We start from the raw sequence: 72,089 nt of genomic DNA, 5'->3' as shown, positions 1-72,089 counted from the left end.
TGTCGCGTTAAAATTAGTTACACGATGAGGTCGGTGAACGCAAGGCATGGTTGACTGCAGATCGGTGAGGTAGGCGTTTTATCTTGCAGCATAAGTTAGATAGCTAGGCAGATGCAACGTTGAATTGTCAACGCTTCTCTATTGTCAGCGCGGCTGTTGCCCACATTCAGCATAGATTCTGCCGAGTGGTTTGATAACCGGGCGCAACGCGTGATGGCTGAGTACTTGATAGATACATCGTCTGTTTGGGACGCCTGTACCCAACGTGGCATAGCGCGAAAGGTGCTTCCATTATACCTTCTCCTTTCGCAGCGACCTCTTGTTGCTTCTAGATGCCGAGGAAAATGTTCATTCTGGAACGTTCACTCCTAGCGTCGCTACAAATTCGAACAAGTGTTGAGTAAATAGCTAAAGCTAGGGGTCAACTAAATTTAAAATGGATATGCTGGGCACGTTGAGTGTGTTGCGCGGGCTGCATGCAGCGCTGTATTGCAGTATCGCATAATAAGGAATTAGCTAACCGCATTCTTCTGTTCGTTTTCAGAGAGAAGATGAAGTTGTCAGAAGTAACCGCGTCCCTTCGTTTTTCTTTCTTCTTTTTTTTTCTTTTTGCGTAACGGCAGGCAAGCCGGCGAACGTGACGTGGATGTGCGTGAACAGCCGACAGACGGGCTGCTTCTTGGAGCACGTAGCCATGCACTTCACGAAGGAGGTGTGCCTGTGCGCCGACAGGCACCACTGCAACGTAGCCACTGCGGCAAAGCCCGTGTCACTGCTGGTCGGGCTTCTCTGCGCGACATGGGCCGTGGCGTCTTGCACAGTGCTCTCTTGACATCGCAGACGAACGACACCGATGTACACGTCTCCTTGACTACGGGAAATAAGAAAAAAAAAGCACGAAACAACGGACGGAGACCCTTAAAGCGAACCATTATTTGCCTCATACGAGGCACTTCGTGGTGGGTGTGTAGGTTCCCATTCATAAACTCGTTTCAGGACTCTCTGATAAAAGACATTGGGCAGACCCCACGCGCTGTGGGGTCTGCATAATTGCGGGCATGCGAATTTTTTTTTTCAGGTAGCTGGCTATCCAGCATCGTTTCTGGTTCTGCAACACGTTGCCAGATGGACCAACATGTTGGTGCGAGACGAGCAATTGTTTGCGGGAATATCGCTATCCAGTAAAGTGAAAATAAAAAATAAAAATTGATTATTGCAGCTGAGCCAAGAGGTACACGACCATGATACAGGCACTCTGCAACTATTCCACAACCGCAGCGCATAAAAAAAAAGAGGAGTCATGACACCCTGTGAATGTGGCTTGCCAGTGAAGCTGCTATGGTGGTATAAATTATGCTGGCATAGCATTTTGTTGGTATGTAACTATACATAAAATTATGTATATGTTATTTATGTGAAATACAACGAAATACAAAACCATTTGTTGTCTCGTCTCATTTCTCTTTATCTTTATATTGTCACGCAATTGATGATGGCCTTGTGGTCGTTGTGATACATCGCCAATGGCTCTCTTACGACGATGCTCTAAAGACGCAGGTGCTGTCGCCTCAGCTGCGACGGAGCGCCGTTTAGACGCAGGTGGCCGTTAAACCGAGCCTCCAAACGAGCGACGATATGCGTTGACCGGGGCGCAGTCCGAAGGAGTGCACGAAACAAAACACGTTTTCTCTTTCTTTTTTTGTAATTTGCGATTGAGCATATTCCTAGTTAATTAGCTGAACGAAACTTAGAAAGACTAGAGTTTAATTCAAACATGAGGTTGTCCGTTTCCCTCCTGTAAAAGCCCATGTACTGACAGCAGACGGGAATTCCATAATATTGTCAACTACATAATTACGAAAAGTCAGTGAAACTCAGCCTAATGTTATAGTCGTCTTAGCGGCTGATTGTCATTTAATTTGTTTCGCGATAGTTTCGATAAAACAGGGGTGACAGCCGTTTTCTGTGACCATAATCCCTCCGCATACGCCCATCCATTGACAGCAGACGGGAATTCTGTAACGTTTACACCTTCACTGTGAACTAACTAATTATGACATGTAAGTGAAACTCCTCGTAATGATGAAGTCGTCTTAGCGGTCAATCTCAGTACATTTTTTTCCAAGATACCTACACTAGCCTGAGCGCCACAGAGCATTAGCGAGAAAGTTGGCTTTGCCGCAAGGCTTTTTTCTGTTCGCCGCCACGATTTTTTTTGGAGGGTAACTACAGAGAGCTTCGCTGTAAAAAACACACACAGAGAAAAAGAAAGAAAGGAAGAAAGAAGGAAGGAAGAAAGAAAAGAAAAGTTGACATGATTTTACTAAGATTGACAATGCACTTTTAACAGTTTTATAGTAAAATATTTTTGCGCGCACAATTGACAAGGACACAGTGAAGGGGGACACACGAGCGCTTACTCACAACTATTTTATTTTCGGAAAGATATAGAACGTACATACCCCAGCTATCAGCGCTGAGCATGTGCTGAGCATGTCAGTAAAACAGAAACAGATTAAAAAACAGATTAAGAAGGTTCAACCAGTATTTAAAAAAGCGAATTCATTTTCAGTGATTACAACCGATGATTGGCTTATGCATCTTTCAGCGCACTTTTTGATATGAAATGCTTCTGTGATTTCACGTGTTAGTTTATTTTTATCTGAAAACAAAATGTCAGTGTTAAAAAATACCGGATCACAGTGGCATAGATTGCAGTGGTTTGACAAGTGCGAATGATTTTCTTTACCAAGAGAGCGTTCATGTTCTTTTAGACGGGTGTTTATGCACCGACCGGTTTGCCCTATGTACATGTTGCCACAGGTCAATGGAAGCGGGTACACAACACCTATTCTGCATTTTGTGAATTTTTGATCGTCTTTTCGACCGCAGCTACATTTTTTTACCCTATTGTCTAATTTATTGGAAATAGCTTGGCACAGTTTTTGCACCTTGTTAGGAGCGCTGAAAACCACTTCAACGCCATACCGGCTGGCAACATTCTTTAGCCCATGGGAAAAATAATGTACGTAAGGCACAACTGCAAGGCGTTTTTTTGTTCGTGCTAAGCCTGTTCCTTGAATGTGTGGGTTGTTCACCCTTTACTATTTTTATTAAGAGAGAGAGAGAGAGAGTCAAGCTCTTGGGACAAAGGAACGATAACACAGTAGTGCAAACAACCACAAGGGCATTTATTGCACCTCTCAAACACTAATGCCTGCTAGCCGAATCCCAACACAGAACATGCCGATGGGCGCGCTACAATTCTAGGAAGTTCGACTCACCGCTATTGGATGCCGAGCGAGTATGTTCGCCCCATGCTGGACACGAACGCCTGGTCGTTCGCGTGTACGGTCATGCGAACGATCATGCCTCGCGAGACGGTCTCGCAGAAGCACGCGCAGAACGTCCACGCTGCTTGCCTACCCGAGCCAAAGAGGAACAGCCTTCTCCCTTTTGCGCCCAAGTAACCCCACCGTTGGTGCCGTTAGCAGCGCAACGCTCGCGCCACCTCTCGTACTACTCTGCAACCACGCCAACAGCCACCGTAAAGCCATGCGGCGAAGCTGCATTGCCGCAGACGGGAGCCATGCCGGGATGAGAACATCAGGGGACGCGTGATAGTCGCGCATCCGCACAATATATATATATATATATATATATATATATATATATATATATATATATATATATATATATATATATATATATATATATTATGATATCCCCCGCAGGGGCGTCTGTGTCAGCAGGCGTTTGGTGCGTTGCGACACCACGTACCCGAGCACACGAGGGTTGGACCCTCCTGCGTCTAACCGTGCGCGGCTTAGCCGTGTCCAGGGAAAGGGGGATCCTATGTGTTGAGCCGATGCCGGGAGTTTGAACCTTGAAGGCCTCTGCTTCACGTAGACGGCCCCCCGGACTGACCCACCCGGGGGAAATCGGCAGTCGCCTCTTCCTGTCTCTTTCTCCTCGAATCTTCGTCTTTCTCGCTCACTTTTCGATCTTTCCTGTCTTCTTCTCTCTTCCATTTACTTCCTTCTCCACGGCGGCAAGGGTTAACCTTGTGTGGCTATCCTACCTTGGGTACACCATATTGGGTTAAAGTGACGGCGTACGGCTGGCGTCGTGCAGGCTTGAACACAAGCCTTGCCGCGTCCCCTCGTTGGGCTCCACGGTGGGCGGTCGGCGCTGTTGCGGAACATATACATTTTCTATGGCAGCGCAAACCTCTATCGTCTATGATCGGCGTCTGAAAAGATGCCGCACCAAGTAACCAAGTACTATTTCATTTCTCCTTTCGGAGCAACGCTCCATCCTTCCCCAAGAACTATGTAGTACACAGCGAAAGCAATATGCCAGTAAGAAAACTCTCTCCATTCCTAGTAGCCAAATGCCTGAAAGAAAAAATCGGACCGACATACAAAGCCTCCAAAATGTCTAGCGGGGATCTCCTCCTAGAACTAAATGATAAAGATCAAGCAGAGAAGCTCTCTGACCTTACAAGTGTTGGCGACGCGACAGTGACAGTTTCAGCTCACAGAACACTTAATACAAGCAGGGGAGTGATTTCTGAAGGAGACTTTATTGGTTTGAGCGATGAGGAACGCCTTGAGGGTTTCCAAGAACAAAATGTGACAAAGGTACAACGAATAGTAATCCGCAGAAACGACCAAGAAATCCCCACCAAACATGTTATACTCACCTTCGGAACAAGCGTAATGCCTACTTCACTCGATGCAGGTTATGTTAAAGTCAATGTAAGACCATATATCCCGAACCCCAGACGATGTTTCAAGTGTCAAAGGTTCGGACATGCTTCGCATGCATGCCGAGGCCAAGCAACCTGTGCTAAATGCAGCTCAAATGGTCACCAATCTGACAACTGCACCTCTTCGTCACATTGTGTTAACTGTAAAGGAGATCATCCAGCTTACTCGCTGTCTTGCCCATGCTGGTAAAAGGAAAAGGAAATCATTGCACTAACTTTAAAAGAAAAAAATATCATTCTTTGAAGCCAGAAAGCGGCTGTCATATCTTCCGCGAAGAAGTTATGCCGATGTGACGCAGGCGGGGGCAGCGTCACAGAGCCCTCCGGAGTCCCCTGAGCCCAGGCGCAGTGGTGCCGCAGTGACTCCCCCCGCCCCCGTGGTGGAAGCAGTCAGTACTGCTCCACCCTCTTCGACGGCCCTGCAGACACCAGTCCCGCAGGGCCCTAAAATCAAACGAACCCCTAGGCCCGAGGCACGTGTCTCGGCGCCTAACTCTCGGTCCTCCAGCGCCTCAGAGAGAGCGATTGAGGTCGACACAAAAACCCCGGTGTCATTGACACCGAAGGACAAGCGCTCTCTCGAGCGTGGTAAGAAGGACAAAATCCCAATAACAATTCAAAATAAGAAAGCGCTAACCTAAAGGTTATCGCTCATTTGTATTAGCCTTTTTAAATCCATGTCACCTATACCTCACCTCTTAATTTTTCCGTAGTGCCATTTCTTATCTTTCCATGTTAAGATGGCTTTTATTATCCACTGGAATTGTAGAGGACTTTTACACAACTTAGGTGACATTAAATACATGTTAAGTAACTTCTCTCATGTGGCCCTGTGTTTACAGGAAACAAACCTAGGCGAAAAACACAAAAACATTTTAAAAGGTTTCACTGTTGTACGGCGCGACCGCACTCAGGCGAACCGGCTGTCAGGTGGTGTAGCCATTGTTCTGCCAAGCGGTATAGCAGCCAGAGAAGTTCCCATTACCACTCACATAGAAGCCGTTGCTGTCACCGTTTTATCTCATAAAACCATCACCATTTGTTCAATGTACATTCCACCACATTCACATTTTACCGTAAGAGATCCAGAGATAATTTTAGACCAGCTACCTGAACCATTTTTAATAGGCGGCGATTTTAACTCACATAACACGTTGTGGGGTAGTAAAACTACTGACAACAGGGGCCAAACACTTGAAGATTTTATTCTAACAAACAACATATGCCTTTTAAACACTGGTGCGGCAACTTACTATTGCCCAAGCACAAGAGCTATAAGTTGCCTAGATCTGTCATTGTGCTCTCCATCTCTTTTTGGCAATTTTCAGTGGAGTACTATTGAGAACCCCTATGGTAGTGACCATATGCCTCTTACCATAAAAAGAACATCTCCTTTTCCTACCATCCCACTGAAACCACCCCGTTGGAAACTCCATCTAGCAGACTGGCCTCTCTTTACTGAAAAGGCCACTCTGGATAACATATCAGATGAGCTAACAATAGAAGAAATGAATGAGAAGATTACCGCCTGCATACTCGCTGCAGCAGAACAGACAATCCCACAATCCTCTGGCTTCTTAAGAAAAAACCTGAAACCCTGGTGGACGAAGGAATGTACACAAACAAACTACAAAACAAAGCGTGGGGTATCTTTCGCCGATACCCCCCTCCCCAACACAAGATAATCTACTCTTTCAAAAAAGCAAAAGCGAAAGCCAGGTACACACGCAGACAAGCCGAAGGACAGTCCTGGAAAAATTATGTCTCGTCTATAAATAGCTCAATAACATCCAAACGAATGTGGGATCAGGTTCGTAAGTTTAGAGGCGACTACGCTTCTTACACTATCCCCATACTATCGCCTCCAGGCACGCAAACAAATATAGAAGAACAAGCAGACATATTAGGGCAACATTTCCACGATATATCAAGCTCGGTAAACTATTCAGCTGCATTTCTAAAACATAAGCAATTAACAGAAAAACTAAAGCTTCCGACTACAGGAAGTTCAGAAAGACTGTATAATGCGCCTTTAACACTACCGGAAATCAATAGAGTACTGACAACTGACAAAAAAACAGCACCTGGTCCAGACAGAGTACATTACGCGATGCTCGCTCATCTATCTCCTTATGCAGTTGAAACCTTCCTTCGTTTTTTAAATATAATCTGGGAAACGGGAAAAATGCCGAAAGAGTGGAAGAAAGCCATCATTATCCCTTTCTTGGAAGCTATAAAATCTCCCACGACAGCAACCAGCTATAGACCCATAGCACTCACAAGTTGTCTTGCAAGGTCCTATGAAGCCATCATCAACATAAGATTGACATACGTCCTTGAAACAGAGAACATGCTAGATAACCATCAGTGTGGATACAAGAAAGGTTGCTCCACAACAGATCACCTAGTCCGACTAGAAGACGAGATACGTGCGACCTTTCTACACAAACAATATTGTCTCACTGTTTTCTTTGATTTAGAAAAGGCGTATGACACAACATGGAGGTTTGGTATCTTAAGGGACTTAGCAGATTTAGGAATCCGAGGTAGAATGCTCAAATGTCTAGCCGATTTCATGTCGGACCGAACATTCCAGGTGCGTTTAGGTACGACGCTGTCACGTGTATTCATCCAGGAAAATGGTGTGCCACAAGGATTCGTATTGAGCACAACATTGTTTGTGATGAAAATGAACTCGGTCAATAATGTAATTCCATCCTCTGTGATGCATTCATTATATGTGGATGATCTACAAATTGCGTGTCGTGCATCCAACCTGACATCCTGCGAGCGGCAAATTCAAATTACATTAAACAAACTAACACAGTGGGCGTCCGAAAACGGTTTGCGTTTCTCAAGTGAAAAAACTATTAGTGTTGTCTTTACACAAAAAAGAGGCCTACAACCAGATTCCACCCTTAAGCTACAAGAGGCCACACTACCAGTAAAACAAGAACACGTTTCTGGGTGTAATGTTTGATAAAAAGTTAAACTTCCTGGCACACATAGAGAGCCTTAAAATAAATGCGAACAATGCACTTAACGTCCTCAAAGTCCTGTCCCGGAAGCGCTGGGGCTCTGACCGTGAATGCCTGCTACACATCTACCGTACTTTGGTGCGCAGCATATTAGACTATGGTAGCATCATATACGGTTCAGCCAGACAATCTTACGTTCGACGACTTGATCCAGTTCATAACTTTGGACTACGACTGGCAAGCGGTGCTTACAGGACATCGCCTGTCCAGAGTTTGTATGTTGACTGTAATGAACCTCCTCTACAGCAACGCAGAGTGCTACTAACTTTTTCTTACGTACTAAGAATTCAGTCCTCACCACAACACATATGCTTCAATATTGTCACACAGTGTAACTCACGCTTACACTATACTGACACGTGTACTTATATTTAACGGGCGACCACGTTTCGCCGACTAACAAATATTATCGCACAGCGCGGGACGCGTCTGCATGCATCCGAAGTTCCTGGAAAGTTATCGATGCTTCTATCCGCTGTCGGTTGTCGCCGAACCTTGTGTTATCTCATTTCATCGCGTGACTCGAATGTTGTAGAACTTTGTGGAAGGCATGCGGGTCCCAACGATTAGTCTGGAACATTCGATGACTGCTGTATAAAAGCCGACGCACTTGACCCGCTGATCAGATTTTCGACGGTCGCCGACTGTGTTCGCCGCTGTCGCCGCTCTTCTAGTGTAGCCTGTTTTGTGGGCACAGGTTCGCCCAGTAAAAGCTAGTTTTGCCTTTAACAGTATTGTGTGTTCTTTGACGTCACGACCACGTGACAATACAAACAAACCAAACATGATTAAGCCGCTTATCCTACGATATGAGGAATATATTCGGGATTATAACATTCCTCGCGAAGTCCTTCAGGTTGCGAGAAAACCACAGCGTTCGCCCCCGTTGCACGATTTCGCACCGTTATGTGATTGGACATCGACACATTTAAAGAAAAAAGACACCCCACATGAACACATTAAACAAGAATTCCGCTTTCTACAGGACAAATATCAAAATTACAAGGAATTTTACACTGATGGCTCTAAAACAAAAGAACACGTGGGTGCGGGGGCCGTAACAGAATATTGGGAACGAAGTATTCGTTTGCCACAGCACGCCTCTGTCTACACAGCTGAAGTCTATGCATTGTGGAAGGTGGTTAAAAATATAATCGCTGAAAAACACGAAAACACAATCATATACACAGATTCATTAAGCACGCTGAAGGCTCTTCACATGAAATCCGAATGTGAACCCCTGATAGGGGATTTCTTAAACATGATAACAATAAACAAATACGGCAGGTCAATTAGGTTTTGCTGGGTACCAAGCCATGTTGGTATACCGGGTAACGAAGCAGCGGATAGATGCGCATCAATGGCAGCGCACAAAGACATAATAAACACAACACTTCCATATAAAGATAGTATCCGTGCCATTAGGAAGGCCTTAACATCAAAGTGGCAACACGAATGAGACCATTGTACAGAAAACAAGCTACATCTTATTAAACCTGTAATCGGCGAGTGGAAATCATGCAGTCACCAACAACGGTTCTACGAGATTGATCTTGTGTCGACTTCGAATTGGACACACACATTTGACGCACAATTTTCTCCCCCGAAAAGAAAACCCGCCAACCTGCGAAAAATGCCTTGAACCTCTCACAGTCATGCACATCCTAATAACATGTCCACACATCGACACACTGAGACGGAGGTTTTTACACAGCCTATATAATTCTCACACTCCATTACACCCTGCCCTATTACTAGCAGATGACCCCCTAGTGCCATTTGCTAACCTGTTCGACTTTTTAGAAAAAACTGGTAATTTACACCAACTATAATATAATACAGATTTACCTACTTTAACGTTGCATTTCATTTTGTCTTGTGTCTGGCGTAGCATGGCCTTAGTTGCCTTTGTGCCATTAAACCCAAACTAACCAACCAACTATTACGATATCATTGAGCGATGCTCAAGAGACGAGCCGCCGCGTGAACGACGAAGAAGTTGGTCGTGCCCTTGGCACGAGCGAGTGTCAGCCTGGCTGCTTGGCTACAGTGTAAATAGAGTGTAAATAGCATCTTTTGTCTGTGTCTTTCCACACGTAACATTTCTGATGGAGGTCAGCGATCCCCGACCTCACCACGGAACTCCGAAATTGTCGGCACACCGAGATGTCACCATGCCTACCGGTGACGAGCCCGCCTCTGCAACGGCTTCGGCTTGCCCGACTGCTCCAATCGTCATGGTTGCCCCACATCGTGGCCCAGGTGTGTTCTCTGGCCTGGAGGGACAGGATGTCGACGACTGGATCAAGCTCTATGAACATGCCAGCGCTAATAACAGGTGGGACCCAACGATTATGCTCGCCAATGTCATCTTTTATCTCGGCGGCACCCCACGCGTGTGGCACCAAACGCATGATGACGAAATAACCAATTGGGACAGTTTCAAAGAAAAACTACGAGAACTGTTCGGCGACCCCATTGGGCGCAAGGCTGCCGCGAGAAAGGCTCTTGCGTCTCGTGTTCAGTTATCTACAGAGCCATACGTTTCCTACATCCTCGACGTCTTGGCTCTATACCGTAAAGCTGACGATCACATGTCCGAAGCAGATAAAGTGGCACATGTGCTAAAAGGCATCGCCGACGACGCTTTCAATTTGCTCGTTTTCGGCAACGTCTCGACTATCGACGCCATTATAAAGGAATGCCGTCGCTTTGAACAGGCTAAGAGCCGCCGTATCTCACACCACATTGCGCGGCTACCCATCACTGCTGCCACGTCGACATGTGAGGGTCGACCGCGTCAGACCACCACCTGTGACGACGTCACCCGTATTGTTCGCCGCGAACTCGAGGCCGCCTGTTCGCCAGCCTTCTCCACGACGCCTCCCGATCCGCCAGCAACCACTATTGCGATGATTCAGGCCGTCGTCAGACAGGAATTTGAAAACATGGGTCTGAACACCGTGTGTTCCACGTCTCGACCTAGCGTTCCCCAGCTTTCTAGCGGCCCTCCTCGTCCCCGGCAGTCCTTTTATGCTACATCACGTCACAACCCGTCCGAATGGCGTACCCCTGATGACAGGCCGATCTGCTTCCACTGCTGTCGCATCGGCCACGTCGCTCGTCACTGCCGCAACCAATGACCACCACCTCCTCGGACTTACGCCGCCACTTATTCCCACACCTTTGGACCTTCTGTACCCTATGCCACCCGCCATGAACCCACTACCGCTGATGCCTCTGCTCCGTACCTTCGCTACAGCCGCTCGCCCTCACCTCGACGCCACCAGTCTCGTTCGCCCCAACCCCGCTGCTTTTCTTCGCCGCCAATCGCCTCCCGGACCCAGCCGGAAAACTAGGCACTGTAGCTTCTGGAGGTGAAGCTGCGTTGTCGACCCTGCCCTCAAATCCTCTGCTCACGTTACCTACTAACCGAAACCTTCTTGACGTTGACGTTGACGGCTATCCTGTCATGGCACTCATCGATACAGGAGCACATCTTTCTATTATGAGTGCTGCCTTCCGACGACGACTGAACAAGCTCCTCACCCCAGCATCGGCACGCGTCGTCCGCGTTGCGGATGGCGGTACTGTGCCTATCATCGGCATGTGTACGGCACGTGTCAGCATCGCCGGCCGCCACACTCCTGTCCTCTTCACCGTAATTGCTCACTAACCCCACGACCTTATTCTCGGCCTCGATTTTCTCTCCGCCCATTCTTCTCTCATTGACTGCTCTTCCAGTACCCTTCGCCTTGAGTTGCCGATGCTCGCAGAACCTTCTGACGCACCCCACTGTCGCTTACGCTCCACCGGCTTTCTTCGCATGCCGCCAAAGTCGATAGCCTACATTGAACTGTTGTCTTTCCCACCAGTTCCTGATGGCGAGTACCTCGTCACTCCTCTGCCCGACATCCCAATACAGTATGACGTCACCGTGCCTCACAGTATACTTACTATTACTGCGAACCACACTCGCATGCCTGTCTGTAACTTTGGATTGGCAAAGCAAATTCTACCGCAAGGTATTTGCCTGGCCACTATTGATTGTCTCGGCGACCAATATGTGGCAGCGTTATTGACCGATGGTTCTCGCGAGCTTAGCATGCCCTTCGCGCCAGGCGTGGGCGTCGATCCCAACATAAAGAAAATGGTTGCGACGGACCTGTCCTCTACGCAGGCTGCAGACCTTGGCGAAGTATTATCGTCCTACCGCGATATTTTCGACTTCGATGATCGCCCTTTAGGCCAGACGCTCGCGGTAAAGCATCGCATTCTTACTGGCGATGCTGCGCCTATTCACCGACGACCGTATCGAGTTTCTGTGTCGGAACGCCCAGTAATTCAAGATGAAGTGAACAAAATGCTCGATAAAAACATCATTGAGCCTTCATTGAGTCCCTGTGGCGTCACCTGTGGTGTTGGTTAAGAAGAAGGACGGCACGTGGCGCTTCTGTGTAGCTACCATCATCTGAACAGCATTACAAAGAAGGACGTCTACCCGCTCCCACGTATAGACGACGCCCTTGACTGCCTGCACGGTTCCAGCTATTTCTCGTCTATTGATCTTCGTTCGGCATATTGGCAGATTGCTGTTGACGATATGGACAGAGAAAAAACCGCGTTCATCACACCTCATGGCCTGTACCAATTTAAGGTAATGCAGTTTCGATTATGCAACACCCCTGCCACCTTTGAGCGTATGATAGACTCCTTGCTCCAAGGTTTCAAATGGTCCAGATGCCTCTGCTACCTCGACGACGTCATCGTCTTCTCGCCAACGTTCGACACTCACCTTGAGCATCTCACAACTATACTTGATGTATTTCGAAAGGCGAAGCTGCAGCTTAACTCGTCCAAATCTCGTTTTGACCACCGTAAAATTACTCTTCTGGGCCATCTCGTGGACGCTTCCGGAGTACAGCCTGATCCTGACAAAACTCGCGCTGCTCGAGAGTTTCCGGTTCCGAAGACAGCCGCAGACGAAGTTTTGTAGGGCTGTGCTCGTACTTTCGTCGTTTTGTTCCAGATTTCCCGACAATTGCTAGGCCCCTAACTAATCTTTTGAAGAAAGGCGTACAGTTCTCGTGGGGTACTGCAGAAGCCGCCGCCCTCTCTCGTCTCGTCACTCTTCTAACTTCACCACCCATTCTCGCCCACTTCGACCCTGATGCCCCTACAGAATTACGTACAGATGCCAGTGGTCATGGCGTAGGTGCCGTCTTAGCCCAGCGTCAGCGTGGCAAGGATTGCGTTATTGCTTATGCGAGCCGCCTCCTAGCACCATCGGAGCGCAACTATTCCATTACGGAAGGCGAATTCCTTGCTGTTGTCATGGCGGTTGCGAAGTTCCGTCCTTACCTTTACGGTCGCCCTTTTTCCGTAGTCACTGACCATCATGCTCTCTGCTGGCTCTCATCGCTAAAAGATCCTACAGGCCGGCTTGGTCGATGGGCTTTGAGGCTACAGGAACTTTCATATTCCGTGGTGTACAAGTCTGGCCGCCTGCACCAAGACGCTGACAGTTTGTCGCGTTACCCTGTTGACGACCCTGACTCCTTCAATATTGCCAGTGCTTCTTGGGTGTTCTCTGTATCACAGCTGCTTCATTTCGCCGACGAGCAGCGCCATGACGCCTATATCAGAGCACTCATCGGCCGTTTTGAACACTCTCCGGCCGATGCTGCTCTACGCCTCTTCGTGCTCCGCGACGGTACTCTGTACCGTCGTAACCTTCATCCGGACGGCTCTGAGTTCCTGCTTATAGTACCTGAACACCTCAGCTCCACCGTTCAAGAAGAGCTTCACGACGCACCAACGGCAGGACACCTCGGCGTATCTCGAACCTATGACCGTGTACGTCGCCGTTTTCTCTGGCTGGGCCTTAATTGCCCGTTCCGTACGACGTTACGTCGCCGCTTGTGAACTTTGCCAACGACGCAAGAAGCCTTCCCAGCTACCCGCTGGTTACCTGCAGCCGCTTGACATCCCTGCCGAGCCCTTCCATCGTGTCGGCTTGGACCTTCTCGGCCCATTTCCGGAATCTACATAAGGAAACAAGTGGGTTGCAGTCGCGGCGGACTACGCGACCCGCTACGCCGTAACCCGTGCTCTTCCGACCAGTTGTGCAACTGATGTTGCGGACTTCCTCCTACATGATATCATTTTGATGCATGCTGCTCCGCGTCAATTGCTTACAGACCGCGGCCGCACCTTTTTGGCCAAAGTCATTGACGACATCATGCGTGCCTGCTCAATACAGCATAAATTCACCACCTCCTACCACCCCCGAACGAACGGCCTCACTGAGCGTTGGAACCGCACCCTTACAGACATGCTATCCAAATACGTTTCAGACGACCACCGTTACTGGGACCTGGCTCTACCTTACATTACCTTTGCATACAACTCTTCCCGTCTTGAAACTGCTGGCTTTTCCCCGTTTTACCTCTTGTATGGCCGCGAACCGACGCTACCACTGGGCACTGTGCTTCCGTCCGCCATAGCTTCAACTAGCGATTATGCCCGTGATGCAATCGCCCATGCTGACCATGCTCGCCAACTTGCGCGCGCTCGTCTACAAGTGTCTCAAGACAAGCAGAAACAACGCTACGACCTCCGTCACCGTGATGTCCATTTTGTGCCCGGCGCCCTCGTGTTCCTTTGGTCACCATCGCGTAAAGTCGGTCTCTGTGAAAAACTGCTTTCCTGTTACACAGGCCCATATCGCGTGATACGCAAAGTGACCGATGTCACCTATGAAATCGTTCTAGCCACACTGTGACAACCAGTGACATTGTCCACGTTTACCGACTGAAGCCCCACAACTCTCCATGCACCTTGGATATTTAACAGCACCGTGACGGTGCTTTTGCCGCCGGGGGGTAATATTACGATATAATTGAGCGATGCTCAAGAGACGAGCCGCCGCGTGAACGACGAAGTTGGTCTCGGTGCCCTTGGCACGAGCGAGTGTCAGCCTGGCTCCAGTGTAAATAGCGTGTATATATATATATATATATTGTGACGATGAAGATCGGCAGGCTAAAAAGCCCCGTTGCCATCGCGTGACTCGTACCCAGTTCGTTCGCTGGCTGCGCGCCCTACCTGCTGTTGCCGTGTTGGTCGCTCCTTCTCTACGACCCGAATAAACCCCCTTTACAATTGGTGGAGGTGCTGGGTACAACCGGAATTCTGGAACTTCGCAACAGGACACTGCAGCCAGTCTTCGATCATTATGCCGGAAGAAGGACCACCGCAACCACAACCCGCTGCCCCAATGACTACCGTGGTCTGCCCCGGCCCCTTGCGTCAACGCGACCCAACCATCTTCAGCGGTACCGAAGACCATGACGTAGAAGACTGGCTCGCTGACTACGACCGGGTGAGCATCCACAACCACTGGGACGACACCAAAAAGCTGAATTACGTATCCTTTTATTTGAGCGGTGTCGCCAGCGTGTGGCACCGCAACCATGAAGGTGATCTCACGACGTGGCCAACCTTCAAGACTAACGTGACGGAGGTATTCGGGCGCCCCGCCGTTCGCAAGCTTCGCGCCGAGCAACGTTTGCGCAGTCGTACGCAACAGTGCGGGGAGACACTTACAAGTTATATAGAAGATGTTGTCGACCTCTGCAACCGCGTTGACGTCACAATGGCTGATGCCAAGAAGATCCGCCATATCTTAAAAGGCATTGAAGACGACGCCTTCCAGATGCTGTTGGTGAAAAATCCGGCGACAGTCTCTGAACTTGTCAGTCTCTGCCAAAGCTTCGACGAACTCCGCAAACAACGCCTAGCCACCCGCCAATCTCCTCCTCAGGCGACTTCAATGTCGAGCTTGGCCGTTTCCCCGGATAACACGTCGCTACTGCTACAGATCAAGGAGTTCGTCCGTGAAGAGGTGGCTCGTCAGCTTTCTCTGATTCCCCTTACACACGGCCAGTCGAATTCTCCGTTGGCGCTAGCTCTCCAATCTGTCATCAAGGGGCAGGTAGCCGACCACATTCCACCTTCTCTTCAGCAGGCTCCGGTTGCCGCTCCCCTGACGTACGCCGAAGTCGCTTCGAGGCCTGCACCACAGACCTACGGTCCCCTCCGCCCGCCTTTGCGCCCGCCCGTATCCCCTCCAGTCCGGCCACTGGTGCTGTATGCACGACCTCAAGATCATTGGCGCACGGAAGACAATCGCCCGATTTGTTTTTATTGTGGCCGTGCTGCACACGTAGCACGTCACTGTCGCCTCCTTACACCGAACGTCCCCAACAATGTGCGTCCATATGCGCCACGTTTCCACGAACGCCGCAACTATTCTGACACCTTTGAATCTCCTCCTGTTGTCGACACCGCATTCTCCGCCGCTCGCCGTTCACCTTCTCCTCGCCGCCGCTCGCTTTCCCCCATGCACCGGCGTCGGAGCCGTTTGCGCCAGGAAAACTAAATATCGCACTTCGTGAGGCGAGAACTGCGGTGCCAGCGAAATGTATAAGGACTCACACTTCCCCGAAGAACGTTATTGAAGTCGCAATAGAAGGAACACTTGTCGACACCGGCGCTGCACTTTCAGCGATAGGTGCCCGTATTTGCCGCAAGGTAGGAGAAGTGACGACGCCGCTTTCTGGACTGTCTCTTCGAACTGCCAACGCGCAGCACGTCGAGCCATCCGGCGCCTGCACCGCTCGTGTCGTCATGCAGGAGGTCCTCTATATCATAGGATTCATCGTGTTGCCATCTTGTTCACACGACGTCATATTAGGTTGGGACTTTCTCTCCACACATCATGCGATCATTGACTGCGCCCGCGCCGACATCGAGCTGTTTGTTTTCGACTGATATTATCACTGACCATAAGGACCATTGCCGCGAAATCTCTGTTTCAGAAGACACCGTTATACCTGCCTGATCTTCCACCCTTGTCAGTATCTCTTGTGACTATGTAGATGACGGCACAGTACTCTTCGCTCCGTCTGAACTCTTAGTTCGCCGCCGTTCACTACCACTGCCGTTCGCTGTCCTCGAGTTCCAAGCTGGCGCCTCTGTCATGTTCGTCTCAAACCCATCGGCTGAACCAATTACTTTACGCCGCCATGAAAGCCTTGGCAGAGCAGAGCCACTGACCTCATCTTCAATATTTGACACGATGGACGACTCCACTTATATTGCTGCTCTCGAGGCATCGCGTCGACAGTCACTACCGCGTTCTTTTACGCCAGCTATTGCCAGTGACCTTACGACGACGCAGCGCGACGAACTTCTTCGCTTGCTCCAAGGCTTCTCTTCCTCCTTTGATTGCCAAGCAACATCACTCGGCCGCACAACGACTGTTTCGCACACTGTCGACACTGGGAGCCATGCACCAATTCGACAGCGTCCCTACCGAGTATCGGCGACTGAAAGACGCGTTATCAATGACCAGGTGAACGATATGCTCAATCGCGGTGTCATCCAGCCTTCTAGTAGTCCTTGGGCATCGCCAGTCGTCCTAGTTAAATAGAAAGACGGCACCATACGATTTTGCGTCGATTATCGAAGGCTTAACAAGATTACCCGAAAGGATGTATACCCGTTGCCACGTATTGACGACGCACTTGACTGTTTGCAAGGAGCGGAGTTTTTTTCCTCCTTATATCTCCGCTCTGGCTACTGGCAGGTGCCCATGGCTGACGCTGACTGTTCTAAAACCGGGTTTGTAACACCAGATGGCTTGTATGAATTCACTGTGATGCCGTTCGGTCTGTCCAATGCGCCCGCCACCTTCGAACGCATGATGGACGGCATCCTACGTGGCCTGAAGTGGCATACTTGCCTCTGCTATCTCGACGACGTTGTCGTCTTTTCGCCTGCTTTTCCGACCCATCTTCGGCGTTTACATCAAGTTTTGACCTGTCTCCGAAATGCTGGTCTCCAGCTTAACTTAAGAAAGTGCCGATTTGCAGCTCGAAAACTGATTATATTAGGCCACGTTGTCTCCAAAGAAGGCATTCTTCCTGATCCTGATAAACTTCGCGCCGTATCCGAATTTCCGAAGCCCACTAACTTGAAAGCACTCATGATCATAACTTTATCGCACATCATGTTTCACATGATGTGCGATCACGTGACTGCGACACGTGTGGGCAATGGTTATAAGAAGCCGTGTTTCTTTCGGAATAAACGTTGCTGAAAGTCAGCGCTCGTGGTGTCTTCTTGTCTCGTCTCTTGTCTACATTTTGCGCTGTTATAGCAGGATGGAAAACCAACAAGCCCAAGCTGCTATTCTAGCGAAATACATTTGTCTCCTCGATTTGGCTGTGCTTTCTTCACAAGTGAAGTCGCTTTCTGCACTGCCAAATTGAAGAGACCTTTGCTTTGCATGATAAAGGTGCTTGTGTTACTTTGAGCTTGTTTTTCTTTTTTGAAGGATGCCCCTAGATTCCCAGAAAGGCTGTCGTGTTTTGTGCAATATCGTACTGCATCATAAAAAATTCTATCCCCATTTGTGCAGTTCATTTCTTCAATGTAATTATCAACAGGTGTGACTGTGGCTATAACGAAGTGGCCGTGTCTGATACAGTTAAGAGGCTGCTATGCGCTGCCTCTGGTGAAATATTTTGCTTGCAATCTGTGTAGCAGTTTTTTTCTTAAATGTTTACAGCTGATCTCTGACATGGAGAGCGGTCTCACTTCAGACATGACCGACAGTGAAGGCACATCGGTGCCAGGAACGCCGGCAGAAGAGCCGCCACTACCTTCACCCACCGTGCGGTCTGCTCTGAGCCCCGAAGCGAGCACAGCAGCGCGCATAACGAGGAAGCGACGGCGGACCATGACGACAGCGGCTGAAATTCAAGGTGCCGTACTTGCTGAGCAGAGAATGCTGTGAGAGCAACTTGAATGGGCGCAAGAAACTGAATTCGAGCTGCGAAGCAAACACCTGCAGCTGTAAGAAAAGCTCGTGAATGCAGTTGTTGGTTTTTTTAATAAAACTTGAGGCTGAAAAAATGGTCACTTTGTTTTATTCACGAGTGTGAGCACAAAGAACTTGCATGTTGGGGCCCAATTTCTAGAAGTGAGCTACCAAGGTCTACGCCCTCTGTCTAAAGTAGTCCACGAGTGCAGAACGCACACTGGCTGCATTTCCAATTTCAGAATCGCTACTACGCACTGGTTGGGGCAGTTGGTTGTTAGACTGTTGTACTTCCTGGAGCCACTGAAATGCTCACAAATGTTGTTGAGCACGCAGCATGCGCGAATCACCAGGCGGGCATTGTCAATATCACATTCCATTCTCTTCGACGTGAAGCGAAATCTTGCTTTAAGTCTCCCAAAAGCGTTTTCTACTATACGTCTCGCTCGGCTGATGTGGTAAGTGAATGTTCTCTGGACTTCATTCAGTGAACCGTTGTGTCCAAATGGCTTAATGAGATTTGGTGTTAGTGGGAATGCTTGGTCGCACAATATCAGAGGTGGGACGGCAACTCCTCCAGTTGCTGCAACCGGAGCCTTAAAAAGGGAACTTGCAACCATCTGGGAGAGGCTCGACATTCGGTAAACATGAGAGTCGTGGCTTCTTCCAGGGGCACCCACGTTTATGTACCTGAAACGGTACTTGTGGTCCACGTGAGCCAGAAGAATAATGCTGTGCCTGCAAAAACGAACATACACACAATAGTCGAGTCAATGAGAACATCTTATTTAAAAGCGGTTGCAATTTTGATGTTAATAGATTAAGAACAATTCATGAACGCGTTGACAAGACGTTGGGATGGAAAACTGGACATGTTGGTTTGGCATATCGTGAGGTGAAAGGCACTAGACAATGCACATAATATATCTCTTATTCGTGTCTATGCTCCTTTCACCTCAGAACATTGACATCGCCCTCATATTCAAGTAATTTCCTAACATTAACCCTATATGTACAATCTCCTAAAGCTGTCCTGATCATATCTTCACTGTGTATCACGCCACGTAAATAAATTTGAGGCTATGTTAGTCTTGGTTGCCACGATGCTTCGAAGCATTTGACCGCTCCTGCAAGCTACCACTGCCAATTTTTTCAATGGAAATTTTCTGTCGTGATAATGCCTTTAGCTGCTTCAAGGCCTCAAAAGTGAATTGCAACATACTTCTCCTTCTCGTATACTATAGTTACGTGAACACTTATCAAACTTATTTTCTCGGTAGGCTTTGTTTTTGGTAAGCTTGTAGCGAGAATTTCCTTTTGCATCGCTGTAATTGCAAAAAATACGCGCGGTTGTACATCCTAGGAAAACAAGTTGCCGGACTCCATTTGTGAGGACAATTACGGTGGTTATTCAAGCTAAATGCGGTGCTGTTAAAATGCGCTTCTAATTTGTAACTCGCACACGCAAAAAGGCACATTAGACGTATTTCTAAGGTTCATCGAGTACAATGTCTTAGGCACGAAGGTTAATTACTCAAACAGGCGAACCATGACGACAGCGGCTGAAATTCAAGGTGCCATACTTGCTGAGCAAAGAATGCTGCGAGAGCAACTTGAACGGGCGCAAGAAACTGAATTCGAGCTGCGAAGCAAACACCTGCAGCTGCAAGAAAAACTCGTGAATGCAGTTGTTGGTTTATTTAATAAAACTTGAGGCATGTTCTTCCGGCGGTGACACGGGAAAGTGGCAGCCGTCGAGGGCTCCTACGGCTTGGGGAAAGTCACAGACGGCCATGAATTCGCGAATGTGTTCATCCATGTCCGCTGGACGCAGCACCTTGAGCCAGTCCTTTTCCAAGACGGAAATGACGGCTTCGCAAAGCTCTCGATAAATGCCATTCACCGTTGATCGTCCAACGCCAAAGACAGTGGCCACGACTCGGTCCTCTGCCACGGAGCACAGTTTGAATAAGCCGATGGCCACCACTTTTTCCACCGCAATGCACTCGCGCATATTCGTTGTAACCCTCTCCAGCGAAGGACGCAGACAGTCCACAAGATAACGGAAGGTGGCTGGGCTCACTCGAAAACTTTGCTTAATGTGGCCGTCACCAAGGCAGGGCACTGTGTCTTCAAACCATCGTTCGTTGCGCACGTAGGTCCGCCTTTCGCGGTTGGCGGCTCGAAGGGATAGTGCCGAAGCTGTCAACATGAAGCTGTTCATGATGAGTCGACGTTTGATGGTTTCCACTTTCGCCTTTGCGGCGTTTATCTCATCTTCAAGGGATCCGAGAGCGACAAGCATCAGAGCGACTTCAACTCTTGCTTCGTCACTAGCGCTTCGCTGAGCCATGTTGCAACTGCGCAGTTCTGTCACGCGATCAGTAGCGTAGCAACAGGGGGGGCCGGGGGGCCGTGGGCCCCGGGTGCAAGGGGCCAGAGAGGGGGGGGTGTCATATGCGTCTGAAGACACCCCTCTTTCCGCCAGCTACACCCGGGGAGGGGGGTGACAGAAGACCTATGGGCCCCGGGTGCCAGACGACCTAGCTACGCCACTGCACGCGATCACAGTTGTTGGAATAAGATATTGAATAAAACGCGTTACACCTGCGCGCATGAAGTAAGGGACGACAAAGACGTGAAAAAGGACGACAGGAACGTGGGTATCACCAGAATGAACAGCGCGCACAGCAAAACACCGGCTGCACATAGTTGCTGGACCAAGTTAAATGGCTGCTAACAACGCAAAAACACGAAAAAAATAAACGACTATAAGCATTATTAGCCATCAACAATTAAAAAAAATATATTTTTAGGTTCTACAGTAGCTAAGTGTAATTAAATACGCAGCGTTTTAAGAATGTTTTCTTTCTTGTGGCTTTAACAGCCAGCGCTATTTTTCTTGCGGCGTTCATCTGAGGAACTACCTAAAGAATTTTAGTGCGGTGCCGTGTGTCATCGGCGCAACTCCTTTCTGCAAAGGGTCCTTCAGAGTAGCAAAATGGGTTTACTGGAAAGGACTTTAGTTTTGCCCGTGTGTCAGGGGTATTAAACAGGCAACGAGGTTATTGAACAGAACTATTATTTTATCGCGATAGCAACTATATGGACGCTCCAGGCGCATTTCTGTCGTCGGCGTCGCCGTCGCCATGATGTTCTGTATAAAGTCCAAGGACGGTAAAATCGTCGTCACGCGCAGCGTGCTGTATGTGCGAGTGAAAGAGTGCGAGTGAAAGCTTGCGAGGGTGAGCCGGCGATCATGGCTCAATTGCCGCTTACCACGCAAGCGAAGTAAGCGGGGAGGAAGCTCGCCGTCTTCCTTCGCGAGCAAGGATCCGCGGGGAGGGTGGGGAGGGGGGGAGAGGGGGGCGCTCCTCTCTGTGCGACCCGGGCGGCCGCGCCCTGCATTTTCATGGCTTATTTCGCGTTGATGTGATACGCAGCACGAAGGTCAATCCCCTCACTGCTGCTGCCACGCTTTCTTACTTCAGCGTTTTGACAGCGAGTTTCCGTGATCATCGAGTGAGATGTGCTCATGTTTGCTTGTGCGCGCGTGGCACCATGCTTGTTAATTCAGTTAGTATGCCTATGCTTACGAGTTTATAAGGCCGATAAAACTATTATCCTTACTTCGCATAGCTATCTATTAACTTGCTGTCGCAATCAATGCTTCGCCTTTCGGGCAACACTTCTTTTGGTTACCTAAACATACTGCTCTAGCCTTTGTAGAAGCTGTGCCAGGAATGGGGGCATTGCATGAGACGTACCGCATACAATGTGTCTGTTAACAAGATTGATAAATATGAACTCAAAATAAGGGCTACTACCACGCGAAAAGCTTTGCGCTGCTGAACCCGAGTACTTAGATTTGATACCGGTTGCGACAGCCGCATTTCGATCGGGGCGCAATACAAAAACGCTCGTGTATTTAGATTTACGTGAACGTTAAAGAGCTACTGGTGGTGAAAAGTAATCCGGGGTCCGCCATGACAGCGTGCCCTTTCCGAATCGTGCTTTCAGCATGTACACCTCCAGAATTTAATACGGAAGTAAAGTACGGCCCTCACCCATCGTGCCTCCGTGCCTCTATGCGTGAGAAATAACAAGGTGAAAGAAGCGCCCCAGACTACAGGCAGCTGGCTGTTCGCAACAGAAAATCATGACCTGTAGCTATTGAAAGATGCGCGTATATTTTGACGTTATAAACTAGCTTCCTTTTTTATTCACGTACACTCAGGGTCAACACGGAGAGCCTGCGTGGTTGGGCATGCGTGGTTCAGAATGATTTATTGATAGCAAGACAGCAGACGCTGGAGGCGGGACGCCAGATATTTTGCGACGCGGGGCCCTTAACGCTACCCCGGAAATACCTGGTTCACTTTTGTGAGCATAATTCTTTGGTGCCAAAGCCAAGTGACTCTTTCAGACTATAAGTGCGTGCGTTACGTCACGTTGCACGTGACCGAGAGCACGTGTGCGCGAGTACGGGTGCCAGTGTCTATTAGGCCACAGTTGTAGCAATGAAACTATCGAATAATTCTCGACCATACCACTGTACTTCGCGTCGTCCATCTGCCCGAAAATCCCTCTTTTCACAGTTTTATCCTCGACAAACATCAAGCATCGCCTTCGCTTTGTGACACCACTGCGCTGACGTCTCAGTATGAATTCGCATGAACTGGGGTTTGCATTTCGGCGTAGCTTATGAACGGTGTATTGCATAAGCATGATCAGGGTATGACGTTAATAAAGGTTTTGACATTGGCTATGTATAAGCTTTGATGAGATTACACATTGTATGAGATGAGAATGAAGGTAACTCACATCGCATTTAGTATTATAGCTTTAATTAGCCCCTTCGCGAAAGGTTCGCTTTGCAACATAGGCGTTGGATTTGTGCAATAATTATTATCAATGCTTAACCAAGTGTTCCACTTCCTTAAACGCCCTGCCAAAATCCGTCCTTTCACTCCGATTATAGAATCTAACTATACTCTTAAAAGTGTGTTACAGCTTAAGGGTAAGCTTTAGCTCGGGGGCTCCGATCTGAATATATGGGAAAGGAGAAATCGTCTTTCTCGGCAACCACTGCAACATATTTGATTATGTTTGTTGCATTTGAAAGAAAAAAAATTAAATCTAGTGACTGTTAAAAGCGGATTTTCTATTTAGACCGTTGAATTTATAGAAATTGTCAACATTTGCAAACTTTCCGAAAGCGGATCTATCAAGGTTGCAGCTCTGTAACTCATCAATGATAAACGATATCGCAATTTTGTAAATCCCCCTCATATAGCACATCTAAAGCCGACAAATTTCGCGTATTCTAAACGGTTCTCAAGTCCACCACTAATGTGTGAGCAGCAATGTTGCAAAACCTTCGTGAACGTTTAAGAAATGCGTGCAAGTTATTGTAGTGTTTTCGGTTATCTCTGTTCTGGCCAAGCACTGGAGTGCACGGGCCTGTGACATCACCAAGAAACAGGGATAAAACAGGCCTGTCTAGTCAACACGGGGCTTTTTAGTAGCACAGGCATCGAGTGACACTCTTATTTCTTGCGCAGCACTTCTGGTTCACCTCCCGAGACGACCGCCGAGGAAATTCAAAATAAATCAGAAAATAAAGTAGAAATTGCACAGTACAAAATTCATGGGTTTCATTATAGATATGATATCAGTGCACACGTTGAGTTATTGAAGTGTCTGGAATAATGCAAATTAAATATAAATCACTGAAACGACAGGGGACGAAATTCAGAATAAATTAGAAAATGGTAGAAAAAATTGAACAGCGCACATTTCATGGATATTATTATATACACAATATCAGAGCGTAAGTTTAGTTACAAGATGAGTTACTGAAGAGTCTATTATATTTAGAATGAATTAAAATCGCTGAGATGACCGGGAACGAAATTCAAGGTACATCAGAAAAAATATTAAAAAGTAATACAATACAAAATTCATTGGTTTCATTATAGATACGATATCAGAGCGTAAATTTAGTTACCAGCTGAGTTACTGAAGTATTCGGAATAAGTAGAATTAGAAACCACTGATTACCGCACACTAAAGCACAGAATCGTAGATTTTAGAGCACTGCCACGTGAGCACGACTTTGGCGAAATTCCTGGAAACACGCAAGTAGAAAGCGGAAGTAATGACACACAAAAAGGTGGCGTGACATTTAACCGGCTAAATAATGAAAAACAGTTGCCTCCGAGTTGGGCTCGTGCTTTGCGTTCGCCTACAGTTGACCTAAAAACACCACCGCCGAGGTGAGAGTGCCACTAAAGGACACCTAAGTCAAAGATTAGGCTCGCCTACCAACTTCTGGATATGCGACTAGATCGGATTGGCGTCAGTCTTCGCTCGCATCACCGTTCTACAGGACCGGGCGTGACAGACATAAATTAAAATATTAAATTTGCCCGTTTTGAATGTTACGATGGATGCGATTTACCGAACGGGGATATGAACGTTTCTGATGCAGAGGGACAAATTTCTAAACTTCAGGCTTCCATGTTTTTAAACACACAAATATATAAAAATCTTTGTAAAACGTTCAGGCCATAAATCGAAATTCTGCTTCCAAGAGAAAGTAGAATTTAACTTGTTTTCTCTTAAGTGCCCCAAATTTCAATAACATTGGCCCGGGGGTTATTTCAGAAAAGCATTTCTCCGTTTTACATGTATTCAAATAGGCGGTGTCCGAGTTGGGTCGTGCTAAAGCTTCCTCATAAGAGGAAGCTTTAGTGCTATAGCGCACACGGTAGCTATATGGCACACGACGCTATGAGCCCTCGGTCGCCTTGGCGCCTACACTTTCCGCATCGTTGATCGCGTGCAAGATAGGGCTCGCACGACCGCGCCATACGCAGCCGCCGCCGGAGTACAACGTTATAAACATTCGTTTACTACCAAATTACCTAGCATGGTGTCAGCGCGCACAGGCACACACGAACATTCATACTCGATGGCCGCGGGCACTTTCTATCAAAACGCTGACGTGAGGAATCGCGGCAGTAGCAGCGAGCGACGTGACCTTCGTGATGTCTATCGCTTCAACGCAAACTGAGCGGTAAAAACACCAGCGCACGCCAAGCAGGGAGTCGGCGGCCCACATAGGCTGTGCCACCGAAGCAAATCGCTTTCTAGATAAAGCCCATGTGATCATGCGCGGCCGAAGGATACCGCTTCCCCTCCCCTCGCCCCGTTCCATGGTGCCATGCGCACGATGGAATACAGCGCTTCCTCCCGTTGCGAACGCGAGATTCAGCCGCCATCGTAAGCTCACCGTCGCACGCTTTCAGTCGCACACACAACGTACGGTGCGCGAGTACGATGTTATCATGAGACGACCCCGGTGCGTACGCATCGCGAAGAAAATCTCTAGCAGTTGCCGGATGAAGTCAACCCAGCGCGCCTCCACCTACTCTCCTCCTCAGCGATGCTTCACCTCGTTTCTCCGTCCCCAAATTTGCTTAACGTTACGAACACATTCCTCTAGGTGGCGGTACTTTGCCGTGCACTCGGCGCGCTCCTTCGTACTTTCTCCGGCATGCGATTCGCTTCACCTCCAGGCGCCTTCCTCGTTCGCTTGCTTCGCAGCCTCAAACAGACACCACCGATTTGATGAGCTGGCCAGTTACGCTTGCGCGTAGAAGTATATATTGCGTTAAAATGTAGCCGAATAAAGGCATATAACCCGTAGTAAATGAAGCCTCAAGAACGTCTGAAGTCACAACACGAAGATCAGACAAACCCATGTAATAACCATCATTCCCATTGTGGCGCAACAATCGGAGCGCCAGAGTTATCTGTGATAATTATTCTAGGAGACACAGTGGCTTCCAGTTCGCGTAGACACTAGCGCCAGGGTTCCCTCTAGTAATTTTGTCTGGAAACTCTATGGCGCCAACATGGCCTCCGAGACCAGGCGGAGCGCTGCTCCATCTTGGTAGCTATGGTAGCACCTGCGCGCGTTCCCTGCTGCCACCTTCCCACGTCTCAACGTTGCAGCTGTCATTGTCCATTCCACCACACCTTGCGATGCCAAATGGCTACTCTTCTGAACTCAGAATTGCGGGACTAGGCAGCCCAACCCATACCTTAGAAGCGAAATAATTTCTTGGAATAAATGTCTGCCTTCCAATAGCCTAGAAAAGGAAAGCGGGCACATCGTTAAAGGTAAACCTTAACCTTTAGCCAAGACGATACATATCATTACACGTATCCGAAGGCCAAAGCAAATTTGTTAGCAGATCCGTTGGGCTCTGCAGGAACACCCGGTGTCCTTATCCCGGCAGTGTTGTGTGGCGGCGGGCCTAAATGAGCGTATTCGCGGCGGGCCTAAATCTTTTGATCGTTAGCGACGAGGGAATTTCAGCTAAGCTACCGCATATCAAGGGCGCCTATCACAGTCGTGGTTGTCTAAAGTGCAAAGTAATGGATAGCACAAACCGCGCTCACCTGGGGTTTTTGCGTCTTCTTTCTGGTGACGATCTTGCGCAGACGTGGCAGGTACTGCATGGCTGGCAGTAGAAAGAATTCTAGCAGTGCGGAGCTCAGTAAATGCGTGACCAGGCGCGAGCATGGACCTTCTTCCTATGCGCGTCCTCGCGGCTCGAGCAGCTGAACACCACGAGTAGCATTTCTTTTCATCTTCAAGCCGTAAGCACGATGGAACGTGCAGAGGCACTGCTGCACTGGAAGAAAACTAATTACATATCGGTGCCCGTACTTCTGGAACAAATTCAACAATAAATTCAACATTGAATGATGTGCATCTCTATCTTTGAAACTGAAAAAAGAGAAAGATTGTGCGCTTATTGCAGCTTTGGTTTTGCCGTCGAGGATAGGATAGGATAGGAATAAACATTATTTTTCCAACGGGTATTGCTGTTGGTGCCCGGGGCTAGGCTGCCAGGGGTCCATCGCCCGAAAGCCTGTGGGCATCTCCTGTGGTCTTGGTGAAGGAAAAAGACGGAACCCTATATCTCTGCGTCGATCATCGCCTACTATTCAAAGAAGGACGTGTACCCCCTCCCGCGGATAGACGACACATTGGATAGACTCTGCAACCCAAAATACTTCTCGTCGATGGATCTCAAGACTGGCTACTGGCAAATAAAAGTCGACGAGAGGGATCGAGAAAAAGCCGTCTTCATCACATCAGACGGCCTCTACGAGTTCAAGGTCATGACATTCGGACTGTGCTCGGCGCCTACAACGTTCCAGCGCGCGATGGACACGGTGTTATCAGGATTGAAATGGCAGACCTGTCCCGTCTATTTCGATGGCATCGTCGTTTTCGCTGGGAATTTCGACGATCACCTTAGGTGGCTTGCGACAGTACTAGCGGTCATCAATTCATCAGGACTCCCTGTTAAGCCAGAAAAGTGCCGCTTCGCTTACGATGAGCTTCTGTTCCTGGGCCTCGTCATCAGCAAGGCTGGAGTCCACACCGACTTGCAGAAGACAGCTGGAATCGCAAACTTCCAGCAGCCCATCGACAAGAAGGCAGTGCGTAGATTCCATAGCATTCGTGCCTACTACAGGCGCTTTATCAAGGACATTTCACGCATCGCTGAGCCACTGACACATCTAAATAAATCTGATGTCGAGTTGAAATGGGAAACGCCACAGGCCGACGCATTTCAGGTGGTGGTGGTAACAACTTTATTGAGACTCTGCTCAATGATGACCTGGCAGGCCCGAGTCCTAGAATGGCCCCTCACGAGGAGCGACCCTTTCGGCCCAGGCAACGAGGGCTCCAAACGAGGAACTCCAAACTACGCGTGCAGTGGCTACCGGTTCTTGCGCACTTCGACGAGGACGCCGATGCAGGAACCCACACTGACGCCAGTAGCTTAGGCCTAGGTGCCGTTCTAGTCCAGAGGAAAGACGGACTTAAAGGGTGATAACTTATGCTATCCGGTGGCTGTGAAGAGCGGAAGCCAATCATCCTACTACCGAAGAGGAATGCCTCGCCATCATTTGGGCTACAGCAAACGTTTGCCCTTACCTATATGGTAGGCCATTCAAAGTCGTCAGCGACCATCACGCGTTGTGTCGGCTAGCGAATTTAAGGGACCCTTCAGTACACCTGACGCGGTGGAGTCTCAGACCGCAAGAATATGAGATCACTCCAATCTACAAGTCTGGACAAAAACACTCTGATGACGACTGCCTATCACGCGCCCCCACTAACCCGCCGCCGCAAGACAACGAGGATGACGACGCCTTCCTTGGAATAATAAGCGCGGAATAATTCACTGAACAGCAACGAGCAGACCCGGGGCTAAAAGAACTCGTCAAGTATTTGGAAGGGAACACCAACGTTGTCCCTAGGGCATTTAAACGAGGATTACCTTCGTTTTCACTTCAAAACAACGTACTTGTAAAGAAGACCTTCTCACCAGTCCACGCCAACTACCTTGTTGTTGTTCCCTCAACACTCTGTCCAGAAGTACTGCACGCCCTACATGACGATCCGACCACTGGGCACCTCGGATTCGACCGGACGCTATCGAGGATACAGGGAAGGTATTACTGGCCGCGCCTGACCGCCGACGTCGCCCGTTACGTCAAGACATGCCGAAACTGTTAGTGACGCACGACAGCACCGACAAGGCCAGCGGGATTACTACAGCCGATGAAGCCTCCTTGCCGATAATTTCAGCAAATCGAGATAGATTTGTTGGGACCCTTTCCGGCGTCAACATCCGGAAATAAGTGGATCGTCTTGGCGACGGACTACCTCACCCGCTTCGCTGAAACTAAAGCTCTGCCGAAAGGTAGCGCAGCAGAAGTGGCGAAATTTTCCGTCGAGAACATCCTGCTGCGACATGGTGCCTCAGAAATGCTCATCACCGACAGAGGAACGGCTTTAACAGCGGAGCTCCCTCAAGCCATTCTGCAATACAGCCAGACAAGCAACAGGAGGACAACTGCCTACCACCCGCAGACGAATGGTCTCACGGAGCGCCTGAACAAGACCCTCACCGACATGCTAGCAATTTACGCCAACGTCGAGAGCAAGACGTGGGATGCGGTCCTGCCGTACATAACCTTCGCTTACAACACAGTGGTGCAAGAAACAACACAGATCACGCCATTCAAGCTGGTTTACTGCAGGAACCCTACGATGACTCTCGACGTCATGTTGCCGCAAGTCACCTATGAAGAAAATGTCGACGTCGCCGCCTATTAGCAGCGCGCTGAAGCCCGACAGCTCGCCCGCCTGCGCATCAAGGACCAGCAGAGGACCAATACCCGGCACTGCAATCTTCGATGACGCTACGCAGATTACCTACCTGGCGACCATGTTTGGGTTTGGACCCTGATACGGCGACGAAGACTTAGCCGCTATTTTACGCCGCTATTTCGGACCCTAAAAGATCATCCGACGCATTGGTGCACTCGACTATGAGGTAATGCCAGACGGAATTTCGCCATCACAGCGCCGCCGCTCATGACCTGAAATGGTCCACGTTGTGCAACTTAAGCTATTCTACCAGCGCTAACGAACTTTTAGACTTTGCATAGCTAAGCTGTGGACTTCCTTTCGACTTTGTTACTTTGGACTTTTCTTGTTGTTCTGTTAATTTTTATTATTAAGTGTGCTTGTCTTTTTCGCTATCCTTTTATGTTTACAGCGTCGGGACGATGCTTTTTAAGAGGGGTGTAGTGACACATGTACTTGTTTATTGAATGACCGCGTTTCATCGTCTAACAAATGCTATCGCTCAACGCAGGACGTGCCTGCATGTATCGGAAGTCTGTGTAATGTTATTGATGGTTGTATCCCCTGTTGGTTGTCTCCGAACCTTGTGTTGTATGATTGCATGTATACACGACGCAACTGGTTTACAACTTTCTGGTAGACACGCGGGCACAAGCGATTACTCTGGAACGTTCTATGGAACGATCGCCGACTGCGTTCGCCACTATCGTTGTGCTTCGCGTGTAGTCTGTTTTTGAGGGCACAGGTTCGCCCAGTAAAGCATTCGTCCCACCATTCACAGCTTTGCTGCTTTCTTCGCCGTCACTACCACGTGACAATATCCGGTGTCTGTGTCGGCCTCAACAGGCCCCGATAACGCCGACGCAAAGAACGTCAACAAGAGGGGACACTCGGCAAAAATTGGCAACAGGAAACACGTCACGGCTATAGTGTCAACTCCATCCGTTAGTTGACGCGAGCATCAGAAAAAAAGAATTTGAAATTAGCTTGCAGACAACGTTTCATATTTTTATTCTACCCACTAAAACTAAAGAAAGTTTTGGGTGTAAATGAACTTATACTTTGAGGCTAATTTTTCTAGCGTTGCCTAGCAACAAGCTATCGGCACGCCAGACTTGCGTGCATACGTCATGCGCCAGACATGCAACAGGCGCAAACGAGTCGGGCTCGCTCCTGTGGCATGCTCGCGTGCTCGGCGACACGTCTGTTTTGGATGTAGCCCGTTTTCTTGGGCTCCCGGCGGGCGTTCTCTTGTGTTCCGTCTGCATTTCGACACGGCGCCACTGCACTACTGGACTACAGCAAGGTGAGGAATTTTGTTTGGCAGTCTGCGACGCTATTCAAGCACATTTAGGCTTACTGCACGAACTGAACACACACACACACACACACACACACACACACACACACACACACACACACACACACACACACACACACACACACACACACACACATATATATATATATATATATATATATATATATATATATATATATATATATCTACTGACGCAGTTATTGAAAAACAGCTCCGCCGTCCAGGCCTACTTAATTTGAGTTAACTACTCATACTGGGAGATGTTTGCGACACTTTCTACGAGCCCAAGCATTATTATAACTTATTTCGTTAGTTTTTGGGCACGCACGCCGCACCTGGCTTTGTGATGAAAAGCACCTCGGCCGTGTGACGCAGTTTCGCGTGTACCGAATCTTACCGGGACAAGTTTTGCCGTTTTCTCTGACCCCAGACATTATTGTAACGAATTTCGCTACTTTTGGGGATACTTTACAAGCACAGTGGCGGCGCTCGCGTAGTGGCACAGTTAGCGAAAAGCAGCTCGGCTGTGTGCCGCAGGAAGTTTCGCGTGTACTGATTCTTACTGGGAGTAGTTCGTGATGCATTCTCCGGCCCCACAAATATTGTAACTCATTTCGTAACTTTTTGGGATACGTTTGAGGCATGCTCGCCGCGCCTGGGGTTGTCAAGCTGTTAGCAAAAAAGCAAGCCGGCCGTGAGGAGTTAGTTTTGCATGTACTGAATTTTAGCAGGACAAGTTTTTGACGCTTTTTATGGCCCTGCAACAACATATACCTTATTTTGGTACTCACGCTTGTCGATAACGCGACGAGTAATTGCCCAGAAACACGTGAGTGTGTTGCTTGCGCCGGCAGAACGCGTAAAAGATAACGCCGAGGAGCTCAAGAAGACATTTCTGTCTTCTGAGCGACTGAAAACAGACTATGCACCCCCGAATTTGTCTTGAGTGTGACTATAAGGCATTCTGCGAGCGTGTAACATAGTCTGACTGAGAGCCTGTATTGTATACCCACCTCTGTGCACTTGGCGTACCATCACGTCGACTGAGGCCATGTTTTGGGTACCCTCCGTCACCTGTGTATTTGTGTACTTAAAGTGCAGGAAATAATGCCCGGAAAGGGAGGGGTGCTCGAAAATCGGATGTTTTCTTCATATTTTATGGCACGGTTTGGGAGGAGTCTATTTGCTACGAAATGTATGTAAAGGTGAATTTATCTGTAATGCCGCTTATTCACCACTTACGCGCGTTTCGCCTCTACACGCAATATTCCTGTTAGGTAAATATACCAAAATGATACATGCTCGTAATTTAATTTTTTTTCAGTTGATGACATCCGGTGGAGCTTCGTACGGCAACGACTTCTGCTTACCTGGTGCCACAACTATGGATGAATGCACAAGAAGCCCGGAACGAGCATTTAAATAGAGCAAAATGAACATTTCATCATTTCAGAAGACGCCTTGCGTTTTCTTTATGAAATTGCACGCGACACAGATTCGGTGGAGGCTTGTAAAGATCATTCGCAATCATTTTAACTAAGTAATAAAATAATTACGCGCGAAGGCCGTGCGTGGTTCAGCAGTAGAAACGAAAAAAAAAATGCTGCGCCGATCAGCGGAGCCGGTGTGGCGTGTACCAACTGGTGTTCAAAGCGCGCGCGCCCACAACCGAAACCGGAAGGTATTAATACCATCCGCTTGGTGCGCTACAGTCAACTCGGCCACTGGGATTTATGGGAGTGTCCTCTCTTGTTGAAATTTATTGCTCTATGCCAACGAGTTCAACTCCTAAAGGCGAACTTTAAGCGTCCTCCAACATTTCCTGCATGGATTCATACTAGTGTTATACGACGGATTCAGATGCTGCTCAACACGTTCTTTGTATGTCATTACTTTGTCTAACAAATGTGAATTCAAATTGAAGCGCGAACAAAGTTTCGTAAAACATGAATAAACGACGAACCTACACTATGGTGGAATGGCTGGTACACTGAAAAATAAATTTAACTACTGGCTTAAGAGGATCCCGGAATAAGGAACAGCGGAATCGTGTCACGTGTTTCGTAAGAGTAGAACGTAGTGTATTCACAATAGCATCGGTATTGAACAGAAATATGCAAATAAAATCCAGAAACACGACAGCAAGTTACGCAGTTTGTTGTTCCTATGCACTGTTAACACAAATTTACAGAACAATGGCTCCCGATGAAAATAACGCCGGCTTGGGAAACTGTCAACAAAGAACTAATAGTACCAATATAAAATCACACTTACTACTTCAAAATTGGGGCAACCATTTACATGGTCTGCATGACACTTTCATTCCATCTAGACGTCATCTAGCATGCTTCCATGATGCGCGGCAATTGTAAAGATCACACCACAAAAGAGTTTACGCAGTCAAGAGAGCGGCGAGTTAAACCTACATTATGCGCACATGTGTGCACTTTTCCAAAACAAAAGTCTGAAAAGCTGCAGAACGTGAATAAAGTCCATGTGGACTGCATTCGTTACAACACACAGTAGTGTTGGGTGTACAGTGAGGGCGAGTACTGGCAGCCAAAGACCTTTGAAAACTCTTTCATGTTTAGCTGCGGTAGGAAGCAGAAGATCGAAGAGGCTGGTTGCTGCTCGTTTCTAACACGGCACGACAGGAGGCAGAAGCGTCTGAAGAATGTCTCCAGCGCCGATTGCCACTGGTTTTTCCAATTACTGATCGTTACGCTTCGGTGGTATGTTTCCCTGAGAGCTTCGTAAGCGCTCCGAGTACTATGGGACCAGACGTAGAACTCTGGATGATTATCGTCGCGTGCGTAACGAAGGGTTAAATTTAAAGCTGAAGCCGCCCATGTGTCTACGCAGTGCTCGAAGCGGTGCAATGAAGTTTTTTCAAAATACGCCCATGTTCCCCCGGTAATTTGAGGCAGTGCCGTCTGCAGGAGAGCTCTAGTGAGCAACACGCCTAGGGTTCCCATGGTGAATTCGGGTGGAACATCGTCCACATACACGATGGGTTCCCGTCGCATGAATGCTGGAATGATGACTGTGTTCGACACCTTGTCGTAAAACACTTCGGTGCCGCGAAGGAAAACGTCGTCGATGTTTGCTTGGTGCACAGCAGAAGGGTCTTCGAGCAGGCTCTGTTGCTGCAGCTTCTTCAGTCCAATGAACAGGCTCGGAAACTTGCTGCCTACAGACGCTTCTGTAAGATTGTATGCGTGTGGTTCCTCGTTAAGAGACCAAATGCGAAACTGATGTACACCGACGTCTTGAAGCCTCCTTCGAGCCTCTTCTCTCCTGAACTCGCTCATCCACGTGAACGCGCTGCCATCTGCGACGACCTCGCGCACATGCTGGAAAATGCGACTGATAACAACGTCGGTGCTTTGTTCAGAGAAAAGCTCGCTGAAAATGGCGGTTGTGGCCTTCCGCATCGCGAGCCGAGTCGCCTGGAGACAAGACAACACGACACGCTCTGTGTCACTTGTGTTCAGCCGGCGCAGATAATCAAAACGCAGCGCGTCGAACAACACCTGGACGTACAGGTAGACAACGCCGTAGTCGACGAGTTCCCTGAAGAAGTACATCAACTTTCGAATCACGCCGATGTTGCCTATGGATATTACGGACTGGCTGCTAAGTTGGTGCGTGTCCGCCAAGTGGGAGTTTAGAGCATCCAGCCATTCCCAACTACGAATGACAGTGCTCAAGTGCTGCAGGACAGCTGCACCCTGACGCTGCTCGTGAATCTCCCCCACCATGTAGTTCTGCAAGCGATGCTCAATTTCAAGCACATAGGTCAGGTTGAACTCACGGCCGTGGATGATAGATGACTCGCTCAGTACTTCCTCCAGATATTCCTGCAGAGGCAACGCTTGCTCGACGCCCAACTTCTGCGAAAGCGTCTGGCCACGCAAGATGCGTAGGAACACTCCATCCGGGAATCTGCTGAGCCGTACGTCGAGAACCGTGGTGATCCCGCGGGCCAGCGAAAGTTCTATGATGTAGCGTCCAACACTCGTGAACGAGGAACGCCTTAGAACTTCTTCGCCGTATTCTCGAGAGGATAACAGCACTTCGCTCAAGGACACGTTCGGCGAGCTCAAGAAGCGTTCACACGAGCTGTAGAACTTTGCCGCGTATAAGAAGTCAGTCGAGGCTGGCTTTTCTCTCCCCACGCTTTTGAGGCTGGTATTCGCGTATCGCAGAAAACGTTCGACGCCGCTGCGGAGGAAGCTGGCTGAATCCCGATCAACGCCTATCCCGCGACTCCCCTCCCAACGGTGGCAGACGTGGCGGTAAAAGTCCTTGCACGGTTCTACGCTGTAGTCGATCAGCGTTTCAATGTCGTGGACGGCTTGCTTACAAGAGGCGGTGCTGCACTCTGGAAGACGTGCGCCGTACGCCATGCTCCGAGCGAGGACAAATAGGATTCCCGCAGCGATGATTGCAGCCGTCAGCAGCAGTGCGATCGACGAAAAGATGAGCCTGGTCTGGCTGATGAGTGATTCGGATGTTGACGAAAGTTTCCGGATCGTGGTGGCGCCAACTGCAAGCCAGGAGAATATAGCCGAAGTCAGTGTTTTGGACTAAACACAAACGGGATATTGGTCAATTTAAATATTTGCGCAACGTCGTTAGCCCTAGTGTCCATTATCAGTGAGAACAAACGCGTCCTAGAACTGATTTTCGCAGAAGCACTGAATTGAAAGAGTTTATTTCACAATTATTCTTCTCATGAAAAGTGGAGTTCATTCTGACGACGAAAGCGACTCGATGAATAGAGGAAGCTTCCCAGCTGTGAGGAAAGTTCTCATACTGCCAAAAATGTTGTTGCAGAACCTCGCCCATTTTTTAAATTAGTTACGCGTAACAATGACGGATCATTAAGGAATATCATGCTATTTTGAACCATGGCACGCATGTCAACTTATTCAGTGGCAAGCTCGATGTGGCGATCATCATGGAGAAAGAGATAGTGCGCACCCTGTTGCCCAACAGTGTTCGTCGCGGTTGTGTTGTCTGTGTTCAAGATTTCAGAGGTTGATTGGTCAGAATTCAGCTATAGCTGCCGTCTGTCATTCTTTCGCAAACAAGCATGAATAAAATAATTACATTACAAAAGGCGCTCCTATGGCACATAGCCAGTACCAATCCCCTATCTACGACAAAAGCTTTGTCAGAGAAATACCAAGTTATATGGGTAGACGGCTATTACGAATATCGCGTTTTACATATGTTTTATTTTGCAAAAGAACAATTAAGGAATTGGCTCACATCCATAGCGGCCTTGCAGCGCCATAAAATACCAGTACATCTCAGAAACCCTGATCCTTGGTATGTACCACGTTTTCGCACTAAATACAAATGACAACGTATTAAACAAAATTTACCAGAAATCCTTAATAATTACGCTGGCACTGCTATTCTTTCTGGTAGGGAATTGAATATGTGTTTTGTTCACATGAAAACGTATATATTTCATGTATAATGATTCTAATTGTGTGGTGCTCTTTGATGATTTTTTTCTCCCAATCTTATCAAATATCTTTGAATGTTGTTTGTTTCTGTATCGCAAGACAATTATCGTGTCATAGGCTTATACTTGAAAATGCTACAATTGTTCTTGTGCGGGTTGAAGTGCTTTTGAACTGTTTGATGTTACAAAGTACCCTCTGTTATCGCCCTGCCAGGTACAACAACGTCTCTGGGGTCCAGTCAAGCTGCTTATGGCAGCTTTTAGCCCAGGAGGACGTCTCTAGCGTATACTAGAAGAATGAATAAAGTTGAAGTTGAACCTGCCCCTTCCATTGAATGCCTTCTGCAGCGTGTTTTAAGTTTTTCTACTTGCTATTCGCCTCCAGTGCCGCGATTTCCGTCGTGCCACTAACCAGTCTAGTTGTTCGACGTCAGTACGTCTGCTACGGCAGGAGCAAAGCAGAACGTGCGTTCACAATAACCTATTCAGCGAGAATAGTTCGTAAGAGAAATTTTCAGCAAATCATAATACTGGGAATAAAATAGGATTTACGAACGAAAAGCTTTCTGAATGCGGCTCCAGATGCCTATAAGCTAAAATAGTAAGTTTTGAAAAAAGGTTTTCCGCAGATATTGGAAAATTTGTCAAGGTCTTTCACTAGTGATCTGCAATCCCCGTGAGATTACTCCATCGAAGCAGTCGTGAACTCATCGGTCACAGTGGTGAGCTAACAGTGCCATTTTAATTTTTTTTTCAAATTTGCAATGAAATAATTGCTACAAAGAAATTGGAAGAGAAAGCGAGCTGGGGCTGATAGTGAGCCCCAGGCTCAGGCAGAGCACATAAGTGTTGTCTTCATTCTTTAGTCATATTTTTATATGTATCATATTTATCACTGTGCATATTAGCCAACGAAAAGCGTTGATTCCTGCATAATTTCGTTGACTGTATTTCCTTTCTAAATAAGCGGCCAACGTGTCCAATATAGTGCTTGCTTTTGTTCTGGCTGGAAACTAATCCCGCAAATCATAAAAGCTACAATAAGATACCCCGCGTCTTATATAGCAGCACCTTTAAACTGGGTCTTTAGCACGCAGCCTATAAAAGGCTACGGAGCATTCTTGACGGCAGTGGCGTAGCCAGAAATTTCGCTAAGGGGGGGGGGGGGGGGGGGCTCACATTGCAGCTCGACCTCCTCCTTAAGGGGAAGCTTTAGCTCGGGTACTCCTATCGAATTACATGTAGAAGGAGAATTCGTTTTTCTCGGCAACCACTGCACCAAATTTAACGAAGTTTGCTGCATTAAAAAAAAAAAACTTAAGTTCTAGTGGCTATACTGAATTTTTCATTTAGGTTGTCAATTCTTTGTTAAAAATGGGCTAAAATCGCTTATTTTCAGCAAACAAAACTAGCAAGTTTAAAACTCTGTAACTCAACAATAAAAAATGATAGCACAATTCTGTGAATTGCCTCTAATAGAACATTTATAGCGGAACAAATTAATATGTTACACATGAATCTCAAAAAATTTAGTAATATGGTAATAAGGCTTTTGCAGAACCCTTGCACACAACGTAACCAATTCACGTAAGATGCAAATTCACACACCAAATTTGTCCGCTTTGACTGTTCTAGTAGATGGCATTTACAGAAGCGCGATATGTGTTTTTGATGTAGAGTTATTAGCTTGTAAACGTCGTGATTCCATTATTTTCGAACTTTCAAAATTTTCAAGATATCTTAAACAAAATTCAGGCCCTAAATCGAATTTCCGCTTTCAACAGACACTAGAATTCAACTTTCTCTCTCAAATGCAATAAATTTTATTAAAAGCGATCCAGAGGTTATCTCAGAAAAGCGTTTCTGCGTTTTACATGTATTTGAATAGGCCGCGTCAGAGTTGGGCCCGAGCTAAAGCTTCCTCTTAAACAATTTGTCGACGGATCAATTACATAAATAATAATTGCATTGCCATTGCCAAAGATGCTGCAAACGAATTGTTGAACGCTACGCACTGTCAAAACAAGTAAAATGTGTATTTTTTCATAAAAGAATATACCCGTATGTCCCAAAAATTGTGCCCGAAATAACTGATATCAATGCTTCCATGTTTTTGTCTATTTAATAAGTACAGAAAATATCACACGAGCTTAAGAACTATATCAGTTCAAAACCAGCTAAGCAGTGCATGCCGCTGATGCGAAAAATGTAAAGGCCATAAAATGAACAAGTTGAGGATAAATATGTTAATGAGATTTTGTCATTGAAGAACCTTGTTTACATTCTTGTACATTTGCAACGGCCAGTGAAAAATCTCAATGACGCTGTCAATTGTTCCAATGTATTACGTAGGAGCAGCTGTCGCCAGTCGTGTATCGTGAGTAAGTTCACCGAAATTATAGTCGCAACAGAGATCATGCATACAAAGCAGGAGTTCTGCATAATATACGAGGGCGAGTCAAATGAAAGTGAGCCAATGCGAATATATGACAAACGGGGTACTTTATTTAAAAGTAGCCTCCAAGAGCATTTGGACGTTTGTCCCATTGACTAACGAGTCGCGTGATTCCAGTCTCATGAAACTCCTTGGGTTGCTGCTTCAAAAAGTCTGCAACTGACTCTTTCACGTCATCGTCCGACACACATATCTGGTTCCCTTGAGCTGTTTCTTGAGGTGCCCAAAAATGTGGAAGTCGCAAGGCGACAGGTCTGAGGTGTGCGGCGGATGTTGCAGCGTTTCCCACTTAAACTTTGCCAGTTTTGTATTAACCACATCAGCGACGTCGGGACGGGCATTGTCGTGGAACAAGATGACCCCGTTCGTCAATTTTCCACGTCGTTTGTTCTTGATTGCGAGACGCTGCCGATCCGACGTTTCACAATATCGGAAACAATTGATAGTCTCTCAAGATTTAGCAAATTCTATCAGCAATGGCGCCTGACGATAGAAAAAAAAAGTCAACAACACCTTTCCGGCGGAAATGACGGCCTTTGCTTTATTGGGGGTGGGGTGAATTCGAATGTTTCCACTGTAAGCTTTGCCGTCGTGTTTCAGGCTCGCAGAAGTGGCAGCATAGTTCATCTCCGATCACAAATGCAGACCAGAAATCGTCACCCTCATTCTCATACCGGATCAGATGAGTCAAGGCAGCGCCGAACTTCTCCGTCTTCTGGCGGTGGTTCAAAATCTTGGGCATCCATTGCGCACACGAGAGCCGATAAACGAGATATTCATAAATTATGGCGTGAACCGAACCGTGATTGATGTTCACACGCTCTGCCAGTTCATCGATGCTTATCCTCCGTTCTTGTCTCATCGACTCATCAACCTTTGCAATTTTGTTGGGGGTGATTGCGCAGTGGCTTTGGCCCGGTCTTGGGTCGTCTTTGCAGCTTTCACGTCCTTCTTTACACCGTTTGCTCCAACGCTTCACAGTGGCCAATGAAATACAATGTTCAACGTACACGGCAGCAATACAGCGACTACTTTCTTTTTAGGAAACACCTTCAGCTGGTCAAAAACGTCACGCAATCATATTCAACCCAGTGTATGAGAGCATTAAAAAGCATTTATCCTCACACCTGCGTGTCACTTTTGTAAATTAGAGATGCCTGTGTGCTACGCGCATGCCTCGTAGATAATGAACCGAACAATCATTCCGCGGGGTGGGTAGGCTCACTTTCAGTTGACTTGCCCTCGTACATTAGAAATGCGAAGGTACAATGGAATATACAAATGCGAAGATACAGCTTGATAAAGGGCAAAATGTGTCACTGGAAACAAGGTAACTGCAGATATACACAAAACCTCGCAACAAGATATTTAAATATACGTATAAGTCTCCAATAAATCTACGGATCTAAGAAAAAGTCACTGTATATAATGCGTCTAACAAGGCAAATAAACATGCTATAAGTCCCGCCCCCATTCCATCCACTGCCCCCAATATATCGCGTGCGACGGAAGGCGGCGCGCTTCGTCCCCGCTTTTCTCCTTTGCGCACACAAGACTGAGCCACCATCGTCAACTCAACCATGCAACCCCCCCCCCCCACACACACACACACGCTTTCACTCGCAGATACAGCATGCGGCGCGCGGTCACGATGTTATCGCCCTGGGACTTTATACAGAACATTAGGGCGACGACAGGAATGCGCTTGGAGTGTCCATATAATTGCTATCGGAATAATTTAGTAAGAGTATCCGCCAATTGAAGCGTCCCGTGGCCCATTACTTTTTGCAAAAGAAGTAACAAAATCGAACTTTTACCAGGCGACATTTATCTGCGCCGCAACAGTGTCTTCTTTTGTTTCCTTTTGTGGGGCGGGGGCACCTAAATAAAAAAAAGGCAAAGGAGAGTATCTTGGCCACAATTGAATGCCTACTTTGGGCACCTAATGTGGCTACCGAAGGAGGAATGGGGAGGGATGAACGTTTATTGTGAGCAACAGCGAGAAAGTGTTCTTTCTTCACCCTAGGTGAGCGGCTCTCTTAGTCCAGAAAGCCGTTGGCTAATGCCGCCCCAGCCCGGGCCCGGTCCACCAGACCTCACTGATCTTCTAGGCTCTGTGCCTTTAACATTGCCTCCCACGTTCCTTCGGTCGCTTGTAGCGGTTCTGAGGCATCATCTTGACTGGTTTTCTCGCGGTGTGGGCACACCAGCACCATGTGTTGGAGGGTGTCTGGTGCATCACACTATCTGCCTAGGTATGAGAATCCAGTGCATGATAATTCGATGGACGTATCAAAGGAAACATGAGAAGCTTGGTCCACCGAAAACCTTACGCATACTGCTCGGTATCCTGCACCGGCGAGCCAAGACTTTCCGGAGAGGTTGGCTTCGAGCGAACGTGGTGTAATCCGTTATGTCCCCACAGTGACGGCGGCGAGCCACCATTGTTTATTTTTCTCGTCTGCTAGTCAAAAAGCATCCAAGACTCTGCCAGGCCAAAATCCACTCGGCCAGAGAAAAGCGAACGCGCACCAAAGTGCGCCGCGCAGTGGTTGGGGCCACACGAGAAAAGCGCATGCCCTCTAGTTGGCTCTGGCAGCCCGCGGGTACGGTAGCGAGAACAAAAAAAAAAATTGAAGAGGCTCAATGTTCCTTCGCGAATAAAAGTCAAAGCAGAAACAATAAATAAGAACATAGTTACCTTTGCTGGCTTTAGGGTCTTGACATGGATGTTTGGTGTAGGTAAAAAAAAATGTTGATATTTTTTTTGTGTGACATGACGGCATAAATGAACCATCGTAACGCTTCGTCTCATCGGACCTCGCTGCGTGCTTTGGTAACTTGTGTGATAGTGTGTTGATTTGGCTTGTCTCGTTGTGTTCCGATGTACGCCTTTACCCGCCGTGGTTGCTCAGTGGCTACGGTGTTGGGCTGCTGAGCACGAGGTCGCGGGATCGAATCCCGGCCACGGCGGCAGCATTTAGACGGGGGCGAAACGCGAAAACACCCCTGTACTTAGGTGCACGTTAAGGAACCCTAGGTGGTCGAAATTTCCGGAGTCCACTACGGCGTGCCTCATAATCAGAGAGTGGTTTTGGCATGTAAAACCCCATAATTTAAATTTTTTTAATGAACGACTTTAGAAAAGTCAATGCACCTTTGGCGTCAAATGCTTATAACAACATCAAACCCCCAAAGTTCCGCAATTGAAAATCTAAAGCACAACTTTGGAAATGCCAATGCACCTTTCACATCAATAGTTTATGAGAACTTTATACCCATAAAGTTTAGGAATTGACATCCATGCGCTCCGTAAGTTCCGCAGACTCCGCGAGATGCCGCGGCTACCCCGTTCGATAAAACGCCCTTGAAACTTTGTGCTCGGATGGGGCTGCTTGCGCTATGTGACTCCCTGGTGCATGGCCGTTGCCGCGAAATACAGCCCGAGTTCGGAATGTTCGCGGTGAAACGTTTTTTCGAGCGGGAAAATGACATTTTAGACAAAATACAGAATGATTTCCGGCGCCGGGGGTTGTCTCGGTCGGCGGTGCATGGACAGCACGAAAAAATAAGCCCCCCCTCCCCCCCCCCCCTCTGGCTATGTCCCTGCTTGACGGTCTTTCCGTGGATTCACTTCCTTAACATCCATCTCGACGCGCGGGCAATCGCGGCTGCAGCTGTAGCGTAGCTCTGCAAATTCATGGCGCAAGGAAAAATGGAGAAATGCACAGTTCATTTTAAATATTCGGCCTCTGGAACCGTTGCTGAACCGCCATTACTAAAGATGACAACCGTCATGATGTTGGGCGCGAGAAGACATATCGACGACTTTATAGCACGAAAAAATTTTCAATTCCTTGGCATTAGGGGTGTCGAAGTGGACAAAAGTTAAAGAAGTGTATGTACGTGAAGTGTGGGACGCCGGCCCCGTCACGTGATATATATATATATATATATATATATATATATATATATATATATACATATATATTGAGAAGAGGTTTACTGGCGGTTCCTAATGCAAAGGCACAGCGACCGGGAACGGCGAGACAGCCCGAAGCACTGCCCAAAAATACGCCAGCAATCAACAGCGCGAGCCGAGCCGAGCCGCGCGTTGGCGATGCGGCTGTGCCGCGAGACGCGTCGTCTTCTTCACAATCTCCCCCCGGACAGAAAGATCCATCCTGGCGCCTTAAGAATCGGGAGACAGAGGGTCGTGGTAGGGCTTCAGACACGAGACGTGGACAATGTCATGTCCACGCCGGCGCAAATCTTCAGGTGGTGACAGTGGCTCAATGAGAAAATTCACAGGGGATGTGTACTCCAAGACTCTGTAAGGCCCTTCGAATTTTGGGACGAGTTTCGAGGAAAGCCCCTGCGTTTGGAAAGGGACCGACAACCACACAAGAACGCCTGGAGCGTAGGTGGTGTTTGGAAGCGTGTCGGTGCGGTTTTCTTTCTGGCGCTGCTCTTGCTCTGCCGTAAAAGAGCGCGCTAGCTGGCGGCATTATTCGGCTTGTTGGGCGACTTCGGACACAGACACTTGGAGGTGTCAGGACGTCATGGAAGGAGCGTGTCGATGGTATGCTTAGGCTCGCGGCCGTACAGGAGGAAGAAAGGTGAAAATTCCGTAGTGGCCTGGATCGCGGTGTTGTACGCGAACGGGATGAATGGAAGGATGCGGTCCGAGTTACCATGATCAGATGCCACGTACATCGAGAGCATATCACCAAGTGTGCGGTTAAATCGCTCTGTGAGCCCGTTAGTCTGCGGATGATATGCCGTGCTTGTCCGATGAATATTGTGGCATTCCTAAAGCAAAATGTCGACGACTTCGGAGAGGAAGGCGCGACCTGAATCGCTGAGGAGTTCTCGAGGTGCGCCGTGTCGAAGCAAGAAGTGATGTAGGACGAAAGAAGCTACATCCCACGCTGTCGCACTTGGTAAAGCAGCAGTTTCGGCGTAGCGTGTCAAATGGTCAACAGCAACTACGATTCACCGATTGCCGTCTGGCTTCATAGGAAGCGGGCCGTATAGGTCGATGCCGACGCGATCGAAGGGCATGGCAGGGCACGGGAGCGGCTGCAAGGCACCAGACGGGCGTACAGGCGGCGATTTGCGGCATTGACAGTCAAGGCAGCACCTAATAAACTTTTGTACAAAATTGTGCATGCCGGGCTAGTAGTAGCGGTGGCGAACTCGGTCGTACGTCTTGAAGACTCCGGCGTGGCCACACTGCGGATCGTTGTGGAAAGCGGCACATATTTGTGACCTTAAGCTACGAGGAATCACCAGAAGCCACCGACGGCCTTCAGGAGTGTAATTGCGTCGGTGGAGCAGCTGGTCGCGAATGGCGAAATGAAGTACTTGGCGTCGGAGGGTTCGGGATACAGGGATGATCGATGATCCAGATAGATAGTCGAAAAGAGAAGCGATCCACGGGTCACGACGTTGTGCGGTGCAAAGGAGTTCATGCCGAGAGATGACACGGAGTGTGCGGAAGTTGTTCCGCAGGCAGAGTCTGCAGCTAAAGGTGAACGAGACAGGGCGTCTGCGTCTGAGTGGGCGCATCCGCTGCGGTATACGACGCGAATATCGTATTCCTGGATGCGTAGTGCCCAACGGGCAAGGCGGCCAGTGGGATCTTTCAAGTTGGCGAGCCAACAAAGCGCGCGGTGATCTGTGACCAAGTCGAATAGGTGACCGTAAAGGTATGGTCGGAACTTGCCAAGTGCCCAAGCTAAGGCCAAGCACTCTTTTTCGGTCACGCTGTAATTGGCCTCAGGCTTCGTCAGAGTGCGACTCGCATAGGCGACTACGTATGCGGGGTAGCCGGGCTGTCGTTTGGCGAGGACGGCGCCAAGACCGACCCCGCTAGCATCTGTATGTACGTCTGTTGCAGCTGACGGGTTGAAATGGCGAAGAATAGGTGGGGAGGTGATAAGACGACGCAGCGTAGCAAGGGCGGAGTCCCATGCAGGGAACCAGGAGGAGAGGGCGGCGTCACCGCGTAGAAGCTGAGTGAACGGCGCCATCATCGATGCGAAATTCCGAACAAAGCGCCGGAAATATGAGCATAGGCCCACAAATTTTCGAAGTTCTTTGATGGTCTGAGGCTTCGGAAACTCAGCAACTGCTCGAAGTTTTGCAGGATCGGGTAGAACGCCGTGCTTGGACACAACGTGGCCTAAAATGGTGAGCTCTCGCGCGGCAAAGCGACACTTCTTGAGGTTGAATTGGAGGCCAGCGTTCGTTAGACAGGTCAAAACATGTCTGAGGCGGAGCAGGTGAGTCGGAAAATCAGGCGAGAAAACCACGACATCGTCGAGGTAGCACAGACATATTGACCACTTGAGGCCACGCAACGTGTTGTCCATGAGTCGTTCAAAGGTGGCAGGAGCGTTACAAAGCCCGAAAGGCATCACGTTAAATTCATATAAGCCTTCAGGCGTAAAGAACGCGGTTTTCTGGCGATCGGCCGCAGCCATCGGGACCTTCCAGTACCATGAACGCAAGTCAAGGGACGAGAAGAATTCTGCTCCCTGAAGACTGTCGAGGGCTTCGTCGATGCGCGGCAAAGGATAGATGTCTTTCCGCGTTACCTTATTTAACCGACGGTATTCGACGCAAAAGCGAATAGACCCGTCCTTCTTGCGAACGAGAACGACAGGATATGCCCAGGGACTGTGCGAAGGTTGAATAATGTCACGTCGCAGCATATACTCGACTTGGGTGGTAATGACACGACGCTATTCGGCAGAGGCGCATATGGTCGTTGACGTAACGGCTGATGAGAACCGGTGTCAATGTAGTGCTGCACTTCCGACGTGCGGCCCAGGTGAGGTTGTGAAACGTCGAATGAACTTCTAAAATGGTGCAGGAGATCAAGAAGGTCGGCGCGTTCGGCAGGTGTGAGGGTATCGGCGAAGGCACTCGAGAACGCATCCCTGGACGTCTCCTCAAGCGCGGGAATCGAAGATGACTGGCCGGAGTCGACATCAAAAGAGTCTCCGGGGACGTCAACCAAAGACGAAGAGTCGAGGAGTTCCACGAAGCCAAGGCATTCACCAACGAGCAGCGTAATAGACGCACAGAGGGGACTGTAAAAGTATACATTGCTGCAGCCGTCGGCCTTGTCAAGTGTCGCGAAGGGTAGTGTGAGAGATTTACGGCTCATGAAGACGTCGGACGGTGTGAAGAGGACCGTTGCATCAGTGATGGCATCGCAAGAGACGGGTACGAGGGCGAAGGAGCCAGGTGGAATATCTGTGTCCTGGTGCACGGTAAGTTTAGAAGGGTGGTCACAATCTTCGTCCATGAATGCGTCACAAGGGGAAAATTCAACTTCGGTGCGTGCGCACTCGATCACGGCTTTATGACGGGATAAGAAGCCCCATCCGAGGATGACGTCATGCGAGCAGGTGGGAAAACCAATACACTCGACAATGTAAACGATGTCGTGAATAAGCACACGTACAGTACAGGCTGCTATGCTGAGTGACGGGCTGCGCGCTTGCCGTACGAAGCGACAGTCCAGAAATCGGCGTGGTCACCTTGCGCAGCGAACGGCACAGTTTGGCGCTTATCACAGAAACGGCTGCGCCGGTATCCGCAAGAACGAATGCAGGAACACCTTCTACACAAATTTCGACCACGCTAGCAGGACAGGCGCGAGGACTTAGACAGTTCGAATGGGGCGCAATTCTTGCCTCTTGAACTGCGACGTTCAGCCTTCCTGTTCAGGTGGTGCGGGTCGCCAACGTATTGGGGAGAGCGAACGTCGTCGAGGCGATGGCGAACGACGCGAAGGAAATTCTGGGCGGTCAGCACGAGCATACGGTTTGGGGAAAGGAGCGGCGTATTGGTGGAAGGGCTGGCTGCCGTAGTGGAAGGGCCGAGAGGCTTCGCCTAACGCTTGAGGGCGACGGCGGCAATATCGGGCGACATGTCCGGGAATGCAGCAAGAATAACAGATGGGACGATTGTGAGGCGCCCTCCAAGGATTAGCTCTCGGTGCGGTCCAAGTTGAAGCATGGGCTTCCAGTGGCACCGGTTGGGACTGGGTCGCGAAAGACGCCGGCGGAGGCCTGCGTACTGCCTGCGCGTACGTAAGAGGCGTGGCCACAGGCAGGACTAGCTGGGCATAGGTGAGAGGCGTGGTGACAGGCTATACTGCCAGCGCAGAGTTGAGATTAGCGGCTGCAGGCGGCTGATGGTGTGCGGAAGGGACAACTTGAGCGACCTCTTCAGAAATGAGGGTGCGGATCTTGTTTGGAATACGGGAGGTGGGCTCCTGAGTGAAGGGGACTAAAGATAGTTGGTGGGCGCCTTCATCACGCACGAAGTCCTTGACCCGCTGAAAGAATGAGGATGGGTCATACATGCTGTCAAGGCTCGCCAACAAGTCGTCGCTTCCCATAGCACGCCAATGTGATCGTTTTCCATATTTTATTGCGATAGCAATTATACGGACACTCCATGCGCATTTTGCCATCACCGTCGGTGTCGCCGTGATGCTCCGTATAAAAGCCAAAGGCGATAGCACCGTCGCCAAGCGCTGTATGCTGTGTGTGAGACTGAAAGCCCGCGAGGGGTGCGGACGATCGCGGCTCAATCTCGCGAGCGAAAGAGACGAAGATGGAAAGGAAACGCGCTGGCTTCCTTCGCAATAAAGGCCGTGGATGATAGGAGGGAGGGATTCGCGCGGCGTTGGGCTCCTGCAGCAACTGCGCACTTTGCGCGGCCGCGCACGTTCGCGCACGCCGTAGCTTAAAAGCTATCTGCAGACCGCTCATAGCTTTGTGCGTGCTGTTTCCTCGCCACTGTTTGTGTTGAAGCGATAGACAGCACGAAGGTCACTTCACTCGCTGCTGCTGCCGTGCTTGCTCACAGCGCGGCAGCCTTTTGACAGCGAGTGTCCGCTGTCATCGAGTGCGACGTGTTCATGTTTGCCTTGTTAGTAATGGCCTGCCAAGGTGACAACGTGCAAGTTATTTCAGCCCGCTGCACGTGTTTCGATCCACCCTCGGTGGGGGTGCCCTTCAGAGAACCAGCGAGGACCGCGCTAACCAACCGTGAACTTCCTTTGGAGAACTGCGGACTACGGCAGCTCTGGAATTTAGAGGCGCCGGCTGGGTTCGGGCGTGACCACCTGGCTACGGGGACGCAGGACAATGGACACCACGACGACTGCGCTGCAAAGGTCGTCTGCCCGCGGAGGGCGATCTGAAACCTGTGTGTGCGTGTGTGTTTGTAAAACGTCCCGCAGAGAGGCGGCTTGTTTACGCTGACGTCGAACGTTTTGCCTCGCCTAGGGATCCAGGGAACACGAAGTTGGTATAACGAGCTGTTGTCGGCGGCTAGGGTGTGCTCGTCGTCGTGCTCTGTGCTCGTCAATGTACTCGTGAGCTGTCTGCTCGTTTGCTGTATGCTTCGTCTTGCGGGCTCCATTTGGGAGTCACGCTAGACTGTGTAAATGTATCTCTTGTTTAAAATGTAAATACTGCAAATAAATCCTGCTCGCCTAAGTCCCGACGAAGAGTCAAGGTCCTCCCTGCAGCTACGACCATGAAATCTTACAGCCTGTGGGTGCTGACACCAGGCTTGTTAATTCGGTTGGTAAGCGAATGTATCTTAGCTCTAACGGCCGATAAAACTACTATCCTTACTTCGTATAACTGTCTAATAATTTGCTATCGCAATCGATGCTGCGCTTTTCGGACGAAACTACAACATTTTTATTAGCTTCGAATAGAACCCAACCGCGCGAACTTCGCACACATCGAGTGGCCAGAATATACTCACATCGAACGGAGGTCTTTCGGGTACGCTGTTTGGCGTCGGCCTCCTGAGCTGCCTCGCTGGTAACGTTACCACCTGGCTCCAGCGTGGCCTGCAAAAAATACCGGCAAGTGGGTAGCTTCAAAGAGGTAGTTTAAACTGCAAGAGTGGTTCATTGCTATTTACTGCCGCCGCCTTATGCAGACTGTTTGCCGGCGGGCGATTTCTATCCCGGCCAGCAAAGCGATGTCGAAAGCAAGAAACACGACATTTAAACTCTGATTTCTTATGGATGAAACCAGTGAGAGAAATATTTCTGCCTTCTTTTCTAACGTGAAAATAAACCCAAGGCAATGTTTTAAACGGCTTGGTCGCTCAGTGGCTACGGCGTTGCGCTGTTCATCACGCGGCAATGCTAGGTGACACGGGTTGGATATCTTTTGAAGTCAGAGAAGCGCTGAGCAGTAGTAGTTTTCGAGAAAGGCTCAGCAACATGGATGAATAGGAACGAACGGCTAAAGCTCATAAATATCAGCACCTCAAAAGCGTGGACATGGATTGGAGGAACAGGTTAACAAAATTTGCGACCGAGTAGTCCAAAGGTCGGCAACCTCACGAGGTTTCCCCTCCCCCCTCATGAAGTTCATAGCAACCTCAATTTGACTTGGTCAATCCTTTCCGCAGCTACTTACGTGCCTTGCTGCTCCTCCTGGGGAAATCCGCGCTATTCGTGCTGCTCCTCCTGGGGAGTCCGCGCTATTAATTCAAATTTTTCCTAATGTCAATTTTTGCATCTGTAGAAGCATGCCTAAATGTAGGTATTAGGCCATAGAAGTTTGAGTGGCGCCCTCTCGCGTGTGATGTTACTTGGGGGACTGCGCGGCACGCGAACGCTCCCATTGTGAAGGGGTTGCTTGACGTGGTTCGTCGACCTCCCCTTCCTCGAGTTTTCGAAACCTCGTGAATCTTCAGGCTGCACTACAGGGCATAGTATATTGTCGTACACTTTTCTAGTACACTGTATATTAGTACTAGTACACTAGTACACATAGTATGTTCTAGTACACGCGAGATACAGAGGCGGGAGTCACCGCCTGGCAGGCCGTCGGAAGTATGGACTACACCTCGAAGCCATTGCTAGCCTTCAGCTTGCACCCGTGCGCGTATGGCGTATTTATCTTGCAAATAATCTCCTCCGTGATTAGTTCGGGTGCTCCAAACAGCTTGTCTGCCCCTTCTTTTTTTGACACTGGACAGCAGTAATTGATGTTGCGCTGCCGTCTCTGCGCTGAGAGAAATCTAACATTTGTGTCCAATGCGCTCTGCGCGGTCTACGGCACGCTCTGTTGCACAAACATTTAAATTTTGCTGTCTCCCACTTCCTTAAGAAAATTTCTGAAGGCATTTGATGCCGTTTCCGAGAAATTAAGTAGGCGTTTCGATGCATTATTACTGTGTCCTCTAGCAGCTGTGTAGCAAAATGTGACGTTAATTGTAAACTGTAGCGTTAGGTAGAGTCAGTGTCACATCAGCAGTGTTGAATGGTGACGCACGATGCCAGCACAACGTGCTATGAAACTTCATATGCGTGAGAAACATTGTCTGGCTGAGGGCCTGGTCCCAGGTACTGTGCTACTAATGCTCTTACTCTTCCCGTATTTGTTTATTTTTGCTCATTTATCCCATCCCCCCCGTATAGGGTAGCAAACCGGGAAGCGTTGACGTTCGGCCTCGTTGGTGAGAGGTACTTACGATTGTTTAAGCACATTGACAACGAGGACAAGCGAGTGGACATACACAGGCACTTGTAAACTATTGTCTGTATCCACTCGCTTGTCCTCGTTTCAATGCGTTTCAACAATCGTAGGTACAGCAAGCCAGATACGCCGTCTGGTTATCCTCCCTGCCTTACCTTGCTTCATTTCTCTTTCAGGTACAATATGAATATTCTCCGTTTTTCCTCTAAAAAAGTAACGGTTCAGGAGATATTATCAATTAGCTGCAATCAGAGAGTATACCCTAAAGCACAACTGACCAAACCAGCTAGTGGAGGGCCTCCATTTACATTTCATTATCTGCCGCCTACCACTCGTTGACAGTCAATCGGTTGTTATCAGATGTGGGGAACCAATAGCAGAAGCGTGGGCAAGAAATAGCTACAGAGTTAAATAAATCAATAAAGTTGCGTAGTAGTGTGGCACAGTGCTTGCTGAAATGTCTACTAAACTTGAACTCGCATAATTTCATTGTTCCACTAGCCGTAAGAGCCCCACGTCACGAATGACTCCACTCGGCCCTTGCACGTTAGTCAGTTCGGAATCCATCTCACAGACACGCAACGCAATTGACACCCGAATTTTAATGCAGAGTTCTTCTTTTCCTTCTGACTTAGATAACACGGACAGTTCACGGGTGAGATCAGCCTAACGACGCAAATGACCAGTCCTGTAAGAAACGTGTTACTTAGTGGAAATAAGACTCCAGAGATGCGCAAAAAAAAAGTAAAACTTGGGGCATAGTGCGACGATATGCAAAGGTGCGAGCTTTCACTGAACTTAAACATATATAAGAAGTGATAAGGAAAGCGTGTGCGAGACGGCAGGCGAGGAGAGAAAGCTGGGAGATCGTTTATCTCAGGCGTCAATTCCCACACCCAGGAGGCTAAAATTTGGAATGGGCTCAGAAAGCCGAAGGGGCGACGTAGTCATCCATTGTCCCTGGTGAACTACAAAGGGAACAGCCTAATAGGTGAAGCAGATGCACTTGGGGACCCTTCGAAGGTGTGTCTAGCTCCATGCATTAGTTCGAATCTTTCCTTAAATACAAAGAAATAGAAGAACTTATGTCACTCGAACGCAAATACAGAAAAAATGAACTGTACAAATGTCATTTCACTGTGGCCGAGCTGACAACCGCCTTGAACGCATGCAACAGCTCTACACCTGGAGCTGACACGATCATGTGCGAGATTATCAATAGCCTACATCCTGACACACAAATAACACTGCTCGCGCTTTTTAACAACAGATGGGCGGCCGGGTTCCATCCATCTGTCTGAGTAGAAGCTGTCGTACGTAGTCCCAATTTTGAATCAGGGTACAGACCCATCTCCGTTAACAAGTTTTCGCCCGACATCTTTTGCCAGTTGCCTGAACAAGCTAGTCGAAAAAATGCTGGATCGCCGTCTCTTACATTTCTTGGAATCCAACAAATTACCTGATCCGTACCAATGTGGCTTCTGAGAAGGGCGGTTGACAACCAACCTTCTCGTGTGTGTCGATTCTTTTACTCGTGATGCATTTCTTCATAAACCATACTTTATGTCTATGTTCCTTGAGGTGGAAAAGGCCTATGAGACACCACGTTGCACTACGGGATCCTGCGGGTCCTGCGGGTCCTGCCTGAAATGGGCATTTGTGGAAACATGTTCCACCCTTATAGAGAGCTACTTATCAAACCGGACATTCTGTGTTCGAATCGGTAATGTTTTATCCAGGACATTTATACAGAAAACTGTGGTATCGCACTGTAGTGTACTTACCTAGCTGTAGCCTTCTTATTATAAAAATTAATTCTTTACGTTTATCAATTCCACGGAGTATGTTTTATACGATGTCTGTTAGCGACACATTCAAAAGTGACAAAATGGGCTTATGAGAATGGGCTTAAGCTTAAATCTCAGAAGAGCTTTTGCGTCCTTTGCACAAGGAATAGTAGCCTGGTCCCAGACCCCAATACCAAATTTGACGAACAGCGCTTACCTCCGAACGCGGAGCACAAGTACTTAGGCGTCATAATTAGCACAAGTACTTAGGCGTCACTTTACGAAATTACATGGCCTGCCAGACTCAATTCCATCTAGAACATCAACTACACCTGTTTGCTTCCTAGTACAAACCACCGTCATCCCAGTTCTTTAACGTTACGCCTACCTCACTCATGAATCTCGAAATTTCGTTGTATATCGATGTCTTTGTTGTGAGTAACACGGCTCCTGAATTAGTGAAGCGACCCGCATACCATCCGGTCCGGCTCACTTAGGTGGACGAACTTCTAGTGTTGACTGCGCTGGAAGTTAACATTGAAGCAGTGCATGTGTCCTTCCGTACTTCTCAAAGCTCTCATACTTTGTTCATGTTTTATTTTTCAACTTTTACACTTGCAAGTACGCAAGTTCAATTGAAAGTGCGTAAGAGTAAGTTCTGAGTGCATGCAATGATTTGCTGAAAGCAATTCACTCACGGGTGACGGCACAGGAGGGTCAGGCGTCCAAGGCGGCAAAGTGTCGCTGACAGGATTGTTGTGGTCGTTTCCCATGAGAGCAGCGCCACGAGCAACATTTCCTTCTTGCGTAACGTGCGAAACCCGGGGCAGGATTGGCCCGGTCGCCGGCGACGAAGTGGGCGCTGCCAAGTCCACGGAAGCGTCGGCCACCGCTGCTCGTGCCTGTGTTGAGGCTGCCTGGGACCCAACGCTGTCCGGCTTTGGCTCAGAACGAACAATGTCGTTTCCTGTGTCGGTTACGCTAATCTCCTTCGCTTTCTCCGAGCTCGGGGTGCCCTTGCCTGCGCAGTTAAATGACGGTCGATTCATAGAGGTCGCAAAGCTTTGGACGGTGGGTGGCCGAGAATTTGTTGTCAGTGACATGAACCAGACGGTTGTAATTGAAACGTGACAGCCAGTGCAAGGAGGAAACAACACAGAAACATAATATTGAAATGCAATTTGTAATACGTCCAATCTCTCTCTTACAAGGCGAATTTATGTCCAGCAGTTAGGTTTTAAAAAAAGCCCCTCACGAAATTCTTTCACTACAAAGAAGAAAAAAAATCAAGGCGCATAGATGGCGTGCTGGCGATCGTGTCTATAGTCACATTTTACGCTTGCATTATCCTCACAAACACCTGCAAATATAAGCGAAAGCTGGCGCGCCTTTACTCACTGAGACATCACAGCTCTCGCCTACCATGCCAGATGTCCTGCTTGTTGCGTATCAAAGCCCGATATTTCTTTTCAAGTACGCATCATGCAGGACCGCCATGGAAAGCGCGGCTTGATCGAGAAATGCAAATATAAATATAGGAGGTGGGCTGATGGTGCAAATGTGACGTCTCGTCGGCGCCGACATAGGAGAAGGCAATACAAGCATTGCAACTATTGTTTTTTTTAAAGTGACAATGTTTACTTGGTCGTGAAGAGCTACGCTTCCTCAAAGATCAACCTTTTTGGCACTGTAACCAGTTGCTTAGGGCACCCGTATGCCCCAATACGACATCACCTTTAGCCACTCCTTTGCGCTTGGACGCAAAACCACATGAATCACCCACAGACGCGGAGAGTCACCTGTACAATGTTAATTTCCCCGCGCAACTTAACGTACTCACTGAATCGCACTCACTTAGGCCAAAAGCTAATTTTTTAATTTTTTTCTTGGGAGGCGCATTGCTCTTTTGCAAATACCATTTTCTTTTTCGCGGAAATAGCATACCGTCAAGAAATCGCGGCCGACTCCAAAGGGCAGATTTCTTTGTTCGCGCTACAAGCTCTATTTGCCAGAAAACTGAACGTGCTGTTCCAGATGTCAGGTGCCTCAAGATGCTTAACGTGCAGAGCTCTATTAGCTAACCACGATCGCCTCTCATGTGCTTAATCAAGCAGGTTATTGCATGGGTGAAGCTTGTATTTGATGAATACATATAAACAGGGCTAAACGCTTAGCATGACTGCATTGTATTGCCGCGCCGTCAACTTCTCGGTGACGAAGCACTGACACCGCCGCGAGACTAACTTTTCGCACGACAGCTTACATCGCGAATTTCTGAGTGATGAAGCACTCACCCACCGCCAGACTAACTGTCACACGACAGCTTACAGTGCGAATTTCTGAGTGGTGAAGCACTGACACCGCCATGATACTAACTTTTCGCATGCATGACAGCTTACAGCGCGAATTTCTGAGTGATGAAGCACTCACCGCCAGGCTCTAACTGTCGTCGATAGCTTACAGTGCGAGTTTTTGAGTGATGAAGCACTGACAATGCCGCGAGACTAACTTTTCAGACGACACCTTACAGCACGAATTTCATGAGTGATGAAGCACTGACACCGCCATGATACTAACCTTTCGCACGACAGCTTACAGCGCAAATTTCTGAGTGATGAAGCACTCACCCACCGCCAGACTGTAGATGTCACACGACAGCTTACAGCGCGAATTTCTGAGTAATGAAGCACTGACACCGCCATGATATTAACTTTTCGCATGAGAGCTTACAGTGCGAATTTCTGAGTGATAAAGCACTGACACCGCTGCGAGACTACCCTTTTGCACGACAGCTTACAGTGCAAATTTCTGAGCGGTGAAGCACTGACACCGCCACGAGACTCTAACTTTGTCACACGACAGCTAAGAGTGCGAATTTTTTGTCATGATGTACTTAATTACACCGCCGTGCGACTGAAACTTTGTCACACGACAGCTTGCAGTGCTAGTTTCTGAGTGCTGAAGCACTGACACCGCCGCGCCACTCCAACTTTGTCACACGACCGCTTACAGTGGGAATCTCTGAATTATGGACTGACCCGCTGCGAAACACTAACTCTGTCGCACGACAGCTTAGAGTGCGACAGCTTACAGTGCGAATTTCCGAGTAATGAAGCCCTGACGCCGCCGCACTCTAATTTTGTTGCACGACAGCTTACAGTGCCACTACCTGAACCGCGAGGAAATTAGGCGGGAGTAAAACGCTACGTGCTAAATGTCGCAGGGTTCACAATTTGCTTCATAAACATTACGCCACGCACTATTGTTCGATGTGCATTTCCTATCCGTACCGTTTGTGTTGGCACATGTGCTGCGGTTCATAGCTTTCGTCTTGGCGAGGTGGACGCTGGAGCGATGCCTGCTCAGGCGCCGCCGTGGTGGTTGCGTCCTCGATGGCTCGCTCTCAAATGCTTCCTTGCTGTCAGAACTCGATTCCGGCACCCCAGGAAGCTGCCGTTTCTTCTTCGATCCTCTGCTCGAAGACGGTTCAGTAGACGTCTTCATACTGCCTCGAAACTTCTAGAAAAAACGAGGCGTGGACGCTATTCGTTAACGCTCTTGTGGTGGTTCACCCTGCTTTCGCATGCACTTCTTCTTCCTTCAAGTTCTTGCTCACGCGCTTCAGGGATGGGATGGTGGAGAAAAGTGAAATTATTCTGTATTTTTGCCCTACTGGCTTCTTTTTTTGCTTTCAGGAAGGTTTGCCGTAAGGCTTGCGAGGGATGAAAGAAAATCAAGTAAAACCTTGTGATTAGCCACGCTTAATTGAATGTGAAAGTAGCGTTGCGCATTTCTGAGCTCATCGCGCGTATTGATGCGATGTAACCGCTCTTACGTGAATTGTCGGTTCACCGCTCGCGCAATTGCGTTAGAAATAAGCAAGAATATGTTTCGCGGCAGGCTGGAGCAGATATGTTTTACAGCCACGCTGTATATGGCTGTCTATGCCTGCAGCTTTCTATGGCTAGGATCCCGAGATTTGTTCGTGCCATAACATAGGAAACTATCATCATCTATGGCTCACACCCCCATATCCAGCTTTTCTGGATATATACCAACTAACGCCCCAAACGGCCCCGGTCCGAGGCTAGCGTGTTTTCAATGGAACGAGCGGGTTTTTCGCGAATAACAAAAGCTGCAGGCCGATTATTGAAAAAGGCAGTTGACAGACATGTTCTGGAAGACAATCCACACGAGCCAAATGCAGTGATCACGCTGCCGCAAGCAAGTATTCTGTTCCCAGAGTGGTTAAAAATTCTGCAATGAAAGCCTTTGGAAACGACGAAAATGTGTGCTCCATTTTCGATACAAAAACGGCACCTGTGATAAAACTACGGCGTCTATCGTAAAAGTACCTGCAGTGTATCTAGTCCGGAGACTAAGCTTTCGATTGATGTCTATCTCGACTCTCCACATATGGCGTAACACTGTTCCCAAAAGAAATTTTTGAAACACAGTAGTGCAAGTTCACCTGGTATCTATGAAAACCAGGGCGTATCACCCGCTGAAGCGTTGGAAGCCGTGGCCGAGAGGAAAGTCTTTTTTGATAGTTCTTTGTAAAATGTTCCAAAAATGAAATGCATCACGACAAAGCATAAAACAATGTTCTATTGTCTCGGGTTGATTGCAAAGTCTACAATTTCTATTCCAGGGTACATACAGTCCTTTCTCCTGTAGCTACGTTTTAACTGGCAGGGTGGAGGTGTGCAGCTTAAAGAAAAATTAAAGAAAGTTAAGAAGTATTATGGTATCCAGCTCCTTCCTTTCAAAAGGCTGCCAGTAATACACCATATGATTTGTTTATGTTATTAGGACTTTATTCATTATGGAGAAGTCGAATGATCGACCGACATGCCGAGCCACCTCGCTCGACAAGGTCTTCCTTCCGAGAAGAGACTGCTCAAGTGCGTAGTATGGTTGCTACCTTTGATCCCGTACCTGAATGTATTTCGCGTCTGGACACTTGTGTTTGTTTGCCAATATTTTGAACTTTCATTGGACTGCATGCCATGTGTCCATTTAGGCTGCTGAGCACGAGGTCGCGAGATCGAGTCCAGGCCACGGCGTCCGCATTTCGATGGGGGCGAAATGCGAAAACACCCGTGTTCTTAGATTTAGGTGCACGTTAAAGAACCCCAGGTGGTCGAAATTTCTGGAGTCCCCCACTACGGCGTGCCTCATAATCCGAGAGTGCTTTTGGCACGTAAAACCCCATAATTTAATTTATTTAATTTAAATTTTACTATGTGTCCATTTGTTTCTCATGTATGTTTAAATGTAACGCAACGCTATTTGTTTGACATTACTCATAATTCCATGCAATAAAGAAAAAAATGGAAGCCGTGGCCGAGTCTTTTATTCGCTCGCACCTATCGTTCTGCGTCATGCTGGCAGTGGTTCGATACCGCGCTGCGTGATAACTCTTCCTTCTTAACGCCACGTAGGACTCAGTTCGACAGTCTTACACCAGATGGCCATGACGTCAAACTCAAGATTTGGTTTCAGTGTTGGTATTTTCAGGAGTGCTCTTCAAATATTACATTGTCTATTTTTGCTTCCTAAAACGTTCTAATGGGTGGCTTATTTGTTAAGTAATCGCTTTTATTATCAGGTTTTATTCCTTGCACAACATAATAAGCATGTGCCTCTCTTTGCGTTACGTTAAAAAAGATACTATCGTGCCTTGTAGCATGGACATGCTCAGGAATTCTGGATATTGCACCTTCACCATTCTGTGGAACTTCGTAGTAATGCACATGCGTAACTGAATGGACAAATTTTTAAACAATTTTATTTCCATATAATAGCCGAGTATCAAGAAGCTTCAACTATCTGCGCCAATAGGTTGTCGTTTGTAACAACATACGCATTTATGGTACTTAGTCAGAACATTGGTGGTGCGAGTGTGTCGGTCGGGGATGCGCGGTTGTCACACGACAGGAGCAAATGGTTTTGTACCCTATGGGCGGAGGGCACATTGACTTGAAGAAGCGCCAGATTTAAACCGCAAAATCATTTATTACTGCTCAGTTTGCACGGTGATTGCACAACGAGTATCATTCAGTCTGTTTGCATGCGCGTGGTTTTGCCAGGCAGCAGGGTAGGATAGGGAGCGGATATGCGTGTACACGCCTTGAGCGTGCGTGCGTGCGTCTGTACTTGCATTTGCGTGTGCGGGCGTGCTTGTGTCTCCATATTTGAGTCTGCGTGCGCACATTTTTGTGCGTGTTTGAAGGGTGGACGCGCATAAATGTGAATGCGGGCGAATATGTGTCGTATCTCTCTCTCTCTCTCTGTGCGTGTGCGTGTGTGTGTGTGTGTGCGTGCGTGTGTGCGAGCGTGCATGTGTGTGTGTGCGAGCGTGCATGTGTGTGTGTGTGTGTGTGTGTGTGTGTGTGTGTGTGTGTGTGTGTGTGTGTGTGTGTGTGTGTGTGTGTGTGTGTGTGTGTGTGTGTGCGTGTGTACTTGCATTTGCGTGTGCGCGCGTGCTTGTGTCTCCATATTTGAGTCTGCGTGCGCACATTTTTGTGCGTGTTTGAAGGGTGGACGCGCATAAATGTGAATGCGGGCGAATATGTGTCGTATCTCTCTCTCTCTCTCTCTCTCTGTGTGTGTGTGTGTGTGTGTGTGTGTGTGTGTGTGTGCCTGCGTGCGTGCGTGCGTGCGTGCGTGCGTGCGAACGAGCGTGCGCACGCGCGTGTGTGTGTTTGCGCAAGCGTGTGTGCGCTGTTAAGAACGGCTCACTGAAGTGCAAGTTTTGCCAGCCAGTTGCGACAGCGGCGTCAACTTTTCTTGGAAAGCCACCGTTACGCTCTAGCCTCGGCGCCGTTGTGACTAAACGCGATCGGCGGACCAACTATTGTTACTGAACCCGCCATCGCCGACCTGATCTGCTAGGAGCGGGAGAGTTGCCGAGGGAACGTCTCCGGAGGCCCCTTCCCACGCGCCGTTCAAGACGCAAGACAATGGACAACCGGCGGCCGCGCTGCGGGGGTCAGCTCGGGGAATCGGATGTGCCGTTCCTGACGTCAGCTCCGAGTTCTGCGAAGGCCGTATGACGTCGGTTGGGGACCGTGAACCTCGCGCAAAGAGGTGTGTGTGTAAGCCCTCGTCTACGGTACCTGGTCTAATGTTTCCCTCACCTTGGGATCGAGGGAGGACCGAGTGTTTATAAACCGCTGTTGTGCGGCTGCTCAGTGTACTTTCTCTCACAGTCATGCTAGACTGATGAACTGCAACGTCCTTGTGTAGATACTGTAAATAAACCCATATTCCTCGTTCTCAATGAGAAGCAGTCCTTCCCTTCAACAGCGTCCTCAGCGTGGATAAGTTGGACGACGGCATGGGCCAGCTACCATCTAATTCATGTCCGACTCCAATCTTGACAACGGGTTACGAGCGGCGGGATTGACTCCCCAATCCTTACAGCGTGTGCGTGCGTGCGTGCGTGCGTGCGTGTGCGTGCGTGCGTGCGCGTGCGTGCGTGCGTGCGTGCGTGCGTGCGTGCGTGCGTGCGTGCGCGCGCGCGCGAGCATTTTCCCGCTTACGCCTGCTCTCCGGGATGAATGGGATATAGAGTTAATTTAAACCCGTATTTAAATGTACGAGACAAGAACTAATGACTCTGCATTTATAGCACTATCGGTTTCTGAAAGCGAAATCACCCCCCCCCCCCCAAAAAGAAAACGCTCCTGAGCCCTGAATATCTCCGCCCCAGATTTGGCCATAATCGCACCGTCACTATCGGCACGGCTCCGTGAGCCACTACCCAGCTTTGCACCTTTTTTTCTTCCTTTCCATGGCGGCAGCTCACTCTCTTCAAGCCAGCGACGCGCTAAACCTGCACCATCATTGCGTCATGCGTCGCTTCCACGACCAAGCAAGCTTTCGGCGGCACGCGTGCGCTGGTATAGTCATATTAAAACTGTGAATTGCTTGCCTTCTACTAAACAACGTTAAGAGGAAGCTTTAGCTCGGGTGCTGTAGTATAAATACATGTAAAAGGAGAATTCGTTTTTTTTGGGCAACCACTGCGCCAAATTTGGCGAGGTCGGTGGCATTTAAAAAAAAGCTTTAAAATGTAGTGACTGTTGGTTTCAAAATTTTAATTTTGGTAGACATTTTTTTATTATAACGTGGCAAAAATCGAAAATTTTCAGAAAACGATATCAAGTTTACAACGCTGTAACTCAGCAAAAAATGATGAAGCAAATATGTGAATTGCATCTAATGTACATCTAAAGCGGACAAAACTGATATGTTACACATCAATTTCAAAAAATTTGTGATATGCAAATACAGCTTTTGCAGAACCTTTGTACACAACGTAACAAATTCACTTAAGATATCAAATGACACATAAGATTTGTACGCGCTACCCAGATTTATGCATCAATGCGTTCAACACCCTTCAGTCATCGATTTAACACCCTTCTTCGAGCAAAGTCACGCGTTATGTGTGGTGTACACCTTTATTATAGAGCATTTTGGCCGAAAAAGGTGCTGCGAAGGTGTAGGCATGGGCGTAAATGCAGAAAATATCCCCTGTGAACACCCATAAGGGTGTTAAAATGTTTAGTGGGTGCCATATTGTCGATAAAGTTTACTGACAGCCACCGTGAAGCATTTCATCGCTTGCAGCTGATTGCCTCTCGATCTTAACCACAAAACTTTTCTTTCAGGTGATTGCCACTATCGCATTTGTGAATTAGGTATGTAAATACTCTACATGATGCGCGGTCGTATTAGCAACCATGAGCAATTAGATTTATAGGGGCCTGTTTCTGAGAGCGGTGAAAGTGGCAGCAAATTTTTTCGTATGAAATGCCCTCCTAACTTTTTCTTGTACATGTTTATAAAGTGGCAATATTTGTCTAGAACAACTCACCAGAGTGATAAGAACCATGATGAAAACTTCGCTGGGCAGTGTCTTTTTAACACGGATAACATGTTCACACCAAATACAAAGATTTTTCTTCCGTGTAAAATGCGATACCTCTCACAGCTAAGTACTAAGGGAATGATACGCTTTTAGCAAAACATCACACACAACTTCGCGTGTTGAGTTCACATACATTCTTTTTACGCAAAATTTATGGACAGACACGGCGCATATATGCTTTGCAAAACGACTAAACCCCTTCAACGCTACATAGCTTGCGATATCCAAGCCGCAAATTTTCTCGACTAACGCGCTTTTCGAGAAGGCACTGTGGTTCAGGCATGGCATCAGAAAGAAGCCGACATATCCTTCAACAAGTACGGTTCAAGCCACTCATATATCCATAGCATACACGAAGGGAACGAGCGCGTGTGGCAGCCGAGCGAGCCAGAGCGAGCGGCGTCCTCGCCGTGACGTCATTCGGGAGAGGGCGCCACTCCAAGTTCTCGCCGCTAATAGCTCAGGGAGCCAGCAGGCCAGCGTGCCCAGTGGCCAGCGTAGACGCCAGTGCGCATGCGCGGTACAACATGCGCTGTTGCGTCTACGCTGGCACGCTGTGCCCCGTGGCTCAAAGACGCGAACACAAATACAGGAGCGCGTTGAAGACAGGGTGCCGTCTTGGGCCTCATGCCAAGCATGTCCAATCCACCAATCTATTAGGAACGATGCTGTCGTTTCTATGCAAGGAGGTTATATACCTAAACTTCTGGAGTGCCAGTTCCAGCCGCCGCCTACGGAAGTGCGTGAAGCCGCCGACGGCCATATTGCTAGAAGAAAGAGAGCGCGGCTCCAGCATGCATGCGGCCGCGGTGTACGCGCCGCGGTCCCTGCACTTGCTGTTCCGCGATGAGAAGTAATATTAAACCCCTTTAAGAAATATTTAAGAAGTATATAACAAATTAATATCAGTCCGCCGTTCTGCGTGGCTGTTGTAGAAAAAAATGTGTCGTGGTGGCTGGGGCATTGTGTTTAGTAAGTTGCGAGGACTGGAAAACAGTCATTTTTTCTGTTTTCATCATTCAGTAACCTGCCGCGTGTTCGGCAGTGTGATGCCCTTTCGTCGATACGTGGTGCCGTATTGGCATCGACAAGACCTCGAAACACAGCATCCTTATGTCATTCGTTTAAAAATCGCTATTTGTTTAAGTGAATGTTCAAGTAGCTGATGATGAATCTGTTCTGTTGTAAAGTTTGGAATGACCATTTCTGCTTTAAACCTAGAAAACAAGCAAAAAAATCTATGGGCACTTTGCTGAGCTGAGCTGCGATGGGCGAAAACCTATCTGTGACTGCTCTGTTGCTGTTGTCTGAACTGTTCTGCGAACCGATGCCGCCATGACCGCGAGCACGGGATGCAATCACAGCCATATGGCTACAAGGTTTGTCGCCGATGTGCGTGCACCTACCTCCACACGCATGTCCGCGCTCTCCCACGCACCCACTCGCACAGCGCTACTGGCATGGCACCTCCTCTCCTTGCTCCCCTCGCCGGTAATCACCGCTTTCTTGTGTTCACCACGGACTGCGCCAGGAGACTTATGAGCCACTAAAGGCTTAAGCCTTAATACAACTGTACGTCCCATTTTTGTCCAGCGTTTCAGTTTTAACCGGAAAGACTCAGTTAAAAAAATTTGCAATAAAGCTAAGGCGATTATCTGCACGCCGCCACAAGTCCACATGCGCTCCGATGAGAGTAGCCTGCCAAAGTTAGTCATTTGTTACCTAGCGGCTGATGCAATATTCACTTTTTTTTTTGTTTCTGCGTCAATTCTGCCTGCGTCAGCGACGAAAACGAGAAGTGGGAAGGCCGATAAACCGAAGGTGACGGGGGAAGACGGTAGCGTATTGGTTAGCGTGACCAGCTCCCAACTGTAGAACGCTGCGGATACAGGGGCTCGAATCACGTGGCTTGTTTGTGAAAACACCTTTCTGTGCTCTCGTGTGATGACTAAGCTCAGCAAGAGGCGGCGGCGGCCTGACGACAACGGTCGCTTTCAGCGTAACAGAATAAGCGGGCGTGCAAAGTCGCATCTAAAGCCGAAAATTAAACTGCGATGTTTTACGTACCAAAACCACTTTCTGATTATGAGGCACGCCGTAGTGGAGGACTCCAGAAATTTCGACAACCTGGGGTTCTTTAACGTGCACCTAAATCTAAAACACGGGTGTTTTCGCATTTCGCCTCCACCGAAATGCGGCCGCCGTGGCTAAAGCCGGAAGTATATTCAGAGGAAATACAGCAGGCTCCTATCGACAAAATAAGTGAAGAATAACGAGCGCTGTTGTTGAGCGAGGTTGTAGACCAACAATGTCACCAAAGACAGGGTAGCGCTCCTTTCCCGGTAATTAGAGGTAGTTAGAGGGAATGTACATCTACGGCATGTCAACTAGCGTGTATATGATACTTCATTAAAGTCGTTGCGTCTTTGTGTTGTTTTTAGCACGAGCGAGTAGTGTAAGATATGACACTGAAGAGAAAGCGGTGAGCGAAGTCCGCGAAAAGTAGTTGACGATAGCCATATTGAACGTCAGCGCGTGTTGAAGAATGCCTGCGACTTCAGTTGCTCAGGTCGCCAGAAAGGCTTAAGTGGTAGCATACCGTTAGGCGTATTTGGTAACCACAGCGACAGACACACAGCTTTGCGAAAACGAAAACAGGAAAAGGGCCGAGTGATTTGAAAATTACATTAATGAAAGAACTCGTGTGGTCTATGACGAGATTGAAGAAGACAATCAGGTTAGATGGACGGCCTCTTCGAGCTAAATAGTATATGCCAACCCAAATGAATCAGCTTGGTCATACTTGCGCGACACGCCATGGTTGCCAGCCACCAGGATATCATGGAATTAAGGCGATGACAGTTTGCACTGGGTGCTTGAGAATAAAAACAAGCACATCAGAAACGTCCGAGTGACGTTTCTATTTCTAGAACTGCCAACATTCCTTACCCGCCGTAGTTGCTTAGTGGCTGTAGTGTTTGTCTGCTAAGCACGAGGTCACGACATCGAATCCTAGCCACGGTGGCCGTATTTTGGTGGGGGCGGATTGCGAAAACAACCGTGTATTTAGATTCAGCTGCACGTTAAAGAAACCCAGCTGGTCCAAATTATAACGGAATCCCCCACTACCGCGTGCCTCATAATCAGATCGTAGTTTTGGCAAGTAAAACCCCATTATTTATTATTTACCATTCCTTAAGAATGTCCTTGGGAGTCGCACAACTCTTGAATACAAGTAAGTATCAGGAGTTGTGCGCGAGGTTTTTGAGTATTTGGGTAGCCGTTCTGGCGTTCGATATCTGCTAGTCTACATTGCGGCTATAATATATCGGCGGAATGGAAACATGGTAGACAATATGGAGAACAGACAAATCCCGCATGTATTACTGCACAATAATCTTAAATTGTGCAGTAATCCCCAGCATTATGCACATTAGTTTGTGTGGAAGCTACAGCTGTTGTATGTGCTGCACGGCAATGTACCTTGGTTGTGTGAAAAAGGCGCCGTTGTTGCAAAGCTCTTTACTGTTATACACGTCAACCTTGTGACAAAGCCACCCCAGTGGCAATGTGCTGCACCACAGAGCATTTCAGGTGTGCGGAAATGCACAATTACTAAATATTGCATGTGCTTGATTTGGGCATTTTTAATGGAAATAATTATTTCTTCATACCAAGCACTCTGCAGTAAGCAATTTTTTGGCCAGGGTAGTTTCGGTCTTCTGCATTGAAAACCAAAATATGTCTGACAGTGAGCGCGAACACGTCTCCCAGCATAACCCGACGCTCTAACCATTTGGCCACTGTCGTGCACATACTTCTCGCTCGCCAATGCATAGCTTAGTGTATGAAATAGTGACATGGGTATTACGGCGCATAATATGCGTCGGAGCAAGTGTGCCATGTTGTCCCTGCAAACTTCTTAATCTCGTCCGCCCACCTAACTTTCTGCCGCCCTCTGCAACGCTTCCCTTCCATTGGAATGCATTCCGTAACTCTTAATGACCATCAGTTGTCTTCCCTCCTCATTACGTGTCCTGCCCATGCCCATTTCTTTCTCTTGATTTCAACTAAGATATCATTAACTCGCTTTTGTTCCCTCACCCAATCTGCTCTTTTCTTATGCCTTAACGTTACACCTATCATTCTTCTTTCCATAGGTCGTTGCGTCGTCCTCAATTTAAGTAGAACCCTTTTCATAAGCCTCCAGGTTTCTGCCCCGTACGTCAGTACTGGTAGGACACAGCTGTTATAAACTTTTCTCTTGAGGGATAATGGCAACCTGCTGTTCATGATCTGAGAATGCCTGCCAAACGCACCCCAGCCCATTCTTATTCTTCTGATTATTTCAGTCTCATGATCCGGATCCGCAGTCACCACCTGCCCTAAGTAGATGTATTCCCTTGCCACTTCCAGTGCCTCGCTACCTATCGTAAACTGCTCTTCTCTTCCGAGACTGTTAAACATTACTTTACTTTTCTGCAGATTACTTTTTAGACCTACCCTTCTGCTCTTCCTCTCCAGGTCAGTGAGCATGCATTGCAATTTGTCCCCTGAGTTACTAAGCAAGGCATATCATCAGCGAATCGCAAGTTACTAAGGTATTCTCCATTAACTTTTATCCCCAATTCTTCCCAATCCAGGTCTCTGAATACCTCCTGTAAACACGCTGTGAATAGCATTGCAGAGAGCGTATCTCCCTGCCTGACGCCTGTCTTTATTGGGATTTTGTTGCTTCTTTTATGGAGGACTACGATGGCTGTGGAGCCGCTATAGATATCTTTCAGTATTTTTACATACAGCTCGTCTACAATCTGATTCCGTAATGCCTCCATGACTGCGGAGGTTTCGACTGAATCAAACGCTTTCTCGTAATCAATGAAAGCTATATATAAGGGTTGATTATATTTCGCACATTTCTCTATCACCTGATTGATAGTGTGAATATGGTCTATTGTTGAGTAGCCTTTACGAAATCCTGCCTGGTCCTTTGGTTGACAGAAGTCTAAGGTGTTCCTGATTTTATTTGCGATTACCTTAGTAAATACTTTGTGGGCAACGGACAGTAAGCTGATCGGTCTATAATTTTTCAAGTCTTTGGCGTCCCCTTTTTTATGGATTGGGATTATGTTAGCGTCCTTCCAAGATTGCGGTACGCTCGAAATCATGAGGCATTGCGTATACAGGGTGGCCAGTTTTTCTAGAACACTCTGCCCACCATCCTTCAACAATTAGTACATGACCGGGGTAGTTGGAGAAGTATGGGAGAGACCTTTGCCCTGCAGTGGGCATAATCAGGCTGATGATGATGATGATGATGATGATGACGACGACGAGGATGATGATGATGATGATGATGATGATGATGATGATGATGATGATGATGATGATGTATGCGTATACAAGTTGCTTATCAAAGTGAGAGCATGTCAATCTTCCCTTCCTTCCTTTGTGGCAGGAATTTGAGGTGCTCTGTTAGACTGCACAACCTTTGGGCTTCGCTCACATTTCCAAGTCCCCTCACTGTAGCAGCTAGCACGACATGGACACTGTGCAACATTGTACTACCTTGAGGCTGTAATGTTTCTTCACTGGAGTACAAAAAGAAATGATGTAGATCCAACGTACATGTTAAAATCTATGTAAAGCTGTCAATCAGAATCTATGAAACATGTATACCTAATGCATTGTTGCAATCCAAATGATGGAAAGCGTATTTGCCTTGGCAAGCTAGTAGTAGCAGATGTCACAAGCATGTTATGTAGGGAAGCCACCTCATCGCCTGTAGCTGTTGTCCATGCAGTGATGATGAAGGTGATATGTGCTTGTTGAGCGGTGAACGTTGGCACGGGTTGTATGCACAGAGAAGTATGACACTTATCTTAATACTACAGATAAGGCTCGTATACTTCTCGTTCCCAGTGACACATACCCATTCTAGGAGATGGGCCAAGAATAGGCACGTACCCATTTGCGCATACCGCATAAGCCAGGTTTTCTACTCGGCAAAACAGCAGCCACCACAAAGTAGGTGGGAAGAAGTGAAGAAACCTTCATATTACAAGCATGCCTTTGCCTTCGTACTCTCCTTACAAAGGTTGGCATACATGCAATCATTCGCCACGCGAACACGAACCAATGCTACACAGCTATTTAGCCGGAAAACGGTTCCTGCAGCATAAATCCCCAGTGTTTGGGATCTACATAATTTTCTTTTTTAATTTCTCAGGCATTTGGTGGTAGAGGCCAGTGCATTAGACAGAAATCCTGCTACACGGCAACAATGTTCGCAATGTAGTATGAGGTACTCTGTTTCGCTGTAAGTTGAAGATTGAAATTATATCAGTAGTTAAAATATAGTAGCCAGTATTCAAGCAGCACATGCACTCAAGGCTGAGCTACATCATGAGAACAAGAGCAGACACACACGATGGTCACTTGATCTGGCATTGTGTATCTTTACCAACAAGCCCAGCTGTGTACTGAAGTAAGGCATGTTGGGCTAATGAGTTCATAGCTTCAGCAAATTTTTAAACTGCGCGAGGAAGACAGGACGTGAACAGAAACATAGACGCACACATGCAAAGCGGAGACTTCCGACTGGCTTTATTTGGTGAAGGCAGGGAATTTATAAGGTTCTTCAAAATAGCAAAACAAGGAACAATCGCAAAAGAAATCATGCACGAGGCAGTGACAAAAAATAGCAAGGCCACCTGTGCATTAAGATTGCAGGATAGTCACAATGTGCCGATCTAAGAATTCTTTTCTGTTCAATAAGGAGTTTTTATTTTAATATGTAGTTTTCTTTTATGAATATGGCAATAGTAGTAAATTTAGCACCTGTTCAAATCATCCATTGTTCAAATTAAAAGGACAAGTTACAAAGTAGGGGCACATTTTGAGACTTGAAACATTTGCGCATATAAAGGCAGGACACGTTAACAGCTGTCCAATTAACGTAAGTTGGCTGTATTATGTGCAAAGCATGTGGTTGGTTTTTTGGGAATGTGGTTATTCTGTACAATCAAGCTGCGTTTGTTTCAAATAAATTGGTTAACTATTGCTTTTGTGTTTTCCTGTGCTCACTGTTCTTATTGCGCTTTTTAATGTGCACTGGGTGACTACAGACTGACATGCACAAGGCTCCACTTTATCATGCCAGGAAGCATTTTGGCTTGATAAAGGAGTCTTAACCCCTTCCACGCGCACACACTTTTTGTGCATAAACATATCAAACGGAAGAGACTGACATTTTCTCATGGATTATAAACCTAGCAGTGTTAAAAACAGAGTGAAGCTGCACAAATACAATTTATTGTAAGTATTGGTAAAACCTCATGCCTGTGCATGCAGTGCTGGCTATGCCTTGGTAGAGTCCTGAAACAGCTTTCACCACACTACTTGCTGCAGCGTTGCCGTGTTCTGCAACCTGAGGGCAAAACTACCAATCTCTAGAAGTTCAGTAGCGCAATCCACAGCTATTTTGATGCACTCCTGCCCAGGGACTTTCCGTCCTGTAGGCAAAATGGATGGCCGCCTCGGATGCCACTTCGGGAAGAGCGCAGCGTACCTCGAAAGCCCCTCGCAATGCTTCATCAGCAGGTTTTACCGGTGAGAGTGGAGAGGGGTACAATAATTGGACTTTGCATAGTGCGACACCATACCTTAAAGTGCTGCTGCTTCTGGCTCCCATTTACAATGCCATGCATGTGCACCTCAACATGGAGCGACCACATTTTACTGAAATTTGCTTCTGTAGAATTCTACCAAGATGGTGTGGTATGGCTATCTATGATCACTGTATAAAACCGGGGCAAACATAGCATGTCTAAAAAGTAAAAAAGTTGGCAAAACTGTAGTGAGTGACCTGCAGTCGTACGAAATGCGTAAAATCGCCAGGACTGGCCAAGCTCATTTAAACATTACAAAGTTTAAGTAGTCCTGGCACAATTTTTTTAGGCGTGTGTAGCTGTCATTAGGTTAATTACACTATGAAACTTCAAATTTCTTCTATACGCAACGAATATATCCTTGATGCAAACATTTAAGAATGTGCCAAAGGCATTGTGGCTCCATGATCTGGTGACATCATTGCATGGTAGGTCACAAACAAATGACGCAAGCTGCAGTTGTCCATGAGTAAGCAATGCCAATATTAGGTCATTAAAATCGAGCATTTTAGGATTTTTCTGCACCACAACATTGGTATTTTCTTTCTGTCTTGGTGCACATTTGATGTATGATGGGAGGAGCCACTTGGAAGCTGAGCGTGATGCTCTATGTTCCCTGAGAAGGGGAAGTAGGAAAGATTGTGTAGTGCAGACTTATTTTGTGCTGCACACAAAGAAATGTACGAGAAGCATTGTGCTGCTGACATCATGGATTCGATCCTGGCCGTGGCGATTGCATTGAGATGGGCGTGAAATACAAGAACACTTGCGTACTGTGGAGTCGGTGCACATTAAAAAAAAACATTAAAAATGTGTACGTGCGTCGTGTGCACACACTGGTGCACACGACGCGTGCGGCACCACAAGAAAAGCCAGGTAAGCCTGTAAAAGGCAGAAGCGTGGAAATTGAGGCATCATGTTCCTGGTCGTGCCTCCGTGCCCACCCTTTTGATTGCCTTTCACACGACACCTCTGTTTGCCTACACGGACGATGGGCCAATAGAGGCGAATTCAGTAACCGCAGCATACAGCGTGATCGTGTACCCTGTCGACAGCCTGAGGAATGCCCTATAGAGCACGTTGGCGGCAAGGGGCCAGCTGGCTAGCTCTTCCTCGTGGTCTTGCAAATGAGTGAGTTTTCAAGACCACGTGTGGTCATTGAATTTCAGTAGAGAAGGAAACGAACGCGTTGTCGTCCACGTGAACGTGCCTACCAACGCGCTGAATTTCAGGAACGACGATGTTAGCGTATTAGAAAGAGCGTGCTACAGAAAGAGCCCTGTCGAACAGGTCTCGTCTGTTTCCGTGCAAGTGACATTAATCAATCCAACAGCGAAGACGAGGGCCGATTGTTAACTAGTAAACAGCACTTAGTTTGCTCTCTTGTACGCGGATCCTCGTCATCTAATTTGAGCTCATGGATCTTTATTGCGGATTTTAAAGCATCGATCACAACAGCGAGCAATCTAGGCCAGTATAATGCAAGGATTATTTTGCCCTATTCTATTCTTTTCTTATCATCCACTGCCCCCGTTCTTACGGCCGTGCGATGCGGCTAATTAATAAATTATTTAGTAAGGTTACAAGGACAGTAAATACGAATTCTTAACTCGACAGCTATCACTCAGTCGTTCGAGGAGAGGGTGTGGGGCTTCATCAAAGATTTGGAAAGTCAATTACTTTGTACATTCTACGTGCGCGACCGCACACTCGCGTATGCACACACACGCACGCATACACATGCACAAGCATACAAGCATGCACGCACCCACGTGCGCAAACTGAAAAACATACGCCTGGTAGGAATGGAGTACTGGCCATCTCCTGATCTATATCCTGGCTGCATTTTTACAATTGCTAGTAAGTACAGCGGGGCGTGGCGTTTCTCGCTGCGTTCGACGTTTCTGCGCAGGCGCGAGTAAGAGCGGGTGCGAGAGAGAAAATCTTGGGGCTTAGCGCCTTGAATATGTGACTCTGTCTAGGCACTACGGAGGAGGTTTCTTAGCCCGTCTTGTAATGCGTTTGTCCCCTGGACATGCCTGCATTGTGGGGTGCGGTTGAGTTCGTTTATTCTCCGCCGCTCGCTGGCCGCGTGGTGAGGCAGTGGGCACGGGCGCCACATTTGGTGATCGCTGTGTCTGAAAGCGCAAGGTTCTGACTGGCGTTGCATAAGTCACGGGTCGCTTTTTCCGTCGCGACGATAGATTGCATTTTTTTACAGGTACTGCTCCAGAAGCGCACATGTAATCGGCAAACGGAGGCCTCAGGAGAGCACCTGAGGTTATAATAAAGCAGGCGGCGCAGGATTACCAGAGCACCCAAGGGGTAGCGGGGGGATCAAGCACTGGCGGCCCGTGGGTTGAGGCCGCGGAGACTGAAGTGTGCCAGGGTGTGTTCGAATAAAAAATTGGCTGTCCGCGACAGCGGACAGCCGATCGTGTGCACTCCTAGCACACGCAGGCCTCAGCGAGCTCCTACCCACGGACCAGTCCGGGTTCTAGCTTTGGTGTCCCCGTTGCCGGTTTGGTGTCCTGGAAACGCCGCGAATGATGCGAAGTAGTGACTTGTTTCATTTAGTAAAACCCCGCGACTTCTGACTGCCCGCCTAGGGACAAATGCATACAACATCAGCTAAGAAACTCCTCCGTAGTGCCTAGACAGAGTCCTATATTCAAGGAGCAAAAGTCCCCAAATTGCCTCCCTCGCTGGTGCATGCTGGTGCATGCGCGCAAACGTCCGGCGTCTCCGCAAGTGCCACGCCCCGTTGTAGCTACTAGCAACTGTAAATACGCGTCTTGGCTAAGTCACTGCTCTCCATAACTTGAGCTTGCACTGCTACCGCTCTACCCTAGCCCTCGCTCTGTTGCGTTCTGTTACACTGCAAGTACTGGAAACGTTTGGTCCATTTCGTCCTCCCTGCCTTACACGACAGTCAGCTTTTCTTATCTCACCGG

The 72,089-nt window shown here is 48.1% G+C and overlaps 3 protein-coding genes across 3 annotated transcripts in view; 1 reads left to right on the top strand and 2 right to left on the bottom strand.

The window, feature by feature from the left end:
* LOC142577992 (uncharacterized) overlaps positions 1-1,432 on the top strand; it is a 15,843-nt gene extending 14,411 nt beyond the window's left edge. The window contains exon 3 of the mRNA XM_075687418.1: positions 624-1,432. Coding sequence (XP_075543533.1) covers positions 624-832 — 209 coding nt within the window. The 3' untranslated portion in view covers positions 833-1,432. The remainder of the gene's footprint in view (positions 1-623) is intronic.
* An 18,961-nt stretch (positions 1,433-20,393) lies between these two features.
* Positions 20,394-21,050, bottom strand: LOC142578374 (uncharacterized). Its single transcript, XM_075687769.1, has one exon. It carries the CDS (start codon positions 21,048-21,050, stop codon positions 20,394-20,396), a length of 657 nt encoding a protein of 218 aa, XP_075543884.1.
* A 12,092-nt stretch (positions 21,051-33,142) lies between these two features.
* LOC142577991 (phosphate-regulating neutral endopeptidase PHEX-like) lies at positions 33,143-53,535 on the bottom strand. Its single transcript, XM_075687417.1, has 2 exons — positions 53,223-53,535; positions 33,143-35,815 (listed from the first exon to the last, which is right to left on the bottom strand). Exon 2 carries the CDS (start codon positions 35,673-35,675, stop codon positions 33,777-33,779), a length of 1,899 nt encoding a protein of 632 aa, XP_075543532.1. The 5' UTR covers positions 35,676-35,815; positions 53,223-53,535; the 3' UTR covers positions 33,143-33,776.
* Positions 53,536-72,089: the final 18,554 nt, after the last annotated feature.

The sequence above is a fragment of the Dermacentor variabilis genome, chromosome 4 (assembly GCF_050947875.1).
Source record: "Dermacentor variabilis isolate Ectoservices chromosome 4, ASM5094787v1, whole genome shotgun sequence".
NCBI classification, from domain to species: Eukaryota; Metazoa; Arthropoda; class Arachnida; order Ixodida; family Ixodidae; genus Dermacentor; species Dermacentor variabilis.
The sequence above is the reverse complement of the archived record's forward strand: the minus strand, read 5'-3'. Positions and strand labels throughout refer to the sequence as shown.

What these genes read in the sequence shown, in the direction of transcription:
- LOC142578374 (XM_075687769.1), bottom strand. Translation starts at nt 21,050, where the DNA reads ATGGCTCAGCGAAGCGCTAGTGACGAAGCAAGAGTTGAAGTCGCTCTG.
- LOC142577991 (XM_075687417.1), bottom strand. Translation starts at nt 35,675, where the DNA reads ATGGCGTACGGCGCACGTCTTCCAGAGTGCAGCACCGCCTCTTGTAAG.